The sequence below is a fragment of the Lissotriton vulgaris genome, chromosome 7, assembly GCF_964263255.1.
Source record: "Lissotriton vulgaris chromosome 7, aLisVul1.2, whole genome shotgun sequence".
Lineage (NCBI taxonomy): Eukaryota > Metazoa > Chordata > Amphibia > Caudata > Salamandridae > Lissotriton > Lissotriton vulgaris.
Window position 1 is genome coordinate 1,567,681,311 of NC_141695.1, and position 72,089 is coordinate 1,567,753,399.

Here is a 72,089-nt window from a genome sequence, read left to right on the forward strand (position 1 = left end):
GTTTCAAAATGAGTTTTAATCAGGGCCACTGGAATTATGAAATTGTGGGGCCGCAGCGATTTTTGCATAGTTGTAAATGTGCCACAATTGCCACATAACCCATCATCTGCTGCATAATCTGAAGATTTCAACAACAAAAATAATTTGTTTCTAGCTCAGACGGTGCAAAAGTCACTAAAAACACAGTGGCACATGTTAGTGCACAGTGGCAGGCCTTTTGCAAAGACTGACTGGTCACCTTTCTGTTGCCTATTGCTATATTTGTATATTAAACTGGTACTAATAAGGTGCACCCAATGCCAAGACAGTGTTAACAAGTGTAAAAAGTACAAACTAATGAAGTAATACTATTAAAAAATGTGCTGCACTATGCCGTATTATTTGGCTTTTCAAGCTGCATAATTTGTCCCTCTCCTGCCGCATAATTCCAGTGGCCCTGGTTTTAATTAGAACCGCGTCTAAGACCTGCACCAGAAAGCCCTGCATTTTTGCTGCCGCCCGCGACTCACACAGTGGCTACCTAAACGGGCAGCCACCTTAGTGCCACTTAGGCACACCATCACCCCCTCTAGTCTAAGGACCCAGGGGAGGTGTCCCACAGCCTGACGAGTGGGCCACGTCATATCAGGCGCACAGAGGGTTGGGCGAAGGTACTTATACCTCCTCCCACCTTTCTGGTGCCCTCTTTGCTGCCGGACACACCATCTCCCACCCTACCGCATACCCGGAGTGTGGGTGTCGAGCACGGTTAGGTAGGACCTTGTAATGTTCTTGTTTGTGTTGCAGGCGGAGTTACAGGGTGATCTGGAGACAGAATTGTACAGAAGGGTACCTCTTCAGGAGCACAATAGGGGTGCCAGTGCCAAATCCCAGGAGTCCTTATGGCAGGTCCCTGGAAGAAAATTTTCGGCGCCCTGCTAGTCCTGCGGGCGGTTGTAAGCCTGAACAACCGGGGCTGGCCTTGCAACGCACTGCCCAAAATGGCCTGAGTAAGATGGTGGAACAATGTCCACGGGATCCAAAGGAGGGGGATCCCATCATAATTGGTAGCACTGATTGGATAGGCCACAATGCAATTTGGCTTATCAGGCGGGCAGGGCAGCGTAGGTCAGTCACCGCTGCCTACCCTCGGATTTCCCGTAAGATAACTGTTGTGAATGAACGATCCAACTCAAAGATATCTTTAAGTGTATTTATTATGTTGGTAAGTTCAGAAGTAGAACTACAGTGAGCCCCACCAGGAGCAGCCTGCGTGCTGCTCAGTCCATACACCAACTGACATCCTCACCCATCCAACATTCCACAGCATCATCCACACAAACATTCCACACCACACTCACATTGGCTAAGCAGCAAGTATGACAAAAACCCACCATGTTGCATACTTTGTATGGAATAAACCTGCAGCAATCTTTTCCCAACCCAAAAATTGTGTTGTGTATTTATTACATCAAGCATGCTACTTGTCAAGGGGTGGGGAGTGTTGCCAGGGGCGACTCTAGGCTCATGGCGGCCCTGGGCAGGGAGTGTAGGTAGCGGGCCTCCTGAAGAGGGGGTCTCGGAGGCCAGCGAAAAGGGGGAGGGGGGGTCAGTTTGTTTGGAAGAGGAATAGAGCCGGAGGCCACCAAATCCCTGCCAGGGGCCGCCACGCAAATATGTATCCATCCTCAGAGGATTATTATATTAAGGATATATATTGGCGTGGTGGCCCCTGGTGTTGCCTTTATAGGCACTTAGCCACTATGTCACAGTCTAGAAACGTACTGTACACAACCTTGCACTTGTTTCTGTCAATGCTTGTTCTTGTTGCCTTTGAACGAACTGACTATGAAATGGGTCAGGGAGGGACTCTCCTTCATGTTTACAAACTTCTCTCTAAATTATTAACGTGAGATATTTTTTTCACCCACACATGTTCGAGCTCCGCCTTTGAAGATCCATTTTTGATGTCACTGTTACAAGCACAGCAGCGGGTAGGTTGAACAGCCTGTCCTGGCATCCAGGTTATAATTTGGAGCCACTGCCAGCTCTAGTTTTAATGCTGAACACGCTGTACCCTCCTGCTATTAGTCACTCACTTCCTCCCAGTACTCTCTCGTGTTCACTCTGGCGTCATTAGAATGGAGCGCATTGATTGGCTAGCTGGCACCAGCAGGGACGTTCCTCTCCTATGCGTTCCTTCCTGGCGCCTGGTTTAACGTGAAGGAAGAGCTGTGCGTTTAAAATGCTGTGTCATGCGGAGTTATTAATGACCCAGCGACCACGTGATCCAAAGTTCTGGGAAACTTACAGTGGAATCCAGGAAGGGTCAGCAAGTTCAGTACACAGATTTTATTGGGAATTGAGCTGAGATCAACAGTTTTCTGTTTTCTTTTTCCCTTTCAAGCATTAAAACGCACATGCTTGTGGGCCACGGTTATCCTTTTTTGTTGTTCTTTACAACAAACAGTTTTTGTAATGCGGTCGCTTCAGGATAATAATACAATTTGCTTCGTTAAGTACCGACTCGGGCCTTTTACTTGTTTTCAAAGGACATCACCGCTGTTTCCCTTGAAAGAAGCAGTACTCGCAAACGTTTGTGTTTTTGCAGTTTTATATAGCGCGAACTCGACTCGAAGGTATTGGAGCGCTTTGCATGAGCAGAATTCACAGTCAACCTTTCTCCGCTGCAAAAATCAAAAGGTGTCCGAAGAAAGGGGCATTGAGGGTACAGTTAAGAAGAGTAGTCGGCGGCTTGCCATGCAAAACCGGACAAGGAGACTGCATCTCGAATTTTGTTCTGTCACACTCATAATTGTAGATAGAGTGTTGCTTGGAGATATTTTTTTTATTTTTTTTTATTTATTTATTAAATTTATAAGACGCACCAGCTACCCAAGAAGGGGTTCCCAGGGCCATGATAGATCATAGACTGAATACAATAGGGTAGATCTTTGCACGAAAAATTAAAGGTTCCACCACCCTCACTCATAATTCCTAGGGAGAGTGGGGGCTGAAGGAGCTGCTGCCTTATATGTAATTGTTCTGGCCACCCCTTGTGTCCAGGGTCGGAATCGGATTAGGAATGAGGGCAGTTGGGCATTGGGTGATGGCATATCTGCCAACTCACAAGGTGCCACAGTGTGACATACAATATCGGCTCCCAACACGCGATCACTTGCTGAGGAGCCAATATCACACTATGGCAGGGAAAACGAGCTGAAAACTACAGTAAACAATGGTTTTCAAGCTTGTTTTTGAGAGGCTTTGAACTGCTGACGTTCTTCAAGGGGTGTGGAAACACCCCAGGATATCGTCACTAGCCTCAGTAAGCTTTTTTTTTTTTAGCAGGGGGCTTGGGGTGGGGTTCAGACCTCCTAGGTACTCCTGGGCACGATCTCGCCTCTTCAAAGCCCTGCTCCCTTTTCATACTGTGAGATCGTTCTTAAAGTTGGCAGGATCATCAGTAGGCTGTTTTTTAGGGGCTCTGTAAACCGGCCTACAGAGACCTACTGTCTTTCCTGGTCCCCGCCAGACCACTGTAAAGTGTTGCCAGTATCATGAGCACTCCCATACCATGCTGTCAAACTGAGGCTGGGGCAAGGTGTTGTTCTGGCCCAAAGCACATTCTTTTTTAGGTCTCGCGACCTATCAATGCGTGCAAGCGCATTGAGCGGAGCGGAAATTCAAGTGCTCAAAATGCTCGTCAAACCAAGGGTTTCGTTCCTGCGGTTTTCATTAAGTTCACGTGAATCACGTGACCAAACAAGCCTCCCTCCCTCCTAATTGCATTTTTTCACGGCCGCACAGCACATCAAAGGGCTTCTCCCAGCGTGTGCTGTGCGGTTTCTCCTCCCCTAATTATTCATGGCTGGCCGGCCGTACTTTTTTTCTATGCACTCTAATGCCGTTCCTTCCTTTAGCCTCTTTCTTCCGCATACCACGTCTACCCCATTCCCCGTCTCTCTTCTCTCGACTCTTTCTTCCGGATTCTCCCCCCGCCTGTGTATCCTCTGCCTGCATTCGCAGTCTCTCGCTAACCTTTTGCTTTCAAGCTCTCAATTACCTTTCCTTCCTATCGCAATCTGCCTTTTCCCACAAGCCTTTCTACACTGTGTTCGCACTCTGCCTCCTCAGTTTCCTCCGCCTCTGTCTCACTGCCAGTCTTTCTTTTGTGACCTTCTCTCCCCTTCTTTCCTTTCAGTCTATCCTAATTTCTCTTTCGTCATGTGCCTATCTTTCTTATTCCTTGACCCTCTCTCCATCCTGTCTCACTTCCTCTGCCTCTTTCTTAGTCACTCTCCGACGTCTCCATTTCCCCCCTTCGAATTCTGCAGTTTTGCACGTCTTTCTCCTAATCGCATCCTCGTAACCTCTATTTCATTTTTTCTTTCTCTCTATTTCATCTCTCTTTTTTATTTTCCTCTTTCTCTTCCTGCCTACTTACCACTAACTCTTTAACATCCATGCCGCTGTATATTCTATTTTACTGCTTTAACTGTTTATCTCTTTTTGTCTTTCTCAATGTTTCACCTTCCACTTTCTCCCGCCCCTCTAGGTGCGGTAGTTATCCTCTATTTCGGGTTTCTATACATTCTCTCTTCCTCATTAGGACGATGGGCACCAGTCCTGTCAAATTAAGGTGCATTCTTACTACCCTGTCGATAGGCAGCAGCCCTGTCACAATAATATGCACTAGTACTATCACGACAATAGGCTCCAGTCTTTTCATAATATGATGCACTGTTCCATCTGTCACGACGATATACTCCAGCCTCGTGAGGATAAAATGCACTACTCACAAGCTGACATTAAGCAGTCCTCATGGCACAGTGATGCCCACTGCTCCTAAAACAATCATAGCCACCCACCCTTTCATCGTAGGACACGGCACACGCTATTCCTATCACGACAATAGGCGACATATAAATGTCATGGGAATCTGCATTATTCGTGGAATGACTCTGAGCACCAGCCCTGCTCCAAAACTGCTCTTTAGTCTTTTCGTAATTGTTGGAACATGAATGTGCCCTGCTTGTTAAACAGACGCATACCCTTGCCCAAGTGCCAGACAGGACTGCACGTGAAACTGGCATCCTAACATTTGTTTTGGCTCTTTTGTCATACTAATCTAGGGTGATGCTAGGTCCAGAAACTGGTCATTGTGGGCACTGGCCCAGAGACGGTTTAAAGCATGGGCCCAGGGTCCCATCCTTTCAGGAGGGCACATGATAGAACCAGTTATGTTCTGCAGAGGGTCTTCTTGGCCTGATTACCTTGAATATTTCTGAAACAGATAGTTTTAAATCCCGATTTCCTTGAATGTTTTTTTTTTGTAGGTGATGCATGGGAGTCTATTACAGATATTTTGCAGAGAAATGTTTCATTTTTTTAACATGATGTCCCTGCGATTTGTTTCAAGTTATCATTTTATTCCCTTATTTCATGCTCGTCCTCAATGTAACAATTCAATGAAGCACCCAGAAATGTTTTCTAGTGAGCTTGTGCACAACCATTTCTCAACACGTTAGCCATGTAGGTCTCTGCAGCACCTTAAGCCTGTGCCCTTGCAATGCATTGTTTCCATGCTTGACACAAGATGTATGCCCTAGTGTTGTCCTGATAGATTGCTGCTGCCTGCCTTAATAACCCATGGGTGATGGCTGGCCATTTGCCTGTTACTGCTCTTTGCAGGCCTGGGCTGTTTATGTACCTGCAGAGGGCTAGTCTCTCTCTTTCTCTTTCTCTTTCTCTTTCTCTTTCTCTCTTTCTCTTTCTCTTTCTCTTTCTCTCTTTCTCTTTCCCTTGGTTTCCTTGTTTCTTTCACTTTCTCCCTTTCTTTCTCTCTTTCTCTTTCTCTCTCTCTCTTTCTTTCTCTCTCTTTCTTTCTCTCTCTCTTTCTTTCTCTCTCTCTTTCTTTCTCTCTCTCTTTCTTTCTCTCTCTCTCTTTCTTTCTCTCTCTTTCTTTCTCTCTCTTTCTTTCTCTCTCTCTTTCTTTCTCTCTCTCTCTTTCTTTTTCTCGCTCTCTTTCTTTCTCGCTCTCTTTCTTTCTCCCTCTTTCTTTCTCTCTCTCTTTCTCTCTCCCTCTCTTTCTCTCTCCCTTTCTCTCCCTCTCTTTCTCTCTCCCTCTTTCTCTCTCTCTCCCTCTCTTTCTCTCTTTCTCATTCTTTCGCTCTCATTCTTTCTCTCTCTCTCTCTCTCTCCTTTCCTCTCTTTACTTTCAGTGGTCGTGCAGACTATGCAACAGGGCTAGTAATCTGTGCACCAGGAGACATGCAGTCGAACCACTGGCATGCCACTGTCTAAAGCAAATGTGTTAACGCCTAGTGGTGGGGAGGGAGCACGAGGTCACCCCAACTATTATAAAATCCAAAAGTCTTGAGTATCTGGGCCTCAATCACCATGCAAGCTCTCCGTTGTTTGACGGTTCTAGTGATGCCGACTGTACCTTAGTTTTCACAGATTGGAGTATCCACTAGATTGAGTGTTTTTAGGTGCATGGAATGGAAGAAACACCCCAGCAGTTCATAAAGTGGGTACCTTTTAATCCTAAGCCCCTGTATCCCTTCATCAGCTTCCTCCTTTTCTTAAGGAAGGTAGGTCTATTGCTACGACTGGCTCCTAATGTTGTCCCTGCCTATAACAACGCAGTTCATATTCCACCCTAGAGAACTTCATTCTGTCTACAGCTTACCCTGATGGGTCAGAGGACAGTATTGGTAAACCATGTGTAAGCCTGTGAAAGAGGTTTACGTTTGTTCTGTAGCTAAAATGAAAACCAGCTCAGAACGTTTCAAGCATGGTGCCTTATACGGCTTCTAAATTGTGCACAGAGTTAAAAATTAGTGGCAGTGATGTGCTCAGTTCAATGAATGGCCAACATGTTTCTCTGCTTCCGTGAACTTTACAGCTTTATTAGGCCTGTGAAAAACTGACATTTTTCCTCATAAGTGCATTCTAGAGGTCAGGACGTGGCTACTCATAGACTGAAACAACAACATATTATTATTATTATTATTTTTATTATTATTATTATTATTATTATTATTATTATTATTATTACAGCTACCCGGAGGTTTCCCGGTGCCCTCGGACCATCGCAGAAAAAGAGAGAAAACATTATTGGTTAAATAACCACGTTTTAAGACCTTTGCAAAAGTTCTTATAGATGGTTTCATGCCGAAGTGGCTTGGTGAGAGAATACCATAGTGAGGGGTGCCAGATAAAACAAGCACTGGCGTTGCCAATAGGTCTCGCAGTAGGAAAGTTGGAGCTATTACAATTGCAATTAACAATGCCTTTTATTTTTGTTTTCATTTTAAAAGCATAAAGGGCTTTGTCATTTACAAAACCAATAGCTCCAACTTTCCTACTGCGAGACCTATTGGCAACGCCAGTGCTTGTTTTTATTTGGAAGAAGGGGACCCCTAATGTTCCATTGGACATTCTCACATTGGCCCCCTGCCTCGTGTGTGGCTAGCATGGCCCAGAAGCAGTGTCTTTCTCCCTCTGAGCCATTCTCACCTAAGTCCCACTGGAGTGTGCTTTTCTGGACCCCTTTCCCTGCCAGGTCATACCCTGAGGCTATAATAGGATGGAGAGGGGGTAAGAGAAGAGGCCTCGGTAGGGAACAGGTGTTAGCAACCAGGTGAGGGGTGTGGGAGTGCTTGAATAGGCCTCGTTGTGAAGTCACCTTTCCCAGAGAAAACAAAAACATAGTCAATAGCGTCATGGTCTCGGAGCTGCTGACATTGGAATAAAGGAAGTATGTTCATGTTCTGGCATCAGCTCTCCAGTGATTCTGGGCAAATCACTTAATATCCATTCCTAAAATACAAATGAATTTGATCTTATGCATTGCAGTTGGTGCTCATGTTATTTGCTCTAATGACTTTGGACCTAGTTCACGTTAAATAAAACTACAATAAATAATACTTGCCATTTAGGAATGTGGGTCACTTTGTTTGGGATTGCCCGGGCCTAATTGTGATCCCAATCTGATCCTGCTGGTGCCCCACGACCAGGCATTAGCTCCTGTCAACAAAAACAGACACCGGCCTCTCACACTTGAAACAGAAATGTTGCTCCTTTTTTACATTTCATATTTTGCATACTCTAGAATTCCCTAAGAGTATTTGATTTTTTTCAGGATTTTGTGCTTCTGTAGATGTTTTTATTCAACACATTACTCATATAAAGTACACACCATGAAAAGAGCTGCCTCTATATATATGTGTGAGTTCAGCGGTGGTTCCTCCTCGAAGCATCGCCGCACTGATTTTCGGCAGTGTAAAAATGGAAAAATAAAATGATAATAACATGATATTATTATAATTTTATTTATCAATGAGTGCCAGAATAGGATGGGGTAGGATTGGGCTATCAGAGAAGCAGGCCGCTCAGACTGATCATAACCTGCTGTCATGCTGGTGACACCAACGTTGTGATTGGCTTAGGGGAGCCTGTGTGCTTCCTGCTTCGGATGAGAGATGATGGAGGGGAGACAGCGGCTAAGCAGAGGTAAATGTTATATTTTGTTTCACCCTCTGCTCTGCCACCCCATACCGTACCAGCCGCCACTGGTTGTGGGTGGGTGTTTATAATGGGTCACAAGAGTGAATTTCCCACAGTGCCTGTCAGTGGATTATAAAGGAGTTCAGAATACATGCTCAGTGATGTCATAAACAATGTCATAGAACATGTCATGAGTGATGAGATATGTGAAGTCATAAGCAGTGCATGGCCGAGGCGCCAGTTATAGTTAGAGCTGCTCACTATAACTGGTGAATTTCTGTGGTTTTTTAGTTCAAAACGTGTTTGTTGAGACTGACAAATTCTCCTAACTATAAACCTACTTTACCCTTTTTTTTAGTGAAAGTCTAAGTTTTTTTTTAAACGAAAACAGATAATTTTTTATCACACTTAACTAAAACATTATTTTAACCTTTGTTTTTTTGTGAATATATATACACACAAACAGCTATTATATATATATACTAGCAGCCCGTCCCGACGTTGCCCGGGAGCAATTATGCTTCAGGGCCCCCTCCCGCCCCGCTTTTGTAACCTGCAGACGTAACTTTTCCCTCCTGTATTTGACTTTGCTTCTATGGCCCCGCCCGCCCCACTTTTGTAACTGCACATGGCTTCCCAGAGTAAGACTGATCTGAAAGTTCATCCTCCTCACTCTGTTCTCCCAAAGATGAGTGTGTTGTTGTCAGACATCATACATAAGGATACTTGAATTGAGGTAAAACAAATTGTGCAATGGCATGCTGCCTAGTGCTGTCTCAATGATCCTTCCCCCTCCCCCACCACTGCACTGTGGTCAGTTACTGGAAGGCATTTCCCTCCAGCCCCACATTTCCCATTTTTCTTAATGCAGTAGCTGCTGTTTGAGATGCTCCTGTCACAATAAGCAGTGCTGTCCGAAAAGTGCTCAGTTGCTCTCTGGAGGCTTCTTTGCTCTTTGATAATGGCCACTGTTTTCAACGAAATTCCACGTTGGACAGTGGCAGCCCCCCCTCTACAGATCCAGACAGCAAAGACTTCAAAGGCATTTTTCTTGTTTTTCAATTAGTCTAATTGTCATGCGCCATGGTTTTTGCAGGTGCCTTTTTCTGTGTTACGTTTTAAACTTTATTAAGGAGTAATCGTGCACTATACTTCCTTTATTTATGGCAATCCCTATCTGTTCAGGATTATGTTTAAAACCCCTCAAATGTTTCCCGAGTTAATATGCTTTGAGAGCTCATTATGAGTCGCTCACTACGGGAAGGTTATCCTTCTGTAAACAATTCTCTTTCTTGATTCTGCTCTTCAACTCTTCCGCTCTCCCCGTCCCCCGCCTGCCCCGACCCCCGCCTGCCCCTACATGAGTTCACTAACTTACCTCCGCCGGCGCTGCTTGGCGCTACACTGGCTTAACTGGAAGACTGCACTGAGATGCCACACTGCAGCGGCAACTGAACTACGGGCAGTAGTGAGAAGAGTTAATGTGATTGACTTCAGAGTAAGGAGAACAGGTCAATGAAACCGAGTTCACCAGCTTCTAAAATGGTTAGGTGCTTTACCGACTGGTTTGGAATGGGAGCCCCGAGCCACGTATTAGAGCTCAGTGAGAGGCAGGGAGAGGACGGAATCTCACAATGGGGGCATTGAGGGGTCCTGTGGGCCATGAGTCCCGCCCGGCCTGGCCCAGAGATATGACAAACTAAATGTTGACGTAGGGATTGCACATGGACAATATTTACGGCCTGACCCCACGCTATACATGGAGATGTAGTGATAGCCTCAGTTGTGAGCTAAGGTCACTCGGGAACAATGCACCCCCTCAGTGCGGCAGGCCGGACACAGAGATATGACGATAGTTGCAGTGATGACGTCGGAGGTCACAGGGGAACAGTATATGCCCTCTGACCGTCCAGGCTGAAAGATGCGACGATAACCTCAGATCTGACGTGGGTCACTTGTGAACAATGTCTCCACTCTGCCCAGTTGTCTTGATTTCGGGCCTTCCAGTGGGTCCTTGAACGATGGGCTGGGCGGTCTCTGGGCACGACCTTTGGCATCCTCAGACGTGCGGATTTGGCGTCGCTGGGCCCTTCTCTACCCAATAGAAAATGCTTGTTCCGGACTTGTGTGAATGGAACAAATTCATAGTGCCCGGCAGAGCTGCGCTGGCAGCCCCTGAATAAAGGACCAGAAGTGAGAGCTGGGGGCACAGGGAGCGGCCTACAGTCGTCGGGTGCCCCTGTGTGACCATGGCATGCAAATGAAGTATAGGGGTCACCACAAACACTGAGCACTCCCTAGGAGTAATCGTGCACTATACTTCCTTTATTTATGGCAATCCCTATTTGTTCAGGATTATGTTTAAAACCCCTCAAATGTTTCCCGAGTTAATATGCTTTGAGAGCTCATTATGAGTCGCTCACTACGGGAAGGTTATCCTTCTGTAAACAATTCCCTTTCTTGGTTCTGCTCTTCAACTCTTCCGCTCTCCCCGACCCCCGCCTGCCCCTACATAAGTTCACTTACCTCCGCTGGCGCTGCTCCTGCCTGTCAGCTCGCACTACCGCTCCTCCCCTGCGCCATGTCCGCCGCTCATCTTCCTTCGCCGGTCCTCTGCTCCTGACGTCACCACTCCTCCCCTGCGCCATGTCCGCAGCTCCTGGGACACCGCTCCTCCCCTGCTCCTAACGTGACGACGCACGTCGCGGCCGGAGCTACTTTGGGGGGACTACTTTTTTTTCAAATACATTTTTTAATTAAGGTTTATTTTTAAAGTTAATATCGCCTATAACCATCTACACACCCTGCCGATTTCAACGGTGTATCGGGTGTGTAGATTGGCGCAGTGGTTCCCGCGTTTACCCGCCTCAAAGCCTGAAAGTTTCTGCTTTATTATAGTAGTATATATATATATATATATATATATATATATACATATATTCACTGAAAAAACCATAGGTTTCACACACGTTATGAGTGATGTCACTGACCATGTCATGAGTGACGTAATATGTGACGTCATCAGCAGTGCATTGCGGGCACGCAAGTTATAGTTAGCTGAGCTAACTATAACGGGGGAATTTGAAAGGTTTTGTATGAGAGTAATGTTCAGCTAACTATAACATGTTAAAACCTATGGTTTTTTCAATGAATTTGCAAGGTTTTTTAAATGCTAATTCCTAACTATAACATGTGTGAAACCTATGGCTTTTTCAGTGAATTTCATAGGTTTTGTAAATGATCATTTATAAATGTATTAATTATTATGTTGTTCTTTTTATAATAATTTCTTATATTTTTTATATAAATATTTATATTTATTTTATTTTTTAGATTATATTTCATATTCTTATTATAAACTAATAACAAAGCTAAATTGCAAAGTAATTTTTGATTGAATTATTGTTTGACGTCGGTTGCAAGTATAACACAGCTCCAGCAATTCTCTTGGGGCCCTATGCTCACAATGCTGTATCAATCCTTACACCTGCTTCAAGCATGTGCAAAGGTTTGACACAGCATAACCTCAAAAGTCACTGAATAAAATGTTATACATTTCACTCAGTCACTTTTAGGAGGCCTTGCTGCACCCCCTTCTGCATAAGAAAGCCTCTTCTGGCGCAGCGCTTTACAATGTAATACACCCTCCAGATGCGTCACATTGTTAATAGCATACACCATGGCACATCTTTTGTACCACCGCTGTGTCACAGAAGTGACGCAACGGCTGTGTAAAAGAGGCACAAGGGGATTGTAAATTTGCCCCTAACACATACAAATTCACCCAGGCACTTTCACCAGCAGCGCAAATTGAACCTTAGACTTGTAACATATTTATGTACATATGATACATTAAAGTGCTTCGGACATACTACAGTATACTATAGATAAACACCTTATAGATTTATTCTGTAGCAGTTCCTTATAGTTCTGCACTTTCACATTCTCCATACACTAGTGACATATTCTTCATTCCTTTATGAACTACACATTCATTCTGACAAACTTTTACACACTAATATAGAAATATATTTCTTTCTTTGACCAGTGAAGGTAGTTCTAAAAAGAACTGTTTTTTTTTTCTTTTTTTGTGTTTTCTCAACAAATTCCAAGCGAAACAAAAGAATGAAAAAAAGAACAACAAATGTCGAGGACAGCAATGATCCTGCATCCTGCGTTTCATCAAGTCTATAGACTGCTCCCCATAACACAAAGGTTTATCGCAATAAATGCATAGAATTTTAACTTTATCAAAGCCAGAATCAATATGTGGGTGTGGACTGCTTGCTGAAAATGCTGCTGCCGCAGTTGATGTGCTTGGTGCAGAAGCAGGTGGGTTCTCGTGCAACCTTCGTCTTGCAGCTCGAGCAAAGTTCTTGAGGTGCAAGTTCTTCACCTGTCGCACCATATTTGCTGTGCCAAAGGAGTATTTTTTACATGGTCACCCCTTGAAAGAGTTGTTTCGCAAATTTTACAGGTTACCTTTGGAGCATTAACCTTTTTTTGACCTTCTGGAAAAGTGAACAACTTCCAAAAGAGAGCTTCTTTCCTCTTCTTTGGACGTTCTTCATGAATAAAATCTCCCTCTGAAGAACTGCTGGAAGATGACTCCATTGCTCTTATTATGGGGATCTTCCTTCTATTTGATAAGATTCTCAGAACAAATGCTGCTTGTTAGAAAGTCAAAGTCAAATAATTATTATGGGACAGAACTTTTAACAGTCGCAAAAGGAAAAGTTATGAACAAATCAAATCTCCCCTTTTAAAGTCACATGGCTTTGCGTACGCGTATGATGCGCTTGGGCAGCTCTTTCAATACGAGTACGCATGATGTTCTACCGCGATTTGTGTAATTCTTTTTAAAAGTGATATATGATTATTACAAGTATTTAAAAAATTCATAGTTATCCCAAATGTCTGCCATTAGTATGTACATTAAATACATACATGTTTTAAACCAAGTAGAAACATTGCCCCCTTTCGAATGCAGAACGCCGTACATGATGTCACACCGAAGCTTTAATGCGATGCGTAACGTCAAAGCATGTTCGTACCGTATGCGTGGGTACATGCTGAGTATGATAAGCAGTACAAACTATGGTGCGATCACCCTCTCAGTGACAAATCAGAGCTCAGGGCGAGCTAAGGAGAATGATTAGAAGTGCTGACGCATTGCAGATCCGATTCTGGGCCTGCCTCTGCGTACATTATTTTTTTTAACACGACAGAGCCACCCAATTATCCCATGAGGACTGGGTATGATTAATAACGGAAATACACAAGTGTCCCCTTTGAATTATTTAGCAATTGTTTCTAGTTTCCAATTAGTCACAAAAAAGTGAACAAACATTAACAGATGCATGGAATTATCATCTTGTACCATTATTTATTATGGTCATTTAGGAATGCAACATGGCAACAATAATACTACTAAAATTCTAGATCTGGTTACAAATAGTATATAACATCTTTTGCTTTTAGTATGGACAACCAAAATACCATACACAACGAAAGTTTCAAAGCATAGTGCAGAGATTTCAAATTCCCACAAAGGTTCATATGTAAGCTAAACGATGTTAGGCGTCAACGTTTCGATCAACTTTCGGTTTATACATTCCACAGGACCATCTTCAGGACGTAAACGTTGCACATCAATATCTAAAATTCAATATATCTACAATCAATAGAAAATATCCTTAATAATCCTGCACATAAGGTATCGTCTACTCACCCTAAAAGACCAAACTACACAAAAAACACCAAAAAAAAACCAAAGTGTAAGTCAATATATTACACAAAACAGTGTGCACACGTACAAGCACAACACCCAGGTGTTTGCACAATTGCTCCCAAGTGTATAATGCTAACCTCTGAAAACCGAATCCACTTAATATTTAAAAAACATCTTACCATTTACTTCCAGCCGGAAGTTGATATTCTACAAAGGACACCAATGTCCCAGAATCTAAAAAACATTAAAGATAACACCTATAGTACACATAATGCTACTTGTAACTGATTACTTACTGATAACATGTGACCATACTCACAATTATGCTGAAATGATGTTCTTAATTGCATTGCCTATACAACAGAATGAGTACATATTTTAACGTGATCTTCTGACAAAATTATTAAATTAAGCAACTCAACATCTTCTCAGTACTACATGTACTTACAAACTATGGTACCCCCCTGCATTTGCGTGCACAGTCATCCTTTCAGCAAATCAGGTTGCCTAATTAGAAATCCTTATCTCACCAGGAGCCAGTACCCCTAGACACCAGCTGTTCAGTATTTTTGTCTAATGTCCCAAAATGTTGCAATCTGCTCCAAAAAAAGGTGAGGAAATGCTAACTAACAAATGCATACACTGGATTTGTCAGATGAGGGGCTGTCGCAAGTTAATATGAGATGATATAAGAGTGGCAAAAATGCATATTCAGCATGGTTCCAAGCATGATAGTAAAGAACTAAGAGTTGATCGAAGGGACTTAGTTGAAATCTAGTGGCTCTTGATGATCGGAACATCTCACCTGGTTAGCATAAACATACATTTTAATATATTCGCCCAGAGCTCATATTCCAACTTGGATTAAATCCTTCTCAGGCCCCAGTTATTCTAGGCTTTTCCACCCGGGATATTGATTGGCCACTACTTTTGCCTCTCTCCGATCAATCTTTTCCTCTATCACTAGTGACTCTATCATTGACCCGCCACCAAAAATTGATAAGTCCACCTGCAGAGTGGATTTAACTGCCAATGACCAGTTGGGCTTATGTAATAATATGGACTCCGATGCTCATGTTGACACTTTCTCTATCTTAACATGTCATTCGGTCGGACCCCTAACGTCTTTTATTTCCTGGAACATAGCATATGTTAGATCCAAGGTTGTATCACCTGACTGGAATATTTTCATTGATTCCTTCGATATTTGTTTGTTTCAGGAAACGTGGTCTATGGACCCGATATTTAAACCCTGTTACTTAAACTTCTATATGCCTGCGATGCTTGACCTGTGGCTCACCCAGCAGGCAGGATGAATATGTGGATAAGGCAAGGCATAAGTTGCAAAATACATTGTTTGAACAGCAGTTGTCTCAATATTATTGCAATTCACCGGGTGGTGAGCCACTTGACAGCAATTGACATTTTCCATGTCTGGGCTGAGGGTTGGCTCGAAGTCCAAACCGGTTGCGCTTCTAGATGTGCCAGTTATCAGAAAATGGACAGATACTGTGTTACTCAAGGCCCCGTAAGTTGAGTGGGGGTCTCACTGCCGTAAAAGGGAAGATCAAATACTTTCAATAATGGACATCATGCTAGTCATATTGCTTATCTTTTACTGGGTCTGAAGCTGTGGTCATTCATTGATGATATGTCCATTATTGAAAAGCCGGAGAGGGACCACAAACCATTGTGTCTTACCCTGTGATCCCTAAATGCTATGACCCTCTGTGACCAACTTGGGATTTTCATTTATCAAATGATATTCAGCAGTCCAATTAGTCCCGGTCATTAAAAATGTGGACATATTGCTTGCCATAAAAGAGGACTTTTTGTCCTCTTCAGCTGAAATGTGCACATGGCCATGCAGTATGGGGACCACAAGCCATTTATAGATTTGTTTGATAGGCTTTTTTTAGAAAATAAAATCATATTTTATTATCCCTTCCACAGCAAATCATATAGAAGGCTGCAGGTCCAGAAAAGCTGATTTGATAAAGAATGCCGTCTAGCTCCTATTTCATTGATAGTGGCCATAAAAGTCAAAGATACATTTCGTATCCACCAGGCAAGGAAACTTTATAACTCTTGGCAGGTAATGACTGTATTGCCCCTTAAACTTGGGTGGACTATTCATCTCTATATTCCAGGATAGAAGAGGCACATGATTTGGGCAACTCTTATTCCCCTGTCTCAACATTTGAGAAAGCAGATGTGCTAGCCGCATTGGAAGCAGTATCAAGTGGTACAAAACCTTGCCCAGAGAGTTTACCTGCAGATGTATTTCTGCTGGACAGGGACAACTGGTCATGGTACATCTTAGCTCTGACAAATGCTATAGACCGCAGTGCCTGGATCGCGGATTACTGGCAGGGAGTGGAATTAATTCCCATATCTAAAAAAAGGAATCCCTTTCAGGCAATTTTAGGCCAATCAATCTAAAGGATTCAGTTTAAAAAATCTTTGACTGCCTTGTACTATCCAAGATGCAAGAATGGATTTTAGGCAATCATTTTATTTCATCTTTAGAGGCAGGCTTCCGTCTTTTGTTTCTCCTTCTTTATTGGCGGAGGGAAGTCATCATCAAGGGCACCTTGTATGCTGCCATTGTCGACCTTAACCTGCCTTTGACCTGGTCCTTTGGAAAAAGTTGTGGCCAGTCTTACATGATCTGGGTATGCCTCAAGACCTGCTGTCCTTGACAACGCAATTGAACAAAATAACTTTGCTAAGGTCCATGGTGAACTCATCGATCAATTTACCATTGGCAAAGGGGTGCACCAAGGCTGTGTCCTGGCCCCGGCATTATTTCTACTGTTTCCAAATGACATTGTCCAGTTCCTCTCTTGCCACCCTACTGATGCCGCATCATTGGCCGACTCAAAAATTCCCATTTTAAGCATTGCGGACAATACGCTATTAATTTCCAAAACCTAGAGTGGCTTACGATATGCTCTCCTCAATTTTGAGGAATTTTGCAAGATGCAGGGTCTCGAAGTTAATACCAAAAAGACAAAGTACATGTTGTTCAAGCAACATAGATCATTTAAGAGCAGTGTAATGATGGGTAGTGAGTTCCTTGAGCGAACTGAGGTCATAAGCGAATTGGAGTAACACTGTCAACTGCAAGAGGAAATAATGGCCCTTAAATATTGTCACATCGCTGGTGTATCTGTCAACGAGTTTAATAATTCCTTCACCAAGCCAATTACACTAGTTCTGCAGATTTACAATGCTAAGGTTCTGGGCTCAGTTCTGCATGGTACAGAACTATGGGGGTTTTGGAACATTACCATTACCATTCTCACTAAGGCAGAAAACAAGTTCCTGAGGACTGTGACATGTCTCCCAAAAGCTACACCTCTCAAACCTTTGATGTTAGATCTAGGTAGGAAGACACTAGCCAACAAAGCTAGACTTCGCCAAATACTTTATTGGCGAGGATTGTGGTCTACACCAGAGCTGGCATAGTATGCTGCAGCTTCAAGGGATATTATGGAAGCTGTCGATCCTGCAAGATCAATTGGCTCCTAAATGTGAAGAAGACATTCATAGATATAGGCCTGAAGGAACTATGGGATAATCCTTCAGGTGCCTCTTTACTGTCAGCAGAAACTTTGAGAAAAATATTGGCAAGCACTTCATTTAGCCAAGATATGTGCCGTGGATAGCCCGACTTTAATGGTAACGTTTCTGGACATTAAATCTAGTAGCACTCTAGAACCTTGTTGGGATATTATTTCCGTCCCTTTGGACAGGAAATTATATTTCCAATTCAGTGTAGGATCTCTCCTTCTATAATCTCACACCAAAAATGGAACTCCATATCTGATGATATGTGCTCAATTTGCACTATTTGTAGGGAAACTATACACCATGCCCTGTCTGCATGTCCAGTTTACGTAGGCCCTCATAGGAAATGGCTCACCCCCATATATAAGTCTTGAGGCATGAGATATAGCTCTATAGCTTTAAAAATCCCAGCCCCTGTTTGCAAGTTTGGCTGCAAAGTTTTTGGGTTGGATGTGGGCCTTAAGACATAAGAGATTGCTAAGCACACCCCAAGTGAGCACATTGATCTATAACCAGTTGTCGGCAGCATCTTCATGGGTTGCATTTCCTTGTCCATGTAGTATGTATTTATCAAAAAATGTATTTCCTGGCCTGCAATCTGTGTTAAGAAGATTTTATTACATGCTGTGTCTATTAATTACCACTGTATGCTGTGATGCTTAGGCTCTCATACATGTATGCTTTTATGGTTATTATACAGCTTATCATTTATATATTTATTGGATGTGTATTTGAATTGCTTTTATGACAATAAGTCGCAATAAAGCTTATTGCAATCAAATGAAATAAAACATACTCAGTGGGCATCTTTGAATGTTTTTACTTAAAACAAAAGAAATACCATTTCAAGATGGTTGCTGTGTAATACACGCATTGATAGTGGTTAGTTTTGAATGATTTTTCTTTTTAAAAAGTGTTACAAATTGGGTTAATGGTTGACTGGGGTATGAGCCCTACTCAAGCAGCTACCACAATCCTAGTAGAGGCAAGAAGCAGCCAAACCCTAAATTAACCTGTGCTCACCCTCTTGTAAAATGGCATGGAGCAGCAGCCAGGCTTAACTTTAGAGGCAAAATGGAAAGTATTTCACACTTCAAATAGTAAAACATTGAAAACACCACACACAAAGATTCCACATCAGATTAGAAAAATAGTGTCTTAATAAACAAGACAAGACCAAAACGCCAAACATCCAATAAGTAGAACTTGAGATATTGAATTTGAAGGGTTTTTAGTCAGAATAGTGCTAAGAAGCGCAAAGAGATATAGTGGGATATTTGGTCATGCCGACCGGGACAAAATCAACATTTCAGGCCAGCTGCAGTGGAGGGCGGACCACACACAGGGACCATTGAGGCCCACTGAACCCAAGTACCTTAATCCAAGGCTGTGGACGGTTGAGTGGGTTCAGGTCTAGGATACACCGTGCAGCAGGGCCAATGCACCAGCCGAGGATACTGTCATTGGGGCTTGTGAAGCGAAGACACGTGTCGAGTATGCATTGATCAGTCAAGGGGATGGGTCTGCTCCGATAAGGGGGGAAGTTGCGATGTGGAGTTTTGGCAAAACAAGTGATCGACAATGCACTTTTTTTAATGTATTGCATATGCTTGTCTTTCATGTTACATTATCAAAGACACATGTTAATATCCATATAATATACACAACAGCATAAGAATGGTCAGCTTGTTTATTTGGTAACCTGTTTTATTGCAGGCAAGGCAGGATTGAATATTTATGCATTCATGCATACATTTGTAATGGCTCTTGCACCACCTCAAACATCACTGTGTCACTGCTCATTGTCTAGGCTAATTACTCACTTGCTAATATTTTAGAGTTGTACCCTGCTCTCCGGGTTCAAGAAGGCACAGCTTGGAGGCTAGGCGCTAGTTGGTTGATTCTGTACAAAATGCATGATTCAGGAGACTGGAGAGCTCTGTCATTCCCATATTTTGTTGAGTAAAATTCGGATCTATTGGTTCCTGGGACCCGTAAACGCGGGAGGCATCTGGCTTCTATACAGGGCATATGACGTGGCGTTGGCCACACCAATATTTTTTTGGGGCAAAATCGCTAACGTCCACAAAAATACTTACATACAAAAAAAATGCTTTTTCCAGTAAGCACCACATCTAAGTTGCAAATCATTGAAATTCAAATTGAAAATATTAATATTAAACTAATGTCAGCAATGTTGCAAGCCTATGGGAATGGCCGCTTCTGCCGCTCTGTCTCATTTCTGACGCTTCTATGTGCCTTCTGCCTGCTTTAAAGCGCAAACAGAGAGCGAGAGAGACATTGTATAAAAGCGCAGAAAAAATATGCAACAAAGAAAATAAATCTGAAAACATCCGAATAAATTCCAAAATCGGCTGGTATCAAAACTGGACTCTCAGTAAGAAATTCTATTTTCCTCAGAAAAAAAATAAACGGATTTTAACTACCCATGTTTTATGCGTGTGAGAGAATTCAATTTTCCATTGCGGGTTCCAGACTATTTAAACTGGAGGTGACTGGGCAGGGCAGACTTTCGGAACAAGCAGGGGTTGTTTGTAAAATATCCAAAGCGTTCGAGAGCAGATCTAATTGTGGCATCTTTGACTGTGGGCCAACGTAGAGACACAGCGAATTACAAGTTCAGTGCATGCCTTATAATAAATTGTTGCTTGGCACAGTGTTGGTGCACAGTAGCCTGGAATGCTACCTTGCTGTGCTCCAGGCAATTGAGTTTATAATTGTGGAAAATGCTCCGACTTGTGTGCGTTCTATACTCTTTGAAGAACACATGAAAAGGCACAGTTCTATTCAGCAGATGCCAAGTAAATATGAATAAGAGCATTGGGAGAAAATTATCAAATCCTGTGAGTTCTGAATTGATGTATGCATGGTACCACAGGACAGAGACAAATTATGTTACAGGAATGACTCAAGGACCCAGATTTACTACTGTTTTGCGCTGGGTTTTTGTCACCTTTGTGACGCAAACTAGCCACAAAGCGTTGGGATGGATTTAACCAGGATTTGCATTGCAAAGTATCCCAAAGTAGCGTAAAGTTGGCCTATGTGCTACGTTGGGTCAAGGGTGAGTTCATGGGTGATACATGTGTGTTCCGATGCCACCACACATGGGATTCGGCGCAAATACCTATCTACTAACATTCCTGTACAATAATTTACACCAAAACATTACGCCTCCTCTAGACAGTCGTAACAAGGAGAACTGTTTTAATTTCTCCTTACTTTTCCCTCTTTGCATGTGTATTGCATTGTACAGCACACATAGAAAGTGTGAATAGGCTTAAAGTATAGTTTATGTACTAGAAGAGCCAAATTTCTCAAAAAAATGTATACTTTAGAGTATGCGCACACCCTTGCACTACCCCCCAGCAGATAGAAAAAAGTGTCATATCTTAGTAGATACAGTGCTTAATTTGTAAAATGTATGTGCAGGTGCTCATTTTTTTTTTTTTTAGGATGCCACACCCATTTCCCTCGACTCCACCCGCTTCTCCAGTGGCAAAACCCACTCACTCTAGTGTCTCCACCCACATCCTCAACTGGCCTTGCTGACTCTGAAGTACCAGAAAACTAGCACATGGTGGCAAAGGTTCATTTACTGGACCCTGGGCAGACGCAATATGGGTGCCTCCATGTAAGATGGTGGCTGAAGTGTAGCCAGATCAACTGGGGAACTGAAGCAGGCCTGCCAAACCAGCCCTGCAAAAAATGCTCAAACCAGCCCTGCTCCCCTTCTCATGCTATTGAACTCTCTCCACACATCCATTCTCATTATATCCTGTCTCTGATCCCTCTCTCTCAGGTCACTTTAGCTCTACCATCCACCTGCCTCCTTCTCTTTCCTTCTTGAAGCCTTACAAGCAATTGAGATGTGCGTGTGGATTTGTTGAGCGATGCTCGTGCTTGCAATCATAGACCGCATGCCGCCCGCAACCAAACCTTAAAGTCAGCTTCCCAGTCTGTGTGCAAACTTTCCAATCAAATTTTAACCCCAAAGCAGTCGTTCTGTTATAATACGTCGCAGTTACCAGCTGGTGGCTTCTCTGGACTTGATACAAATTTCACCTTAGTAGCATGTCTGCAAAAAGGCTCTGCAAAACTCTTTCAAATTACAGTTCAAAATCCCAAAATACGAAATTCAGTGTATTCTCTGGTCTTGCATCTGCAACATTAAACAAAGTTAAACAAACAGCTCTACCAAGTAAACAGTATCCATAGATTTCCAAGCAGGAACATGACAGCACATCTCCAGGCCATTAAGTAGACTCTGTCTAGTCCTGGACTAATGCATTCTGGGTGTTGTAGTCTTATTTTTGTTCCTGTTGAACTGTTTAGGCTAGCGCTCCTGAAAACAACGAGTTGTAGGGGAAAAGTTCTGGAGGTAGTGTCCATAATGACCTAGAGTGAGGTGGTCACACTAAGTGCTGCGTCTGGCATGACTATCAAAGTGTTGTATCATACGCTGCATGGGCAAGTGAACTCAAAGGTGCTGTGTGCCTCTCGAATGTATACACACAGGGGACTTATCGCCGATCTATCGGCACTTTAGCGCCGCAAAAGAGGCAATAGATTTATTGCCCTATTCTCAAGCTGGTGCAAACTGCGGATATCGCCAGTTTTCCAGCAATAGCTGCCGGAAAAGACATCGCCACGGATGAGAGCGACAACTATCGCTAATGATATGCAGAGTAGGCGTTTCCGTGCAAAAACACACAAAAACACCACTTTGCGATATTCTCAACGACCAGCCAGATCTGCGATGCAATCCAAAAATAGGCAATAAGGCACATTAGCAGCAGGGATTTAACACCTGCCTATTACTGGTGTTAAGCAGGACAACCACCTGCAGTATGAAAGGGAGCCCAGAGCCACATCTGAAGACCAACACATATCATGGAGCTACTGATCATGCAGCTTGGAGACCCGAGAGGGCCAAAACATCCACCACCAGGACCCCTCTCGGACCACCCCCCCCGGACTACCACAGAGGCAGTGCAGAACAAGATAGCGGACGTTCCTAAAATGCACCAGCCTCAGAGACTCAACGCCAGAGGATGCCATTGCCCACTACACGCTCAAAAGGACAACTATCCTCCACATCCTTACCCACATTGCCCACAGGCTGATGGTACCAACACATCGGAGAACCAACATTTCTCCGCAGACAACGCTGCTGGCTGTGACCAAACAGTTGGCCTGTGGTACCTTCCAACCAACAACTTCCAGAGTCGGAGGAGTTTCACAGCCAGCCCTACCAAACTTCCTCACACATGGCTTGGATGCACGTCCACAAAAGCAATGGCGGGTCCCTGTATCTTCACCACACTCTAGTTCAAAATTGTAGTGTCCCTGCGCAACCAACCCCAACGCCTGCTGTTCGCTTGACGCCTCGGTGCTCCAGATACAAGATTGTAGTCATTGAAATGTGGGTGCGCCAGGTCATGAACTCCAGTAGTTAACAGTAGTGTAAAAACAGTTCTTTATTACAAATACATACATCAACAATACGAAAAGCTCAGCCAACACGTTCCATTCCCAATGGTGAACTTCATCAGGGCAACGTGTGGATTCAATTAACTGCATATGCTGTGGGAACTCCCCAACACAATTTCATATTCTGGAAGTCAGTAGTCAGAAACCTGTTAGATAAATGGTGACAAAGGTCAAGCATCCGTATAGTCACAAACAAAATCTGTTACAGTGTATTGCACTTGGACAAACCGGAATGCTTACAGGTATGATTAATCCTGCATAAAAAGACCATAACAGAAGTTTGTGTGGTCATAACCTTCGTAGGAAAGAAAAGGAAGGTTACGACCATACAAACTTCTGTTACGGTCCTATTATGAAGGATTTATCATACCAGTAAGCATCACGGTTTGCATCAGCTTGATACCCCTGCACCTTCACGTCCCCCACTCTGAGCAGGAACAGCTGGAGACCAAGTAAGGGAACTACACCATGACTGGCTTCCCACATGTGTTGGGGGCAATTGACTGCACACATTTACTACTTGTGCCCCCTGCCCACACTGCACACAATCACCACAACAGAAACCACACACATTCCATCAATGTGCAGGCAAAACTGGCTCACCGGGACCTGTTCACCAATGTTGTTGCAAACTTCCCAGGCAGTGTGCATGATTCCTACATCTTCCACAAGTCCATCACCAACCAGCGCTTTCAGGAGGGCACATTATGGAAATGCACTGCTCATCCGTAAGTAACAACTGAACACACCACACACCTCAACTTCACAATCATGCAACTCACAACTGTGGGAATGCACATGTTACAAAATCACGTACAACATGCCAATCATCATGCCCAACTACCAGACACGACAACATAAGTAACTGTGGTAACTGTGGCCATCCATGTAGACAAGCCATCCACGGCATGACACCTCTGCCACACAATTGCAGAATGTGGGGAGAGGTGGGAACCAAGTATGTGTGAAGGAGGCAAGTGACCCATCAATGAGAATGTACACAATGCCAAGTGTGGCGGTGATGTGCTCGACAGACTTCAGTATGCAGAGCACAGGCATGTCCATGTGGACATATACTGCTGGTGTTTGTAGTGTTGTGGACAGTGGACGCAAAAAGGTCACCTCAGGCAGTGTGGAAGACCTTGGACATGTAGCTTTGTTGTCCCCCCCTGTAAGCATGAGCGGAGTGGCTTTGGCCGGCGTATGTTCTGAATAAATAGCCCGGGGCTCTGGGCGTGGTTCAGTTTCGGGATGGCCATCCAAAGTAACTACTGCATGTGTCTCTGTGTCCGCCATGTCCTGACCATAGGCCTACACACACGCGGCAGACCACCTTCAACAGCCAGATTTACCCTGGAGACGAGGTGGCTATGTCCCAGGCCACCCCGCGCACATCTCGTCATCACATGCAGGGTCTTGTCTGCCAGGGCAATGCCCCCCACTCAGCCACGAGGCCACAGCCCTGACCGGTGGTGCCTTCTCGAACCTGTGTGCCTGCCACACTCCAGCCCTGGTCCCCAGACCCATCCGCCGCCCAGTGATGACTGGCCCATCCTGCGCCCCCAGGCCTCAATACTCACCTGCCGGCACGGTGTGTCTCCAAGAGGGCCCACCACGTGCCGGTGGAACCTCCTCAGCCGATCGCTGGATTCCGCGCCACAGGCCCCAGAGCACCCTGCAGCACTGCACCGCGGAGTCCTGTGGTGCTGATTGCTGCCTTCAGCGTACACTGCGGTCCAGCAGGGCTCTCAATTCAACTTAAATCTTGATTGGCAGGACGGCGTATCAAGCCCTACGCATCATCACAGGCTCCACACCCACTTAGCTCTTCAGGGGCCGCTACCTCAGTGCACCGCAAGTCACCGTCCCGTGGTGGTGGGCCCATGCCGGACGTAGTGCATCGGGTGTCACCAACTCTGTGTACCGCAAGTCATTGTCCCGTGGCGGTAGGCACGTGCTGGCGCAGTGCATCGGGTGCCACCAACTCTGTGCACCGCAAGTCACCGTCCCGTGGAGATAGGCCCATGCCAGCTGCAGTGCATCGGGTGCCACCAACTCTGTGCACCACAGATCAGTTTGCAGATGGTAGCAGGAGTTGGGGGACCGGACACTGCTCAACATGACCTGACACAGCAGCAACAGGTGAGTAATGACCAGGGACTGGGGGGATGGGGGGAGATGGGCACTATGGCACACATGCACAATTAAGTATAGCACAGTGCACACCTAGAAACAGCAAGTAGGCCCCGGTCGACTATGTGCCCCGAGGGGGCCCTTCTCACACATCACCAATCTCACAACCAACCTATGCACATGTGCCAAACCAAGCAAAGTGGCGTGTCTGTGAGCCACACTGGCAATGCAGGTGACACTGCATGACAAATAGCATGGCTTCAGTCAATATATCATGACATGTTGTATGCCATGACACTGAGGTGGCTGAGTGAAACAGTAGTGCGAAATACACTTTACAAATAGTTTTTTCGATTCCCTGACTAAAGAGACGATGAGAATGTCTCAAAGACAGTGACGTGTGCCACGGCTTCTAACAACCTCTGTATGGGCCAGCAAAATTGACAGACGAAAGTAATATTACTTTTTATTGCATGTTTTAGCCTCCCCGCCCCTGCGCTCCAACGCATCCCATACCTGCCTTCACCCATTATGACTTAGGGTGACCAACCGTCCGTAAATTTCACAGACCGCCCGTTATTTGGGCCTCGTGTCCGTTGTCCATGAAGAAATTTTTCTCGGACGCCTTTTGTCCGTAATTTTAGACATTAGAGCCAGCTGTCCCCCTGCAAGCAGCATGAGAGTTCTGGAACTCTCACTGCAGGGGGCGCTCACGCTCCTGCTGTGAATAATGGCCAGCAGCAGCTCCTCCCTAACCTGCGCAGACTGTGATTGGGCCATTATCATTCTTTATGTCTGCCTAATTATCACATACAGAATGATACTGGGCATCTCTCTGCAGTGACAGGGGGACCTCAAACTGCACCATGACAGCCAAACCATACACGAGAACCCTCTCTCCTCATACTCCCACCCCCACCCTCCAGTTCCATACTCTCCAGACTATAATCTGCTCCACAAAATCAGCAACAACTGTGGTGATACTTGGAAGAAACAGAGCTGCAAGTGATGCGCACAAACAGATGCTTAGTAACCATTATTTATTTACACTCTGACCACACAACAGCAGATCAAATGCACACTAACAAGATGTCTGAACCAGCCTCCCTAATGGTGTAACTTGGGCATCTCAGCAGATCTGGCAGAGGCGGCGTGGCTAACATCAGCAGTGCCAAAAATCCCCACCCAGAAGCATACACTAAAGCAAGTGTACAGTCACACACCGAAACGTTGCATTGCAAAGGCGCGTGTTAGCAACACCAATGCAACAACTCAGATATTGCAGCAGTGCCCTAAAGCCTAAATACTGCAAAAATATCTGCTCAGTTGCTCAAAGCTGTATGCATACCAAGACAACTGTCCACGATTATCGCAACCTAATATAAACTTATTTTGACTTGTACTTATGTTGGCCATCTATTTACATACTTATATAGTATTGGGCGACGTCCTGTGATTTGTCTGTAAAACTTACCTTTTGTATCGAATTTTTGTGCTTAATTTTGACCTTCTATCCTGAATTTGTGTCCTGAATTTTGACCCTTTGTCCTGAATTTTTACCCTCACCATCCTGAATTCGTGCCCATGCCAGTTGGTCACCCTACTATGACTTTGGTGCTGTGTTTTGCTCTGAGCTGCATTTTAGTTTCCCTGTCGGTTCCCTTCACATGTCCCTTTCTCTTCCCCTTTCACTGCGCCTTTATGTTCATTCTCTGACAGATGCCCCTGCTCCATTTCCTCTATTCCTCCTCGATGCTGATATAGTCTTGTTCATTCTGGGAAAGATTACCGTTTTCTACTTTTTTCACTTCATAGTTTACTTTGAAAAGATTTAAAATTTGGGCTTTAGGCTTTCCTGCTTTCTTTTCCCCACCTTGTCTTGAGATTTGATGTCGAGTCTCTTACTTCTACTTGCCAGAAATGCAATTTTGCTTTTGCCAAATTTTCCAGTGGTGGATCAGAATTCATCTGGTGGTTATTCAGTAAGGCCTGTGTGACACTAAATTGCAGTCCATGCTATTAACCTACAGAAATATTGCATCCATTACATTGTCTAGTACTGCCTTGCAGGGACCAACCGTGTGATGTTGTGGGTAGGTCCATGGAGTGAGTCAGTCTTGTTGTGGTTGTGATATTATGGCCAACTAATGTATTGTATGCAGAATGCTGAGCCTGTATCTTCCATCATTTTTTTTTGTTTGCAAAACATGTCTTTTTTTTCTTAAGGTTCCTTGCTCCAATAGTACCTGGATAAGTGAAACTTCCAACCAAGCAAGGTGGGCCTTTGCTGTGTACCGCTGAGGTGTAACTCTCCATATACAGAGTTGTAGGATGTCGAAAGTGAGTGAAAGGTCAGGGCAAGGGCAATGAGTCCTAGACTGCCCTTTCCTTAGGTGCGCTACTTGTACTAGGCTCGTTTTCCATAACAAACACTAGGTCTATAAATCTACACTTTATAGATTGTTTATTCATAAATAGCAGCCGCGCCCATTGTGGCAAGCCATCCTGTTCCCTTTTCTTCACAGCTTTGACACTTTTGCAGGAGCAAGGAAGCAGCTGCATGCAGGGGTAGGGGGCCCATATTGCAAAAAACTCGTTTTTACAGAAAATTGCTAGTATGTTTAAAGTAATGTGAGAGAAAGGTGTGTGTGTGTGTGTGTGTGTGTGTGTGTGTGTGTGTTTGTATATCTATATTTATGAGGACCAGAACATGTTTGCACACCAACGCTATGAGGACCAGTGCGCTATGAGGACCGGAAAGCCGGTCCTCATAACGTTTACAGTGCTTACATACTGAGGGAAGCTCTCTCAGCTGTCTGAGTGAAATTTTGAAGAGGGCTTCATAATTCCTATTTTTCAGACAGTGTGTGTGATGAATACCCTCCTATACACACAAAAATATCCTCTCTCTACACACACAGACAGTGCGGTTGCTAAGGACAGAAAGCAACCAATCAGATTTCAGGGGTGTGTCTTCCTGGTCCTCATATTATCAATAGAAGTCTTAAAGTGTGTGTGATGCTGCAGGTTCCCATACCGTCAGTAGAAGTCTAGGAGAGTTTGAGTATATCCTTCTAACCTTCAGAAAGTGTATTTTAATTTATCATTTTTGCAACAAAAAAAAAAAATTTATAGCTGGAAACCCAGCTCTAAACATTATAAATCCTAACAGCCAGAGTTTAAAAAGGTTTTTTTTTTGTGTGACATAGGCTCGGAAGAAGAAGGGGTTTTGAAGACTCCAATGATGTGTGTTTTTAATGAAAAGTACTAACATAGGGCCAACCATAAAAAAAAGATATGTTTTATAAATAGTAATTTCAACTTCTCAAAATTGGGACTGGGAATGTCCCTCCTACAGTGAGATAGCTGAAGGTGTACACGCTTCAGAATTTCAATCGAAGTGCTATTTTCTCACTGGAAAGCACCTGCCAAAGGTTTTGGAGTGTCAAAAACGAAAATGTGATCATTAAAAGCACAGGCTCGATTCTGCACACAACAATGTGATGTGGAAATGTCTCAGTGGTTTCACTGTTTTTCTATTCAGTTCCAAGGATGAATTCTGGCCGGCCAGTGCTCACATTCTTTCATCTCCTTACCATAGCGGTGCTCACCTCTGCGCAGCTGTAGCAAGAGAGGAAAGTACTAGAGCTTAGCGTGATCTGAAAGTGCTTGGAATGGAGGATAGATCTGGGATGATCTGTCAGAGACTGGGATGATCTGTCAGAGGTAGAAGAGAGCTGTCAGAATTATAACAGTTTAAGGATGAGGAGCACAGAAGACAGTAGGAAGGATGTACATGACAATGATTAGTGTAAGAAGTGGCAACTGAGACTCTGGCTCACACACCACATAGACATTCAGTCCATGGACATACAGTAGACCTCCATGTTGTAATAGGCTGACATTTGAGGTGTAGCCATTATTCCAAACCATATGCAATATAAAAACTACAGCCCCCGCCACCCCCCAGTGGATCTGGTGATAACTTGTACGGGGATGGTCCAGTCTTGTATGCTACCTGTACGTTTGGGACATAAACTGCAAATATATATATCTTTTGTCCTGGTCAGCAGAGTCCAGGAAACTTACAATATGAGTCTCACAATGGTGCAATGACAACATCAATAAAATATGCCAACTGCAATCCTCAGTAAGGTTTTTTTTATCATGTCACAGCAGAAAATAAGCAACTCAGCTTATATATAACCCATAGCTATTTGGCAAACCAGATACCATAAGCAATCTTGCAGGCAGGAAAGCATCATCATATCATTCAATGCAAACTTGCCCTAGGGTATCAGATATCACTTTGCACTCATTACACGTCCATCACCCATTTGTAATAGTTATGTGTATCATCATCAACTGGACTAAGTACTGATGACAGTGAGCCAGGTAGCAGTAAACGGCGCAATAAACAGTGAGGGGAATGTTTCAATTTGAAATCTTTCTTTCCAAATTCATCTCTATCACCAAAGTGCTCGACCTGCGAACTTTTACTTTCAATTACAAATCAGGCTAATTCCAAGTCTCAGTAAACATTTTAATCAAGAATAAGAAAACTCAGACAGAAGCAGAGTCCGGATATGCAATGATTTTGAGGAGGCCTAGACGCAGGGAGAAAATTGTCCCTATGTATTTTCCCCACATATTAATGCTGTAACTAAGCGAAAACCAGCATTGGCATAGCCAATAGGTCTCGTCTTTGGGACCTTATAAGTGTTTAGCCATGCAACAGTTGATGTTGTTGCACCAAGGATATTGTGCTGGATAACTAAACACTTATAAGGTCCCATAGGCGAGATCTAATGGCTATGCCAAGGGAAGCTAAACCCCCACTGTACACTCATTACAAATGTGGCTATTCATTCTATGCCAAAACTGAAAATAAACTTCTGTAGCCCAAGGAGAGTCTGGAGAGAGATTTATAGAGAGAGAGAGATTTAGAGAGTGAGACATTTAGAGAGTGAGATATTTAGAGAGAGAGAGCAAGAGATTTAGAGAGATTTAGAGAGAGAGATTTAGAGAGCGATTTAGAGAGAGAGAGCAAGAGATTTAGAGAGAGAGATTTAGAGGAGAGATTTAGAGAGAGAGAGATTGAGAAAGATTGAGAGATTTAGAGAGAGAGAGAGAGAGAGAGATTGGGAGAGGACTTGTGGGTTTCAAAGAGCTAGTTGGAAAATAATGAAATATTCTGGATGAGTTTGAAAGCAAGAAAATGCCGACAGGGGGAGGAAAAATTGAGAAGAGGGGGAAGCTGAGGGGGGGGGGGGGAAGAGAGAGAGAGATTTAGAGAGAGATTTTGAGAGTGAGAGTTTTAGAGGGAGAGATATATATATAGAGAGAGAGATTTAGGGAAATAGATTTATAGAGAACGAGAGATTTAGAGAGAGAGATTTAGAGAGAGATTTAGAGAGAGAGAGAGATTTAGAGAGAGAGAGAGATTTAGAGAGAGAGTTTTACAGAGGTTCAGAAATGAAATGAATGAAATGAAAAGTAGATTTATAGAGCGCGGTTGCTGCCCAGAGGCGTCCAAGCGCTAGAGACCAGAATAGAAATTGCTTGAAGAGGTAACTTGTTGATATTACTGAGGGGAGTTAAACAAAAAAGTCTTCGGCTGTTTTTGGAATGAGGGGAGATTAGGGTTGGATCTAAGGTGAAGAGGAAGTGAGTTCCAGATCTTGGAGGCATTATGGGTGAATGTCCTGCCACCCGCCCTTGCCTTTTTTATTCTCGGAACTATCGCCATAAAGGCCTGGCTAAATCGAAGGTTTCTGCTGGGGTGGTACTATTTTACTAGGTCCCGGGTAATCCTAGGTCCTGTGTCCCAAAAGGCCTGATGGGCAATACACATGGCCTTAAAGATGATTCTCTGTCGCACTGGCAGCCAGTGCAGGCTGATCAGACCAGGTTTGGCTGATTGTCTGCGTGGCAGCTGTAACAGTGTGCTGGCTGCACAGTTCTGCACTATCTGTAGTCTGCGCAAGGTGTACTCCGGGGCGCCAAGGTAGAGAACATTATTGAAGTCGAGGCGGGACTGTATAAGACCTTGGATGGCCACCTGCTTTGCCTCCACGGGTAGAAGAGGGAGGACTTTCTTTACCATCCTAAGAATTCCGAAGCAGGTAGCCGAGAGTTTTGTAGCCTGGATGTTAAATGAGAGGGTCTTGTCCAGCCACACCCCAAGGCTCTTGATATTATACTTGGGTACTGGGGGGGTACCTAGACAAGAAGGCCACAAGGAATTGTAAAAGGTGGGGTTTGCAGGGCCCAGGAGCATCAGCTCTGTTTTGTCCCCACTGAGCTTGAGAGATGAGGCGGTCATCCAGCCCTTTACCTCCTGTAAGCACTTCATTAGCCCACCTGACGACGGCAGGTCGGCCTCCTGCGCCAAGGAGACCACCAGCTGGGTGTCGTCCGCATAAGAAATGATCTTAACCCCAAATGGACGAACGACCTCAGCCAGTGGTCTCATATAGATGTTGAAAAGCGCAGGGCTTAAAGAGGAGCCTTGTGGGACTCCGCACCTCAACGGCCTACTCATGGACACTGTTTCTCCATCAAAGAATTGGAATGATCTGTCGCTCAAGAAGGATTTGACCATAGCCAATCACTATCTACTATTCCGACACTCGAGAGGCGGCTCAGCAGGGTGTCATGGCTGACAGTATCGAATGCCGCGCTTAGGTCAAGGAGGATCACTGCCACTGACCCCCCCGATCTAGGATTTTTCTGGTTTCCTCATTGACTGTTAGAAGGGCGGTCTCTGTTCCGTGTTTGGGTCTAAAACCCGCCTGGGTGGCATCTAACAGCTGGTTATTTTCAAGGAAATTCACCAGCTGGAGATTGATGTACCTCTCAAGGATTTTGCTCACCCAGGGGAGCAGAGAAATCGGCCGGTAGTTGCTAAAGTCAGAGGGATCTAGATTGGGTTTTTTCAGCAGAGCTCGGACCATGGCCCGCTTCCAAGCGGGAGGGACAGTACCAGAGGTAATGGAGGCATTCAGGAGGTCCACAATGGTTGGTAAAGTGACCTGGGGTGCCAGCATCATGTCTTGTGGAGATGCTGGGTCGCATGGGGACCCAGATTTTACCTTGCGGTCGATGGAGTCCAAGGATTCAAGGTCTAGGGGGGGAAGTGGTCCAGTGTAGGACGGGGTTCTGATAAAGTGGTTCCCAGATTTGTTTGATCCTGGGCTATGGGGACAGTACCTGTAGAGGGGAAGGATGAGTAGATTTTATTGACTGTTTGGTGGAAAAATTCTGCCAAGTCATTACAGTGGTCTGTTGTTTTTTCCTCGTGCAGGTTAGAAGATGGAGGTTTATGAGTTTTTTCAGAATTTGAAAAATGTCCTTAGGTTTGGATTTTGCTAGTATGATTTTGTCCGAGAAATATACAGATTGGGCAGATTTGACCTCGCCTTTGTAGAGTTTGATTGCCTCTGGGTAACGGGTTTTTTCCTCCTTAGAGTAGTCTAGACGCCATCGTCTTTCTATTTTTCTGCATTCGCATTTCTTTTCCCTGAGAGCCTCTGAATACCAGGGGGCCGTTTTGTGGGAGTGTTTCATCGTTATTTTACTCAGGGGGAGAATGGTTTCAAGCGCTTTTGTGATCCAGTCAACGTGATCCAGGTTGGCCAGGCATGGGTCCTCATTGTAAGAGGGTTTGTCAATCGCGAGTCTGCTAGTCCAGTCATCGACTGGTAGCCGCGCCCAGGATCTGGCATGTCTTACCGTGGGTCTCACGGGGGGTGGCTTAAATGTGGTCCAGGTGAAAGGCACTAGTAGATGATCAGTCCATGGGAGGGAGATTGGTAGCCCAACCACAAGGTCTGCACAGTTACTGAACACAGGGTCCAGTAAGTGGCCCTTAGCGTGAGTCGGTGCCTTCACTCATTGTAGTGTAGCTAGGTCGTCTGTAAGTGCTGTAGCTGTATGGTCCAGGGCAGTATCAAAATGAAAATTGAGATCCCCTAGCAGAGTATAATTAGAGGCAGTGCTAACACGGTCAGCCACAATCAATGGGAGGAGATTGTGAAACTGTTTGGGGGGGCCCGGGGGTGGATATATTAATGTTCCTGAAAAGCAGTTTCTAGGGGAGAGTTCTAGGATAAATGCTAAGCTCTCACAGTCTGGAATTGCTTCAGAGATTACTCGACAGTGGTATTGTTCTTTATAGATGATGGCTAGGCCTCCTCCTCTCCCATCAGGGCGGTCCTGTTGGATAATTTGGAAGCCTGGAGGGAGGGCGGTCACTAATGCAGGGTCGGAGTCCGACGTGAGCCATGTTTCAGTGAGAAACACTGCGTCTGGCATGCGTTCCTCTAACAAAAGGGCAATTTCCACCCTATGTTTGGGCAGGGATCTGCAGTTTAATAAGAGCATACAGTAATCCTGTTTCGCATCTAGGACCTGCTTAGGTTTGAGCGATAGTTTACATTTTGGACAGATCTCTGGGAGCTCTGTAGTATGATGTAAATGCAGGCCACAGTTCGTTCCTAACGGCCTTATGCTGAGGAGAGCTTCCATGCTATAATGCCTGGTCTTTTGTGGCCGAGATGTAGGGGGCATGGCCCTCGGCCGCAAACGGCAAACTCTCAGAGCGAGAGAGAGAGAGATTTAGAGATTGATTTAGAGAGAGAGAGAGAGAGAGAGAGAGAGAGACAGAGATTTAGAGAGAGAGAAAAAATAGATTTAAAGAGAGAGAGATTTAGAGAGAGAGAGAAAGAGAGAGAGAGAGATTATCCAGTCTGGCGCCTGAAGAGTATGAAGGTGATGAATCTCACATTAGAAATGGACGAGGAAGGCTTGTTCTTATGATGGATGTACCACTCCCCATCGTACCCTTTCAATCTGTGAATAGTGGACTTGTAACGAATGTTATGTTTGACATGTGCTAGGTGAGCTATTTCTTTTCTTTTGCCCTTGCATGCATCTTTAATATATGATTTAAAAAAACTGAATATTTAAAAAGGAAAATCCCAAATGCTACACTTGCTATTCAGATTTCTGAGCTAATGTCTGGGGTGGTGTCTGTAGGACAAATAAGTGAAAAAACAGAAAAATACTCCCATTCAACCCACATTCAGAAGTTTTCTAAAAAAGGCAATAAGGAAGTAAACACAGCACAGGCGTTGACTGGTCCAAATGCACCACATGTTCTGCTCCTCAATGGAGAAGAGCGACAGAAGGGACACTTGAGGAGACTGTTTCTAGAATATGTTTATCCATTTATGAGCAGTGTCTATGCAGGTGTTTTGGCAAGGCATTCTAGTCACTCACCATACCATCCTCAAAATGTAAATGAAAAGTTCTGCACTTAAATCGTACAAGAAAAGCAGGCCATTAAGTCTTCCAGCGCTGCAGCTTTCACCATTGTTCGAGTATAGAACATGGATTTTTTGTGCTGAAAGACTGCTGTATTCGAGGGAAACTATTTTATTGAGACATTAATTAATTACCATGGGTTCCCTTTGCATATTTAGGCTGCTTCATTAACAATTCCAAAACATATGTGAAGGTCGCAGTGGCGGAGGTAAAAATGAAATGGAGCCATCTTTCCCAACATGGCGAGTGGACAGAAAATGATTGAGGAGGACGGAAGCATGAAGATTAGGAGATGCTAAATGAAAACCGCATGTAAAGAGCACAGACTTCGGTCCAACCACACAGAAACTGAACGGGTCACTCTTTTTATTCTTATAAACTAGCGGGAGCAGTGGCGCTTGGCCCATGTGCGCGCGCTATAAGAGTGCCCGCAAGCCATGCGCTTAATCAGCCATGACGATGGAGTGAGTGGCGCGCGCGCAAGAGCGAGCACCAGACCATATGTTTTGAATTATCGCATCTGTGTCTGGGCACCATAATTCAAAACATATGGCGCATGTGTGGGTAACGGCAAGCAATAGGCCACACACGCACGAGCCTGTGGTGAGCTTTTCAAAGCCCCTTACTAAAAGTCTCGCCAGTGCAGCGCATGTGCGCTGCTGCAGGCTCAACATAAAAATGAAAGTAAGAAGAAGAAAATTGGCCCGTGCAAAGTGATGACTCCTGCCAGATCTGAGCCAGTGACGTGAAGATAGAGATAGGGACTTTCCAATCATGTGCCACAGGAATTTTACGAGCACTCGACTGCCAGATAGGAGACCCTGCTGAAGTGACTGCAACTCTACTGGAATATTCTGCCTTCACGAGAAAAGGAGAGAGTGGTAAAATTGCTAAATACATCTTTTTCTGGAGACAGGTAAAATGCACATATCTAGACAGCCCTCTCCTTCACGCTGCAGTAGTGCAATGGCGAGCAGACAGGTGGGATTAAAGGCGTCTGTGAGGCTTGGAGGAGGACGATCATCCAGGGCATGAGAACCACAGCCCTACTGTGAGTTGGATCAAATGGTGGGGTAAATCTGTGAGAAGAAGCCAAAAGCCCAGTTTACGCACTGAACCATGGATCTCAATTGGACAAGTCTAGGCTGAGCCCGTGATGGCACATGGACCTCGTCTCATCGACTCGATCTATCGAGGTCCAATGGCTGCATACAGAGCTGATGTATTCTGATGTTCTCGTGAATATGGGATGCTCCAAGAATACTAGTCTACCTAATTGAACAATGGCGCAGAAACCAAAAACAGGCTGAAGATCATACACTATGGAGGCAGTAGTCATAGGAGGACCAGACTAATGCGTGTACAAGGATTCCACACAGACCAATCCCAAACAACAGCTGGAAATTAAACAAACATTCACATGAACATTTCCATAATAATGAACTTTTCAAAAGTGACAGTTTTCCGTCTGTCCACCAGCCTAATGACTGTGAAAACTACAAGGAAGATAAAGCAGACAAAGTGATAGTTTGTACCAACCAAAAAGTTGCTAGCGCATCACCACTCAATGGTGTGTGTCCAATAGAAACAGATGGTCCATGGTGTGTTTGCTACTCAAGGGCTTTCAAACATGAGGAGGACGTGTGGTACCACCAGGTGAGATGAGGGAGACTGCTGGAACAAGCAGCAACTGCATCCATCCAGTACAGAAAGCGCCACATCAGTAGCCACCCTGTTGGCCGTGCTTTCCGGACAATAGTGTTTCGTAGTTACTATTTTATGCCCACCTTCACAGTTTTCTAAGTCAACTACACGCATGCAAAAAGGGTTCTTGGTGGCTGGTAGTTCAAAGACTCTAACGGATTCTAAAGTCAGGGCACTAAAGCGTGCTCTTTAAGTCAAAACAGAGGCTGCAGATAACAATGATTTTTACAAAAGGGAAATAAGTTAAGCCCTCACTGCTGATAGCTGGAATCAGCAGATCGCCCTGGAATCCCTGCATGGCCATCTAAGCCTTTCATCCTTCAGATGTTAAGCAGCATTGACAATGGCCTCAGTAGAAAATACACCATTAATGCACCCTAAGGCCACAACAACCATCTTGGACATCACTTACATTTTCTTAGCAAAACAAAAAAATCCACACTTTACCCCATTGAGGGGGGCGCTAGAGAGCGCGCAAGCAGCATGGCCGCACTGATGTGAGGCTCCTGCTTCCTGGAACTGATATCCTTCACTTATCCTGAACAATTGGCCGCTAATTGGGGTAAATTGTCGAGAGATCGGTGGCGCTACCCCGCGGCTACAAGTGGAGTGAAGTGCGGAAGGATCGGCGGCGGACATTCGGAGCGGCGGGCGCCTGAAATCTGAGCCGCGCCGCCCGCCTGACCTGCATGGAGCTTTGACTCGGCTGCAGTGACTGGGAAAGGCCGGGGATTACCACGAGGCAACCAGGCCGGGCGTCCGGCAACAACACAGTGAATCAGCGTTATCGCTAACAACCGAGTCACGGCGCAGAGGCGGACTGCCGGTGCAACAGGACGCCAAGGAGGCATTTGTGGAGATTGTACTGCTGGGGGTGGCGGCGCAGTTTTCCATGAGGCCACTGCGCAAGAGACTTTGCCGAGAGCCATAATGGTGTTGCGATTTGATTGATGGATGCGGACATACTGACGGAGGCGGGGAGGACTGTGTAGGTGAATTTGTGGGGAGCCCACATAGCGCAGCGGTGGAGGATTGGCGCGTGTTCCCCCCCCCCCGCTGTGAAGATCTAGTGAACACCGGGGCAGGATAATAAATATACTGAGGAGGCCGGACATACAATGGCGGCTGCGGGGAAAGCGCCTTTGGCAGGAGAGTCGTTCTGAGGTGTGGGGACAGGCTTCGCGAAGATACTGAGCAGTGTTCTTCCCCTACACGCCTCGGTTACGGTATGGAACAGTCTGTGTGATGCCCGTGGTGAGAGGGGAGATGGGCAGTGGCAGTGCGTGGATAGCCGGCTGAGACGAGAGTGCAAGAGGAGTGAGACCCTTACTGGCCGGTGCGGAGCGCCTGAAGCGACCTGCGACAGGTGCGATCAACCCCCTTGGAGCGGCGGAGCATTGGGTGGTGGTTTGACAGGGACTGTGACTGCCGGGCCGCCACGAGTACTCCAACCCCATATTGTGGGTGCTGGATGTCACAGGCTGCTGCGGTTTTGCGGACTTAGCAACCTGCTGCCGTTGTGCCCTACAGGGCTTTAGAAGGGGCTCAAGTAGCTCCGTGAATCGCCATACATTGGTGGAGAAGGCAGCTGGCGATTATGAGGTGATGCTTCAGCGGGACACAGTCTTGGGCAAGTAGCTGACCCAGTGAGGTGAGAGCTGCTGAGAAGCGCTGGACAGAGCAAGCTGACGCGACAAGAGTGCGGGGCAGGATCAGCTGTTGACGACGAAAGGGCCATGTGGTGACTCGGGCTGGCCCTCACACTTCACCCTAGACTGGTGGTTGCCTTGATTACTCCTGATACATACGCAGAAGGCGTCGCACTCTTGCTGAAATATGGGGAAGACCGACACTCGTCAACCGAAACTAAATTTTGAAGCTGCAAAGAAGGGAAGCAAATCTACTGCTGACGACCAGGAGCAGGACTTGGCTGAGTGCGCTGGAGGGGGAGCCGATTCACAGGCCTCGGACATGGCCAATATACTACAAGAGATGCGGCAAGGATTTGCAACAGTGGTGGACAAGGTGGACCGGATGTCCTCTAGGATGAATGCCATTGCACATAAGCTAGATGGCCAGGAAGACTGCATTAAGGAGGCGGAAAGACACATATCAGAATCAGATGCCGTCACTGCAACCCGTACAGTGCAACTTATGAGAATGGATAAACTGCTACCCATCATAGCCGCAAAAAATGAGGACTTGGAAGCGCGCAGTCGGCGCAACAACATACGCGTCATAGGCTTACCAGAATCGACAAATACTGGTAGAATGGAGGACTATATAGAAAAACTACTGCTGGAGTCCATAGGCAAAGACGCCTTTTCCTCGCAGTTCATAGTGGAAAGGGCGCACAGAACCCTCGGTCCACGTCCGGTGCCGGGAAGCCCCCCACAACCTATAATTGCACGATTACTTCATTATAGAGACCGGGATGTAGCCCTCAGAGCTGCGAGAAACAAGCAGAAGTTGACATATGATGATAACACCTTTTCCATATATCCAGACTTCACACCTATCATGCAAGAAGATAAGAAGATTGCCGCAGTGTTTGTGGAAGTCAAGCGGAAGTTGCGATCGGAGCAAATTGATTACGCACTCCTCTATCCAGCCAAGGGAAGCAGCGATTCTTCACGTCTCCCCAGCAAGTCGAAGACTTCCTCCGAACATTGAAATGAGCAAACCGGGGTGGAGAGCGACTGGAGGCCTCGCAGTGGAATGGTGACATGAATGAAAATGAGGATCTGGAATGACTGACTCCAGCAAAGTAATCTGCTCACATCCAAGGAAACTATTACGGATTGGTAGGCTTGGTCGGACAATCTAGCTGATGCGAGATGAGATCCTTCCAGTATGGCTCAATTGTTTACATGTTATTGTGGTTCCAGGCCTGCTCCCCCCTCCTCATGATAGGGCCGGCAGCGCCTTCGGAGGAGAACTTAAGGGGAGTGAGGAGACTGCATAGCTGTCTAGAAGGTCCCCCAACGGGTTTTACCCCATGGAAGTACAAGTTCTGAACTATGAGGGGAGGGTAACGGAAGTGGGGTTCCAATTTGGAGGTAGGGTGGGAGGGTGGACGTGGGATTCTGGCAAGATTGGGTTGCTTCAGTGGGTGGGGGGAGGGAATTTGCAGTTCTTGTTGATTAGACGTAGGTCTGTGGGGGGTTTGTTCGAGGGGGTTATTTGGTACATGTGGTTGTCAATAAGCACATCCAAGGGATTTACTGTATGGTCGTACACAAAGATTAATATTACTTTGAAATGTCGTTGTTGTACTGGAGCCGCAGTTGTTGAGTGACTAAAGGTGGTGGATCTGGAACAGAGGCGATGCTATCCGATGGAGCACTGTAGAGATGTACAAGGCCTAGCTCATGACCCCCATTGACAGCACTAAACTAAACATAATTACATGGAACGTACGGGGGCTGCGTGACCCGCGTAAGAGACGTCAAATACTATCCTATCTTGACAGACACCAGGTACACGTAGCAATGCTGCAGGAGACACACTTCAACCCAAGACGTAACATCACATTTGCTTGTAAATGGGCGGCACACAGGATCTTTTCTTCTTTCTCTTCCTATGCGAGAGGTGTGGCGATTCTGGTTAAGAGGGGCACTCCGTTCACACTAACGGGAGCCACGTGGGATGCCCAGGGGAGATATTGCCTGACTTGGGGGAGGTTGGGGTCTGATTCTGTTACCCTGGCCTGCTGTTATGGTCCTAATGTGGACGACCCCCAGTTCATTACAGAACTATGATTGTGGACATTGGGTCCAACCATATTGTGTGGGGAGGTGACTAACATTGCGCGGAGTCCGGATATTGATAGGTCCCACCCAGCTCCCCATCATTACACAAAAGCCCGTGCCATGCTGCATTCCACACTCACGGACCACAATCTGATAGATGCGTGGAGACACTTGCACCCTAACGACCTAGAGGGAACCCACTTTACTGCGCATGCGGCTACTGGGGCGAGACTGGACTATATTTTCTTGAGTGTCGGGCTATGTCCAGCGATTTTACAAGTACAACACTTAGCCAGGACTTACTCGGATCATGCACCGGTACGGCTTACATTGTCCTCCACAGATTATGGTCCTCCCAGAAGCAGCTGGAGGTTGCAACCTACCATACTACTAGACACTGTGTTTCAGGAGGAGCTCAGAGAGGAGATCAAAGATTTTTTCATACGTAATAAGGATTCGGTAGATAGCGTAGAAATTATCTGGGAAGCTTTCAAAGTGACGTTACAAGGTTTTTGCATAGCAAAGGGTGCTGGGATGCTTAAAGATATTTTGAACACGTTAAGTAGACTTGAGACCAAACTTAAGTCATTGGAGAGCAGATTAGCTACTAGGCCGGATGGCATATCCAAAAACAATCTCAGTTTAGATCGAAACTCACAGCCTACATGGATGAGGCTCGCAGAGAGGCGAGATTTCGAGGGAAGTATTGGACGGCCCGCCGCTATGGCCAGGGGGAGAGGCCTGGGAAGGCGCTGGCAGAGACGATTCGGAGGTCATGAGGCTCTAATGTAATCCTAGAATTGGAAGGGTTGGACGGCATTGTATATAGGGACACTGCGACCATACTTAATGCCTTCACTGAGCACTACACGGCATTGTATACAGCCACTAGGACGGGAAAATTGAACCTAGACGCATATTTGGACGATATATCGCTGGGGTGGTTGAACGATACACAGCAGACATTTGTGTGTGCCCCGTTTGAGCTTGACGAGGTCAGGAAAGCCATCATGCATATGCAGTCGGGTAAGCCCACGGGGTCGGATGGTATCCCAGTCGAGTTTTATAAAACCTATATTGATATGATGGCTCTGTAGGAGAGTAGGGTCTGCAATCCTATAATCACCCAGATTTTTTGCTTTTGTTTCACTGGTTTACGACTTTCTCTGGCTGTGGGCCTGCTAATCAGACCCACAGCCTAGCTGTTCTCTCACTAAATTACAACGTGTACCTTAGGTGCATTTACCAATTGGTACTGGGCCACCTTATCAGACCCTGCAACTCAGGGCATAGGTGTACCCAGGGCCTACCAGGGGCTGAAGCATGTATTATGCCACCCCTGGCTGGCCATCTAAATCTGACACAACTGGCTGCATGACAGCTGGGGCAAGGTGGTGTAATCACCCTTTGCTTTAGATATAGTATACCTATATCTAACCCTAAAAATGGACACACAGATTCCTATCAGTCACTCCTATGGCAGGCCTTGACAATCCTGAAGGCAGAGTGCTTTGAATCGTGTGAGATGGTGCTCTGGCATGAGCTGAGCCCGTTTGCAGCTTGCGGAACCAAGTCCTAATAGCTGTTCCATGATAACGCGTACCATATACTCTTAAGTGCATTATAATCCTCGCGGTTAAATGCTATCTTTGGTATCGCTTTATCAAAACATTTCGAGTAAGGTGTCATACGAATTGGAATACTAACCCCTCGCCAATTCTGGTGATGGGGTTTGCATTCCACCGTTCTAGAGGGTTACAACATGTATGTAACTGTGAACCCCGGTTAAAGTTAACTTTAGCCTCAGCATCACAAAATGGATGCTGCCACCACAGACACGAGTCTGATCCCCTACAGCTGGGAGTCCTTCCAGCGAGGGGAGCTTGGACAAAGGGTTTCCTGTCAGGGGCGGTGCTCACACCATCCCAGACAGGGTTTTGTGTATCCTGGGTAGGCAGGGCTTTTCAGGAAGGTGACTACAAGTGGCACCCCGGTGCTCACTACGCATCTGCCGGCTAGAACCAGTTCCAGGGGCACACCAGCCCCTGGCCTGGGGAAAGTCCGGCATGGGAGAGGGGTGTAACCACCCCCCTTCCTGGTCCCACCCCTAGGGCAGGACCTAGTCGCATACCCACCCCTTTCTTTAGGATAAAGGCAGGAGCGGGGACCCTTCCAAATTAGATCATCTTTGAATAAAGAAACTCCACGAAAGGAACTCTCAACTCTTCTCAAGATTTCTCCCTTGTGACTAAGGAGTAGTCACCCTGCATCCGCAGGCACCATCTAAGAACTCTGCGGTTTGCTGCACGTCCTTCCTCCGGAATCCGACTGACCAGCTCGACGAGACCGGCTTCCCTGGCACCTCTGACCTCTACCTACCTCTACAGCTAAGCTGAGAACCGTAGGTGCGACGAGACCTCGAGGGACCGGCCATCATCAGAACTGCACGACATCTATCCAGCACGACCGCCGAGGGATACTTCGGTGAGTGCTTTGGCGTCTGAGAAGCCCCGACCCTGAGCAGCTCCAGCCCCGAAGTCCAGCCCCCCAGCATCCAAGAGATCTGCGTGGGGCCCTTCTGCTTTTTGGCTGCTCACTGCGTTGTCTGGCTACTAGCCCGCTGGCTTGTGGCCTTCCCGACGACGCCCGACGACAACAACGCTGCTGGTCTGGTTGCTCCAGACTGGCCCTTGCTCCCTTCCAAAAGAGGAGCACCCCGGACCCTCCTGGTCCACTCAAGATGCCATTTTAGGTCCACCGCGTGGGCTTGAATTTGCCAAGACTTGTTGCCCCAATCCCGGGTCCAGCGACGTCGACAGCATCAACCATCGTGGGACAGCTCGCACCTCCATCCTGGTCACCGACAACGCCTCCTGGTCCGTGAGTCTGCAGAGCCCAGCGTCGCCCACTCACCTGGTCGAGGTGACTACCATCCGGTGCCCTCCTGGTGCCATCTGATCACTGGCTAGTGGTTAAGAACTTGGTCCCCTCTGCTTTCAGGTGTCATCCATCTTCGATCCAGGCTTGGATCACTTCGAACAATCTTCACTGGTCGCCTGCCAGCAACTCTTTCTTCAGGCTCCTGGTTCGTCAACGAGGATTCCCGACGTCTGTACATACCCATGCAGCCGCAGCCCCTGGGTTAGGTAACTTCGGCATTTCGGTGCCCCAGCATAGCCTCACTATCCAAGGGTCCAGAGTCACTGTCGTTTTCGACCTACCTTATCGGGTTCGCCCGAGAACACTAACTTTGCTTTTACTAACTCCCATAGACTTTGTCCCGCATCCCGCGTGAGAGTGCACACTCTGCACCCGAGTCCCCTACGCCTCCTACTAGTAATCTGAAGGTTCAGTAACGTTGTCCTAGCGATTCCAAAGCCTATTAGTCCAGTACTTACCTGCTAGTAATTTCGCATTCCACTTTCATAGTATATGGTTTTTCGTGCCCCTCGGGCATTTTATGTAAATTGTGCAACTTAAAGTATTTTCGTAAGAGTTTTGTTGTGTGCTTAGTACCCTGTCCTCATAAAGAGTACAGGGCTGTTGTGATCTAAATAAATACACTGTTTATTTTCATAACACTTGTGTGGTGTCCTTTCACTTGGTGTTCAAGGGGTATATGTGATGGTATAACAGCTGGCTTAACACGCCCTCTAGAGTTTAGCCCGAAGACTGCTCTTGTCCATGCTACTAGGATAGCTGGTCTATCGGTTGACTTACAACCAATCACCATAAGGGTTGTTTGGACTGATACATAGTGATCACTAGAATAGTGAATGCTGAATATCAGGCCAACTTCTCACATTGGTGAGCAGCGGTTGGGATTTGTGCTTGCTGTTGTTTTACCACACGTATCCTAAGAATATCTTTGTGAAAGATCACATAGGTTAAGGTACATATAACTTAGCTTAGAATACTCTGAGTTCTACTGAACCAGCTGTTGTAGTTTAACAAAGCTTAGCACACCTTGACTACAACTCTTAGCAAGGGATCAGTAGGCAAACAAATAGTGTAGGTAGGTGCATCACTCACACCACACTAGAAGCATGTCTAACCACGGAGAGTCTTCAGAGACCCCTCTTGTGGTTGTGGACCCTCCACAGGTCCCTTCCAGATATGCTACTCTTAGTTTCCAGGAGATGAGACAAGTGTGTACCTCCAGGAAACTAAAACAGGGTTCAAACCCTACCATTCCTTTTCTGATTGGTCTCTTAGAGACTTATGATGCTAGGAGGGCTGCTAACACAGATCCTTCTCATCCAGATGGGAACATGCCTCCCCTAGAGGGAACCCAGGGTGACCCTGACCGACACCTCCAGGCAGCAGACAGTGCTGAGGAGGGAGCGGAAGATGAGTTATCTGGGGATGAGGCAGAAACAGGTCAGGTAGAAGTCAGCAGACTCACTAGGACCAACTTAAGTAGGCACTAGAATGGATTTGGGGGACCCCCAGGGCCACTCTCAGGCATACTTAACATTGGGAATGGATGAGTTAGATCTCTATCAAGAGGTTCTAATAGATCCATTCGAACCAATGGCTCTCAGGCCTCTTCTCATAGAGGGATGTCCTCCCCTAAGAGAAGGGAGCACGAAGTTAAGATGAGGGAAGCCAATCTGAGGATTGAAAGGGAAGAACTTGCCCTGGCCAAAGAGAGGCTTGCCTTTGCTAGAGAGCAAAAGTTAAGTGGACTAGATTCCGCTGGTGGCAGCATTCTCCCAAGAGAGAACAGGAGTTTAGACACTAGACACCTGAGTAATATAGTGCCCCCTTTAAACAAGGGGATGATATCCACAAATGGATAACTGCTTTGGAGAGGGCTTGCACTGTACAGTGTGTCCCCCAGAGTCAGTGGGCAGCTATCTTGTGGCTCTCCTTTGAAGGTAAAGGTAGAGACAAGCTCCTCACTACTAGAGCTGAGGATGCTAATGATTACCAAGTCCTGAAAAATGCACTGATAGATGGGTTTGGCCTAACCACTGAGCAGTACAGGTTGCTGTTCAGGGATACCCAGAAAACTCAGTCTCAGGATTGGTCTGACTTTGTAGATTGTGCCACTAAGGCTTTGGAGGGCTGGTTGCCGGGCAGTAAGGTTACTGATTATACAGGATTGTACAATCTGATCATGAGGGAACAGATTTTAAACAATTGTCAGAACCAGTTGTTGCATCAGCACCTTGTTGACTCGGATCTGACCTCTCCCCAAGAATTGGGAAAGAAGGCAGACAGATGGGTCAGAACAAGGGTTAAGCAGAACCAGGGCCAGAACCAGGGTGGTCAGAAGAAAGCAGACCAGAAGGGTAAAGATACCAAAGGCGAACAAAATGACCAGAAGTCTTCGACAGGTCCCCAACAATCCAAAGAGGGTGGGGGTCAGGCTTCCCAGAAGAAGAAGAATCAAGAAGGCCAGTCTAAAAGGTGGTGCCAATACTGTAAAAGTAAAACTCACTGGTTTAGTGAGTGCACCAAGAAAGGAGGGCAAACTCCTGCCACTGCAGCCCCTAAGGCAACTGCACCCCCTAGTACAGCCAGCAGTGGTAGTGCACCTCCCAAGGGATTAGTTGGGTTAACCTTGGGTTCTGAGGTGTATGACAACTTAGTTGTCACACTCACTCAGGCTGTCCTTGTCTGTACAGAGGGTGTGGATATATCCCCTGATGTCAGTCCCAATACTTTGGGCAAATACAGACAGACACCTTTGATAAATGGCAAAATGGCTCAGGCCTATAGGGACACTTGTGCCAGTGTCACCATGGTGACACCTAACTTTGTGGACCCTGGACAGATCATGCCAGGTACAGATTTCCTGGTGACCAATGCCAGCAACGTCACTACCAGTCATAGTATGGCAATTGTTGATTTCTCCTGGGGAGGGGTAAATGGCCAAAAGAAGGTTGTAGTTAGTTCAGACCTCCCAGTGGAATGTTTGTTGGGCAATGATTTGGAGTCATCACAGTGGTCAGAAGTGGAGCAGAGGACTCACATGGAGATGTTAGGCTTGCCAGCACATGTGCTTGCTGTGACTAGGTCACAGGCCAGAAGATGCCCCACTGAACAGGTGCTGGATCCTGGAACAATGGACCAGACACTTTCCAAGAAGAAGAGCAGGAGGGTTAAGGCATTGCCTTCCCCTTTGCCCCAGGTTGAGGATCAAGTCTCAGAGGAGGCTGACCTACAGGAACTGAGGGAAACTGAGCCTAAGGAATTTGAACTTGATCAAGTTGAATTTCTGGGCTCAGGGGGACCCTCCAGAGCAGACCTGGGGAAGGAACAGTTAGCCTGCCCTTCTCTTGAACCCCTCAGACAGCAGGCTGCTGCTGAGGCTGCAGGGAACGCCACAGGTGCCCACAAGGTATACTGGGAAGATGGACTCCTATATTCTGAGGCAAGAGACCCCAAGCCTGGTGCAACCAGGAGGCTGATCATCCCCTTGTCTCTGAGAGGTTTCCTTCTCACCTTGGCCCACGAGATTCCCCTTGCAGGTCACTTAGGCCAGAACAAGACTTGGGACAGAATTGTCTCACACTTTCACTGGCCTCACATGAATGAAGATACCAAGGAGTTTTGTCGCTCCTGTGTCACTTGCCAAGCCAGTGGTAAGTCAGGTGGCACCACAAAGGCCCCCCTTATACCAATGCCTGTGGTGGGGGTGCCCTTTGAAAGGGTGGGGATTGACATTGTTGGACCAATGGAACCCCAAACAGCATCAGGGCACACGTTTATACTGGTGGTGGTGGACCATGCCACCAGGTATCCTGAAGCTATTCCCCTTAGGACCACTACTGCACCTGTTGTGGCAAGAGCCCTAGTTGGAGTGTTCTCCAGAGGGGGCTTCCCTAAGGAGGTTGTCTCTGACAGAGGTGCAAACTTCATGCCAAGCTACTTAACTGCTATGTAGAAGGAATGTGGTGTCAACTACAAGTTCACCACACCCTATCACCCACAATGCAATGGGCTTGTTGAAAGGTTCAACAGGACCCTAAAAGAGATGATTCATGGACTACCTGAAAATTTCAGGCGTAGATGGGATGTCCTGATACCCTGCCTTTTATTCGCTTATAGAGAGGTCCCACAGAAGGGGGTTGGCTACAGCCCTTTTGAACTTTTGTATGAACATCCTGTAAGAGGACCTCTGTGTTTGGTAAAGGAAGGATGGGAGAGACCTCTCAAAAAGCCTGCAACCAGCATAGTGGACTATGTACTTGGTCTCCGCTCCCGGATGGCTGAGTACATGGAAAAGGCATCTGAAAACCTTAAGGCCAGCCAAGAACTCCAAAAAGCTTGGCATGACCAAAAGGCTGTCCTGACTGTCTATCAGCCTGGACAGAAGGTGTGGGTGTTGGAGCCAGTGGCCCTAGCAGCACTCAAAGACAAATGGTCTGGGCCCCACACAATTCTTGAGCAAAAGAGAGAGGTCACCTACCTGGTAGACCTTGGAACTCCCAGAAGCCCCCACAGGGTGCTTCATGGGAACAGGCTCAAAGCATATGTCGACAGGAAGGACATGAGCTTGCTCATGGCCATAGATGAGGGACAGGAGGAAGAGAGTGATCCTCTCCCAGACTTGTTCACTCAGAATCCTGATGATGGATCAGTAGATGGTGTTGTCTTTTGTGGCAGCCTCTCTGAACATCAACAGAAGGATTGCAAACAAGTTCTTCAATCCTTCAGGCATATGTTCTCTCTAACACCCAGTCAGACCAATTGGTGTACCCATGAGGTTGACACTGGTGAAAGCTTGCCAGTTAAGAGTAAAATCTACAGGCAGCCTGATCATGTTAGAGACTGCATCAAAACAGAAGTGCAGAAAATGTTGGTGTTGGGAGTCATTGAACCCTCAGATAGCCCTTGGGCTAGTCCCGTAGTTCTAGTGCCAAAGCCTCACACCCAGGGTGGTAAGAAAGAGATGAGGTTTTGCATAGACTACAGAGGTCTCAATGCAGTCACTAAGACTGATGCCCACCCAATACCAAGGGCAGATGAACTTATAGATAGATTGGCTTCTGCCAACTACTTAAGTACATTTGACCTGACAGCTGGGTATTGGCAAATCAGGTTAGCTGAGGATGCCAAGCCCAAGACAGCATTTTCAACCCCTGGTGGACATTATCAATTTGTGGTCTGAAAAACTGCACCTGCCACCTTCCAAAGGCTGGTGAATCATGTTCTCACTGGGCTGGATGACTTCTGTGCAGCATATCTTGATGATATAGCTGTCTTTAGCTCCACCTGGGAGGATCACCTGGTCCACCTGAGGAAAGTGTTAGAGGCACTGCAAGCAGCAGGTCTCACTATCAAGGCCACCAAGTGCCAGATAGGGCAGACACAGGTTGTATACCTGGGCCACCTTGTAGGTGGAGGCCAAGTTCAGCCACTGGAGAGCAAGATACAGTCAATCAGGGACTGGGCTTAAGCATGAGCGAATTTTGCGGATCTCGCGTTCGCGAATTTTGCGGATTTGCGAACTCGCAATCCGCAAAATCCGCGAATTCCCGCGAATTTGCGGATTTTTTTTTTTTTGTGTTCGCCCGTGTTTCTGCCAGTTCGCGAGGGTTTTTACAATTTCGCAATTTGCGAACTTACCTGTCGGGTCGCAAGTTTTGCGAACTTGTTGTTTCTACGTGTCCAGCCTGTTTGGGACACTCTTCTTCATCACTGCCACTCTCTGTCACCACTGCCACTCTCTGACTACTCATGCCACCCTCTGGCCCACCCATGCCACCCTCTGTTTCATCACCACACCCTCTGGTTGTCCAGTGTACATTATTTTCGGCAAAGCAAAGCACACCTTCCCTGCCTCAAGTGACCTGAATTAATTTGGGGCTGATTAATGTGTCACAGAATATTTTTTTAGCTGGCACCTGCTTCCTTAGTGCGCCCTGATTAGTGATCTTTTGCACTTGCTAAGTGCTTTCATTGTTGCAAAATTAGTTACAACACCTGCCCTGCCCCAACTGACAATAATGAATTAGGGGCTGATTAATGGATTTTAACTTCCAGCCTGGCTCCTGCTTGTCTCCCTTAGCTGTAATTCAGGACCTTTGTGGCATATGTGTAACTATTCTGAGGTTCAGAGCAGGGTCACATAATAGTTGCAACTGGCAACTGAACTCTGGAGGGGCCCCTCAGGAAGCACTACAGGAAATGGCTACTAATGATGAGCCTGAACTTTTGAACCTGGTAAGTAGTTTCAGTTTTGCTAAGATCGTATTTCTGCAATTTAGCACTTATTCGCGAGGCGCGAAGTTGTACTGGGAAGCCGCGAACTCACGCGAACAGTGCGAGCAGTGCGAGCAAAATCCGCTGCTCGCGGATTTGCGGATTTTGCGGGAGATTCGCGAATCTCGCGGATTGCGAATTTCCCGAAAATCCGCAAAATCCGCGAGCTAAACGGATTTTCCGCCCATGCTTAACTGGGCTCCTCCAACCACCCAGACTCAGGTTCAAGCTTTCTTGGGCCTGACTGGTTACTACAGAAAGTTTGTCAGGAATTATGGATCAATTGTGACTCCACTTAATGAACTGACAAGTAAGAAAATGCCAAAGAAAGTTCAGTGGACAGCGAGCTGCCAAAAAGCATTCGATGACCTAAAGCAGGCCATGTGCACAGTACCTATCCTCAAGAGTCCAGACTACTCCAAACCATTCATTGTCCAAACAGATGCTTCTGAGTTGGGTGTGGGAGCTGTTCTATCTCAACTGAATTTTGATGGTAATGACCAGCCCATTGCTTTTATAAGCAGAAGGCTGACCCCAAGAGAGAAAAATTGGTCAGCTATTGAGAGGGAGGCCTTTGCTGTGGTTTGGGCCCTGAAGAAACTGAGGCCATACTTGTTTGGCACTCATTTCAAGATTCAGACCGACCATAAGCCCCTCTTATGGCTAAATCAGATGAAGGGTGAAAACCCCAAACTGCTTAGGTGGTCCATTTCCCTACAGGGGATGGATTTTACAGTGGAGCATAGACCTTGCACTGATCATGGCAATGCAGATGGGCTCTCCAGGTATTTCCACTTAGAGCAAGAAGACTCACCTGGTCAAGGTTAGTTTATTGTCCCAAAGTTGGGGGGGGGGTCATGTAGGAGAGTAGGGTCTGCAATCCTATGATCACCCAGATTTTTTGCTTTTGTTTCACTGGTTTACGACTTTCTCTGGCTGTGGGCCTGCTAATCAGACCCACAGCCTAGCTGTTCTCTCACTAAATTACAACGTGTACCTTAGGTGCATTTACCAATTGGTACTGGGCCACCTTATCAGACCCTGTAACTCAGGGCATAGGTGTACCCAGGGCCTACCAAGGGCTGAAGCATGTATTATGCCACCCCTGGCTGGCCATCTAAATCTGACACAACTGGCTGCACGACAGCTGGGGCAAGGTGGTGTAATCACCCTTTGCTTTAGATATAGTATACCTATATCTAACCCTAAAAATGGACACACAGATTCCTATCAGTCACTCCTATGGCAGGCCTTGACAATCCTGAAAGCATAGTGCTTGGAATCGTGTGAGATGGTGCCCTGGCATGAGCTGAGCCCGTTTGCAGCTTGCGGAACCAAGTCCTAATAGCTGTTCCATGATAACGCGTACCATATACTCTTAAGTGCATTATAATCCTCGCGGTTAAATGCTATCTTTGGTATCGCTTTATCAAAACATGTCGAGTAAGATGTCATACGAATTGGAATACTAACCCCTCGCCAATTCTGGCGACGGGGTTAGCATTCCACCCTTCTAGAGGGACACGACATGTATGTAACTCTGAACCCCGGTTAAAGTTAACTCGAGCCTCAGCATCACAAAATGGATGCTGCCACCACAGACACGAGTCTGACCCCCTACAGCTGGGAGTCCTTCCAGCGAGGGGAGCTTGGACAAAGGGTTTCCTGTCAGGGGTGGTGCTCGCACCATCCCAGACAGGGTTTTGTGTATCCTGGGTAGGCAGGGCTTTTCAGGAAGGTGACTGCAAGTGGCACCCCGGTGCTCACTACGCATCTGCCGGCTAGAACCAGTTCCAGGGGCACACCAGCTCCTGGCCTGTAGAAAGTCCGGCATGGGAGAGGGGTGTAACCACCCCCCTTCCAGGTCCCACCCCTAGGGCAGGACCTAGTCGCGTACCCACCCCTTTCTTTAGGATAAAGGCAGGAGCGGGGACCCTTCCAAATTAGATCATCTTTGAATCAAGAAACTACTTTCCACGAAAGGAACTCTCGACTCTTCTCAAGATTTCTCCCTTGTGACTAAGGAGTAGTCACCCTGCATCCGCAGGCACCATCTAAGAACTCTGCGGTTTGCTGCACGTCCTTCCTCTGGAATCCGACTGACCAGCTCGACGAGACCCGGCTTCCCTGGCACCTCTGACCTCTAGCTACCTCTACAGCTAAGCTGAGAACCGTAGGTGCGACAAGACCTCGAGGGACCGGCCATCATCAGAACTGCACGACTTCTATCCAGCACGACCGCCGAGGGATCCTCTGGTGAGTGCTTTGGGGTCCGAGAAGCCCCGACCCTGAGCACCTCCAGCCCCGAAGTCCAGCCCCCCAGCATCCACGAGATCTGCGTGGGGCCCTTCTGCTTTTTGGCTGCTCACCGCATTGTCTGGCTACTAGCCCGCTGGCTTGTGGCCTTCCCGACGACGCCCGACGACAACAACACTGCTGGTCTGGTTGCTCCAGACTGGCCCTTGCTCCCTTCCAAAAGAGGAGCACCCCGGACCCTCCTGGTCCACTCAAGACGCCATTTTAGGTCCACCGCGTGGGCTTGAATTTGCCAGGACTTGTTGCCCCAATCCTGGGTCCAGCGACGTCGACAGCATCAACCATCGTGGGACAGCTCGCACCTCCATCCTGGTCGCCGACAACACCTCCTGGTCCGTGAGACTGCAGAGCCCAGCGTCGCCCACTCACCTGGTCGAGGTGACTACCATCCGGTGCCCTCCTGGTGCCATCTGATCACTGGCTAGTGGTTAAGAACTTGGTCCCCTCTGCTTTCAGGTGTCATCCATCTTCGATCCAGGCTTGGATCACTTCGAACAATCTTCACTGGTCGCCTGCCAGCAACTCTTTCTTCAGGCTCCTGGTTCGTCAACGAGGATTCCCGACGTCTGTACAGACCTATGCAGCCGCAGCCCCTGGGCTAGGTAACTTCGGCATTTTGGTGCCCCAGCATAGCCTCCCTATCCAAGGGTCCAGAGTCACTGTCGATTTCGACCTACCTTATCGGGTTCACCCGAGAACACTAACTTTGCTTGTACTAACTCCCATAGACTTTGTCCCGCATCCCGCGTGAGAGTGCACACTCTGCACCCGAGTCCCCTAGGCCTCCTACTAGTAATCTGAAGGTTCAGTAATGTTGTCCTAGCAATTCCAAAGCCTATTAGTCCAGTACTTACCTGCTAGTAATTTTGCATTACACTTTCATAGTATATGGTTTTTCGTGCCCCTCGGGCATTTGTGTAAATTGTGCAACTTAAAGTATTTTCGTAAGAGTTTTGTTGTGTGCTTAGTACCCTGTCCTCATAAAGAGTACAGGGCTGTTGTGATCTAAATAAATACACTGTTTATTTTCATAACACTTGTGTGGTGTCCTTTCACTTGGTGTTCAAGGGGTATATGTGATGGTATAACAGCTGGCTTAACACGCCCTCTAGAGTTTAGCCCGAAGACTGCTCTTGTCCATGCTACTAGGATAGCTGGTCTATCGGTTGACTTACAACCAATCACCATAAGGGTTGTTTGGACTGATACATAGTGATCACTAGAATAGTGAACACTGAATATCAGGCCAACTTCTCACAGGCTCCCATACTGCGTGAGGTCTATGAGGATGCACTGGAGGTAGGGCGTCTCCCCCCTTCCATGAGAGAGGCGATCATCGTCTCCCTATTAAAACCAGGGAAAACACCGCGCCACTGTGATTCGTATAGGCCCCTGTCACTGCTCAATTGTGATGTTAAAATATTAGCTAAGCTCATAGCTAATCGTCTCAGTCTACTCATGGAACATTTAATACTGCCTGACCAGTCGGGATTTGTGCCCGGACGTGCAACATCCCATAACTTGCGGACCATATTCACAATATTGAATAACGTTTCTTCGGAGTTACCTTTGGCAGCAGTTTTCCTGGATGCCACAAAGGCTTTTGACTCCATTGAGTAGGACTATTTGTTTGGTTTGATGTCCCGAATGGGGTTCCTCCCCTTTTCCTTTCCTGGATATGTTTGTTGTATTGCTCACCTACAGCTAGAATAGTGATTAATGGCAAAACTTCTGAGGGTTTTTCAATAACGAGAGGTTCGAGGCAGGGTTGCCCCCTGTCCCCCTGTTGTTCGCGATCGCGGTGGAACCACTGGCGGCTAAATTGCGTCAGCACCACCGTGACAGAGCATTGCAATGCAACATGAGGCAGATATTGGTTTCCCTCTATGCGGACGACATTACACTCTGCATACGAAACCCCCAACAGAACTTAAATATTATCCTTCGAGAATTGATAGTGTTTGGATTGCTTTGAGGGGTCCAGATAAACTGGGGTAAGTAGAGCATCTTTCCCCTTACTGATACAATGAGTCGCTTTCCCTTGGACTATCCGATGGCATGGTGCGAGGATGAACTGAAATATTTAGGCATCCGTGTGACGAGGGATAGAGATGAATTGATGTGTCTTAATTACGGGACCGCTATGGTTCGAATTGTGGATAATATATCAAAATGGATTACCCTCCATCTCTCCATGGCGGGCGTGTCTCTTTGATAAAGATGGTTATATTATTTCAACTATTGTATATGTTTCTTAATATACTCTTTCACCCGGGGTCATTTTTTTTTAAACAGTTGCGGTCAGAACTAACGCGATTAGTGTAGGGGGGGTAAAACCGCGAGATTACGGTGGGATGTATTGACGAGGCCTTATTCTCAGGGTTAATTTGGTGTACCTAATTTTGAATTAAACTATTACAGCCCACAGGCGCATTATGCCCATTTTTGGGTGCATCAACCACGTTATATGCCCCTGGTGGCGGCGGAGCATTGGCTCACTCTTCCCGTCCCCATTGAGGCGGCGGTGTACATTCCGCCCCTCAAGCGGGATAAGACGCCGACCACGGTGAGTTGCACGGTGGCGGCCTGGGCACATGTGAGTAAGATGTTGGATGCGCCTATGATTTACTCGCCATTGTTACCGCTGGTATATCATCCCGCCATGCCTCTTCTTCAGGAGACACTTTTCCACAAGTTTGAAGAACACACTAGGATACACAACTGGGGGGACATGTATCAAGAAGGGTCATCCCGCACAGTGGCGCACGTGTTCCAGAATATAACACAGACACCCCTAGAAACCTTCCTATACATTCGCGTGCGGCAGGGAATTCGCTCAATTACTCCTGATTTCCCTTCGGAGCCACCGACCTTTACACCGCTACAGCTGACACTTCAGAACGAGATGGCTAAACGGCTGGTGTCAATACTATACAAAGCAGTACACACACAGAAGATTGAGCAACCTGCAAAGGCAAGGGAAAGGTAGGACCTCGAACTGGGTATAACTCTGACGGATAAACAGTGGGAATTCTGCTCGCTGCAGACTGAGCGAATTTCAGCTAGCAGTAGGCTTAGGATTATCCACTATAAATTCCTACATAGACTGTATTATACCCCAGCCAGAATGTATAGATACAAATTGAGGGATACCGACTCGTGTGATAGGTGTCATGCTGAAGGCGCTGACTTCCTGCACCTGGCATGAGGCTGTCCCGAGATATATAAGTATTGGGCGCAGATTTTTCAGGCTCTGTCCACTATGATTAATGCCCGGATTGACATGTCCCCACTGAAGGCTTTATTGGGGTATGTGGAGCAGCTAAGGGCGGAACATCGTAAATGTGTGGCCTTGACGTTGCTTCTAGCTAAAAGGAGAGTGGCATGCCACTGGGGAAGAGGGAGAGCACCCAAGTTTAAGCAGTGGCTTCATGAGCTAATATATTGTCAGGAACAGCAGGCGATCTATGCTATCACACCAGCTGGATTAGACCTGAGGGAGGGTTTGGGTGCTAGCTGCCTCACTAGTGGTTGACCTGTTGGGTTGTGGTGGAGGTGCCCCCTTGCCCGCCTACCCTTTCCTCAATATGACCTGTTCTAGTCCCTGGGTTTCTATTGTTTCATTTCTTTTGTAATGGGTGTGTAATTTATCTGACTGGTTTGCTCTGATATAACAACGTTGAACAATGTAACGGGAAATAATTGATTTGCAAGACGAACACTAAATGTATGTTTATGACACATTGAAATAGCTGTATGTGTATGACAACATGTGTACCACGTTTATGGTTGTTTTCTAAAAATCAATAAAAAGATTTTCACAAAAAAAAACACTTTACCCAAATGAGCATCCCATGACAGCATCATCAAACACCTTCCCTTCCAGCGGAAATCTCAAACATGACAGTCGCTGGAAATCTTCCAGACAGCAACTTCGTCTTCAGGCCCAGCTCCAACCCTAGGAATCGGGGTCTCCCTGCTACTGTGGTAAATAGACTTCCACCACACTGTCAGCAGACACACTAGATATCATTGCTTATAGCAGGAACACAGCCCACTGTTGGAAATGGCAGACACGCTATCAACCAACGGTAATGGCAGACACGCTATCAACCAAAGGTAATGGCAGACACGCTCTCAACCAACGGTAATGGCAGACACGCTGTCAACCAACGGTAATGGCAAACACGCTGTCAACCAACGGTAATGGCAGACACAATGTCAACCAAGGGTAATGGCAGACACACTGACAACCAAAGGTAATGGCAGACACGCTGTCAACCAACGGTAATGGCAGACATGCTGTCAACCAAAGGTAATGGCAGACACGCTGTTAACCAACGCTATTGTGGTAAACAGACTTCCACCACACAGTCAGCAGACACACTGGAAATCATTGCTTATAGCATGCACACTGCCCACTGTTGGAAATGGCAGACACGCTATCAACCAACGGTAATGGCAGACATGCTATCAACCAAAGGTAATGGCAGACACGCTGTCAACCAACGGTAATGGCAGACACGCTGTCATCCAACGGTAATGGCAGACACGCCGTCAACCAACGGTAATGGCAGACACTCTGTCAACCAAAGGTACTGGCAGACACGCTGTCAACCAAAGGTAATGGCAGACACGCTGCCAACCAAAGGTAGTGGCAGACACGCTGTCAACCAACGGTAATGGCAGACACGCTGTCAACCAACGGTAATGGCAGACACGCTGTCAACCAACGGTAATGGCAGACATGCTGTCAACCAAAGGTAATGGCAGACACGCTGTCAACCAAAGGTAATGGCAGACACGCTGTCAACCAACGGTAATGGCAGACACGCTGTCAACCAACGGTAATGGCAGGCACGCTGTCAACCAAAGGTAATGGCAGACACGCTGTCAACCAACGGTAATGCAGACATGCTGTCAACCAACGGTAATGGCCGACACGCTATCAACCAAAGGTAATGGCAGACACGTTATCAACCAAAGGTAATGGCAGACACGCTGTCAACCAGCGGTAATGGGAGACACGCTGTCAACCAACAGTAATGGCAGACACTCTGTCAACCAAAGGTAATGGCAGACACGCTGTCAACCAAAGGTAATGGCAGACACGCTGTCAACCAACGGTAAGAGGCAGACACGCTGTCAACCAAACGGTAATGGCAGACACGCTGTCAACCAAAGGTAACGGCAGACACGCTGTCAACCAAAGGTAATGGCAGACACGCTGTCAACCAAAGGTAATGGCAGACACGCTGTCAACCAATGGTAATGGCAGACATGCTGTCAACCAACGGTAATGGCAGACACGCTGTCAACCAACGGTAATGGCAGCCATGCTGTCAACCAAAGGTAATGGCAGACACGCTGTTAACCAAAGGTAATGGCAGACACGCTGTCAACCAACGGTAATGGCAGACACGCTGTCAACCAACAGTAATGGCAGACATTCTGTCAACCAAAGGTAATGGCAGACACGCTGTCAACCAAAGGTAATGGCAGACACGCTGTCAACCAACGGTAATGGCAGACACGCTATCAAACAAAGGTAATGGCAGACACGTTATCAACCAAAGGTAATGGCAGACACGCTGTCAACCAACGGTAATGGCAGACACGCTGTCAACCAACGGTAATGGCAGACATGCTGTCAACCAACGGTAATGGCAGATATGCTATCAACCAAAGGTAATGGTAGACACGCTGTCAACCAACAGTAATGGCAGACACGCTGTCAACCAACGGTAATGGCAAACACTCTATCAACCAAAGGTAATGGCAGACACGCTGTCAACCAGTGGTAATGGCAGACACACTATCAACCAACGATAATGGCAGACACACTAACCACCGCTGGCAATGGCAGACGCGCTATCAAACAGTGACAATGGAAGACACGCTATCAACCATTGGTAATGGTAAACAGACTACCCATTATTGGTAATGACAGACACACTATCCATCATTGGTAATGGCAGTCCATGCTTCTTGGGGCCACTAGGCAATATAAGATTCATTGATATCATAAACCAGTTTTTCTTGCTTAAAAATTCTCCCTTGAAGTGTGCTCACCACTGGCTTAAACATAAATTGAGGAACCTCCTACCTCTTAGGACAAAAACTATTTGCACTGAAATTCCTATACATCAGGAAACGAAACCCCAGCTCATACTATAAACATCCCTGCATGACTCTATATCCTGGCTAATTGACAAAGTATGATGTTACAACATTCATACAGGGTGTTTTTATATAAAATAAACAAAACCATGAAATTGGACTCTGCCTGTTCAGGCTTCTGTCCTCCCTGCTGCCTGATCCATCAACCCTACTCTTCCGCGTGGGCTCCCTGCCTGCTCAGCACTCTGCCTGCTCCTTCTCTGCTGCCTGCTTCAGCCACCTTGCTCATCCGCTTGCGCTCTGCCTGCCCAGTCCTCTGAGATCTCTGTGCCTACTCGGCCTCTAATGTCTGGGTGCCCGGGTGAGGTAAAGTGCGCATCAGAGAAGGCAGACACTTTGAGGAGTTGTGTGCACGGGGTTAGCAACACTTAGCAGATTTTCAGCCTTCCTCGCTCTGAAATTGTCGCTGCAGTTACAAAACTACAAATGAACCGCAGGCGCCCTTCGCAGGGACCCACAGCAGCAGCGCAGCACACTCTGTGCAGGCACACAAAGTAGACGCGCTGACAGACAGACACAAACCTATCCATGCACAGTGTGCCCAGCCCGCATGTACGCTGCTGTCACATTGGATAGCGCTCTCTACTTCTGTTTAGGTGCAGAAGAGCTTTGTACAGAGCTGTGCGAATGTATGCACACTGGTACAAACTGCATCATCCGTATGTAAATGCAGACCGCATGCATGAACACTGCACAGGGCACTAGCACACATAGAGACGTGTATTTGTACATAGACACGCACATGTATGTACACACCTAGATATCCACACAACTTGTAAATCACGGTCCAAAGACCACGAACGTGTACGTATGGAAACGCATTAGACATCCACATTTTAAAGTTCAATCGTATCATAGCAGTATTCTACGGACGCTTACACGCACAGCACCCCCCACACATGCGGGCAATGCACATGTATGTCACGTATGCCCTTCCGCAGGGAAGATGACATAGCAGGAGCGGGGCCTTTGACATGAAAAGTTTTGTGTTTGCAATAGGGTACAGTGGACAGGACTTGATTAGAATCAGCATTCCGGCCCGGAGGGCCACATGGGTATGAATGTTATGTTTTGAACAGATGGTGTTTGTCAACGGTGCGCTAAGGTCGGTACCGACCTTAGCACCCCTTGTGTTTTCCATTAGTCCATTAGGGGTAGGGTGTTGTTAGGTCTTTAATCTCGTACCCCCCTCAGACCCTTTCCACTTTTTGTCTTTTCCTCCGTTTGTCAACGGTGCCCATTGGGAAATACGTGACTTGCTATCAGTGACTACAAGTATCAGCATGCCGGGAGAACGGCACACCTGTGTGCCATGAAATGAGTGCATGCGCATAAAGACTTTCAAGCTGTTTAAGCTGTTGAACACCCTTTTCCTCTGATGAAGGAGCCGTAGTGCTCTGAAACGCGTCAGGATTAAAGGACATTACTTTGAACTCTAAAATGGTATGCTGTTTTTATATCCCTTGTCCTGGTCAGCAGACTCCAGGAAACCTACAATATGAGTCTCACACTGGTGCAATGACAACATCAGTAAAATAGGCTGACTGCAATCCTCAGTAAGCTTTTTTTTTATCATGGCACAGCAGAAATTAGGCAACTCAGAATATAGGCCATGGTCATTTGGCAAACCAGACACCATAAGCAATCTTGCAGGCAGGAAAGCATCATCATATCATGCCAGTGCAAACTTGCACTAGGGTTTTAAAATCTTGCACATTTAAGGTAACATTACAGATTCAATCATTATAGGCAGGATCACCTACTCTTTCACTAGTGATAGTTGCCGAAAAATGTTGTGCACCTCCTCTGGGGTGTATAACTAGAAAAGGTAAGGAAGCAATAAGTGCCTATTGTGCTGTTCCTATTGAAGCAGGGTCAAGATTGATTTGCATTTGGCTTGGTCCAAACAGGTGGCATGGTGGGCAAAAGAACAATGGTTTGGAAAGCTATCCAGAACACTTGCCAGTGGTTAGATATATTGCAAGCATCCTCTCATCACCTTTTGTGAGTTTGTTGTAATGGTCCAAGTGGCTATATGTATGCTCAGTCATGGGTCCTCTCTCATGGTGCACTGGAGTCAAGCTAAACCTGACTGAAGAGCCACAAACATGGTGATACCGGTCTTGGGTTGCAAATGGCTGGGTCCAAACTGGGATGGCATTGTGGGCAAAAGTGATTAGACAGAACATTATTTTCATCACCTTTTGTGCTTTTCCGATCTCGGATGTTCATGTCCTCTTTGTTCTGGTTCCCCTGGTCATCTGGTTCTCTTTGCCTTGGTGTGAGACTTCCTGAGCCTGCTCCTCCTGGGCTTCATAGTGATATTCCTGGTCTCCTTTGTCCTGGTCCTCCTAATGCTGGTCCTGTGCAAATGCCTATGCATGTAGGAATTGGAATCAAATTTGTCATTCCTTAACATTGGCTAATAGCGATTCGGAAGTTGCCAATCGCTATTAGCTAACGTGACTCCTTTCTTTCCTACGGGCCTGCAGGCCCATAGGAATGAATGGTAATGCATTTGCAAAGTGCAATTACCAAATTGGTAATCGTAAATTACAAATGGAAATCCAAGGGTGCCGGGGGCTTAAGGCCCCCCTGAAGCAACCCCCCAAAAAAGTAAGTGTGCGCATGTGAAGCAAAGTGCGCTACATGGCATGCTTCGAAAAATGCATTTTTGTGCATTTTTCGAAGCATGCACAAATTGCCATCAACTTGAAGTTTATGGTAATTAGCGTTTCCTAATTGCACAGTTTGTATTTAGGAAAGGCATAAACGCCTTGGCATTACGGAATCGCAAATTGCGATTCCCTAAATGCATTCGCAATTTAGATAAATCTGATGACCTAAATTGCAAATGACAAAAGGTACCTGCATTGGAAAAGGCCTTTTTCCATTCGCAAACGGGCCAATTCTGCGAATCGGCCAGTTTGCGAATGGGAAAAGGCTTGTTGCATGTCCCCCTAAGGTAATAAATTAAATGCAACTTTTAAATCCAGTACCATATGCGTTAATTGAATTGCTTTCTGGTAAGCATGACGTGAAAACTTCACTCCCTTCTTTTCAGTTGACCCGATTTGGGGCGTGTGCTAAATTTACTAAAATCTGCTGTGACAGGGGGCGGAAATCGGGACTGTCCTGGCAAATCCAGGACATCCTACTTATCAAGTACTGGGAAAATAAATACTAGACGTAAGGAAGCACAAATGCAGTTTCCATCTTCCGAGCATATTACTGATGTAGCTGCCTTTTATTTATGCTGAGGTTGTTGAGAATAATGAGAAAATCAACAAAACAGATATTTTTCCCAATTCACTGTACATATCAAAAACAAATACATGAAGAAAACACTTCAAAAGAATTTTAGAGCTATCTATTCCTAAATTATTACCAGCGCACTCTCAGTGTTGCCAAGCTAACAAATTAACAGAAAATCATATTTAATTATCAGCTCCATGCCTTATTAGAATCCGGCAACATAAATAAAAGAGCAATATTTTTCTTCTGCGGCCTTATTATATTACTGATCAAAAATGGGGCAAACATGCAAAGCAGGTGTAGATGAATGCCACATTTAAAATAGTTTAACTTAGCCATTTGCACAGGCGGTACCTCACTGCTTTTTGGCTACACAAAACACTTCCAGTCTAAGCAGATACACACTTTTAAGCCATCTTTGTGTAGGTGTGCTCTAAAAAACAAAGATTCATTATGCTTTTGCCCTTTTTTAAGAGAAGCAATACAACATTAGCTGTAAAAAAAAGGTATAAACGTGTAGCCTTACGTATGTTATGTTAAAAAAACACTTTACAGTTTACGGATTGGGACTGAAAATTCAAAAGCAAAATAATATTCTGTTGTCACATTAGGTTTTTGGAAACATCTAGTGGTTGATTTCAAGATGGCCGCCCCTTTTGTCCAGCAATGGGAGCCATTTGGTAGTCCTTTCTCTATTTACTGATGTTGTAGAATTTTCCAGAAGCAGAAGACATTCAGTTGTTGTACTGACTTGTGAGAGATTCTACAGTTGTTACATCTCCATTGTACAGTGAGTGCATGTTTCATTTTTATTTATTTGTCCTCAAAGATAGAAATCTTAATTTTGAAGAACACCTAGCTGAGCTTTTGATGCAGAGTGCAGGATAGTGAATTTTGCTGTGGGTTCAGATTTGAGTGCAGGTTTCAGTAGTGAATCTAGCATGTGCTTTAAGTTTTGAGGAAGCAGTTGTATTGATTTGTATTGCAAGTGCTGGAATGTAGAGACTGCAGCACTGCTGTTGAGGCACAACCTGGATTTAAGCTCCATTGTACAGTGGGTGCATGTTTCATTTTTTATTTAATCGTCCTCAGATAGAAATCTTTATATATATTTGAAGAATACCTAGCTTTTGATACAGAGTGCAGGATTGTGAATTTTGCTATGGGTTCAGATTTGAGTGCAGGTTTCAGTAGTGATTCTAGCCTGTGCTTTAAGTTTTGAGGAAGCAGTTGTGTTGATTTGTATTGCAAGTGCTGCAATTTAGAGACTGCAGCACAGCTGTTGAGGCACACTCATAGCATGATTTCAAGGTGCAAGTTGATGGTTGCAGTTTATGGTTGCAGGGACCATGTTGCAGTACTCAAGTGTAATTCATTTTCAAAGTAGTCAAATATTTTGGAAGTTACAATTCAGCCATGGGTGCAGATGTCTCAAACTAAAGTGACATGCAGTTTTTCTTCTCAAAGTGACTACAAAGCAGTGCTATTTTGATTCCAACATATGATAGGTAAATTATATTGCAATCTCTGGTTGCATCTTTTGTGCAGGGTACTTTACAAAAGACCTCCATATTATGCCATGCAAACCCGACAAGCCTCAACCTTTTTAAAATAAGTTAATAATAATAAAATAATTTAAGGAATCATTCCAGATTCTCTGGGCTGCCAAGTTCTTGACCTGCTTTTACAAAACATATTTTTGCCGCTAGTGGGCTTATCTTTTTATTCATGTGAAAATACACTTGTAAACTAAAACTCAAAGCGCATAAGTAAATGTCTACCATAAAATAGATCCGTCATCATTTGTCTGAAGTGTGTTTTATTTAAATTGTGTATTTCTTTCCTGCTCCTCTTTCATGCTAGAAATCTGTGAGCACTCTTACCTCAGCATTGATCACCGTCGCTTGGATGGTGCTCTTCTGTGCGTTTGTCAGAGCTCTGTCGCTAGGACTTGGCAGTGTTCCTCAGCCAATCACAGCAGATGGAACATTCTGTGTTGATGCTACTGTTTAGCTGTCACAGACATAACCCATTCCTTAGCCCACAGTCAAATGATATATCGAACCTAAACCTCCCTTTACAGAAAGATAATTTGCATGTTATTATTTAAACTTTGAGATAAAACTATAATGAAAGGAATAATCAAGACCATTAAAATACAAAGTGCTTAAAATGAGTAATTTGTCAACCTCTGGTATGTGTTTCATCAGGGCACTGAAATTCTGTGGCAGGGAGGGGCCAAATTATCTGGCATGGTTGGCTAAATTATGTGGCAAGAAGATACAAATTATGTGGCATAGTATGGCACATTGTAAGGCAGTTTTATTTTGACTTTTGTAATATTTAATACATTTTAACAGTGTCTTACAGAAGTTTTCATCTCAGAACTACCAATTTAATACTGAGAATCAGCAGTTACCAACTGAATGGTGACCAGTCTTTGCAACTTGCATTTCAATGCGCAGATGCGCGCGTTTCCACACTAATATTTTTTGTTAAAATCTGCAAACATGCAGCAGATAAAGGATTATGTACAAATGCTACGAATCCATAACTATGCAGAAGATGCTGGAGCTTCTGACTCACATAATTCAAATGGCCTTGGTTTGAATAGGGCTGTACACTTTTCATCTCACAAATGAGATTACATGTGTATGCATTAGATTACAGATATTAGTATCCGATTCCTACCACATCCTTCAGTATTTCACATCTTATTCTGCAGCAATAGAGGATGAGGTTACCACTATAACAATAATCATAAGGTTATTTATGTAAACCTTTATAGAAAGGCATACCTTGAGGGCAAAATCTCTTTTAAGATCAGATTGCCCTAGTGTAGTAAAATAACCCTGTATAAGGGCCAGAGAGCCCTAATCTGCAGGCAGATTCTGATGTAAAGACCAAGGGCACAAAGTCAGATTCTAATATAAAGTCAGAGATCTCTAACATCAAGCTGATCCTAAAATGAAGGACAGAAAACCCCAATCTGTGGAGAATATTGGGGTTTCCTGGAAACACCTAACCTTAGGTCAGACACTCATGCCAGATGCATAGAGTCATCACCTAGGAGCAGAGTGTATATAACATAAATGGTAGTGAGAGCTATAACCTGAGAAAGAACCTGAAATAATAGGGAGAGGACCAGAACCAAGGACTGCAGGTGCCACAGGGAGATTAGAATAGATCACGATACGTGAGTCAGATAACTCTAACCTGGAAGCTGATCTTAATATATAGGCCACCAAACCTGAAGGCGGAACCTAGAATAATGGAAAGAAACCTCTAAAACACAGTGAGATCCTGATGTGACATGAATAGGGGCTTAATCTGGGAAGAGATCTCTTAACAGGGAACCTATACGGGCAGATCTTAAAATGAAAGACAGAGTTTACCTTTTTGTAGGGTAGAGAAAGTAGGTGCTGGTTTCTGATGTAAGGGGCAGGAAACCATAGAAAGAGATAGTGCTTGATATAAGAGGCAGAAGTATTTTACCTTTGAATATATCCTTTACAGTGTGCAGAGAGTTCTAAGCTTGGGAAAGACACTTTTTTAAGAATTAGAGGTCCTTCCCTGAGGATAATGTGCACCCTTATCAACCTTCTCCTAATGGAGAGAGGGGCTGTCCTAAGAGGCAGATATGATGACCAAGGAGAGAGTTAAGAAGTACAAAATAAAAAAATTATATTTCTGATGGATACTTCTAAGTGTAGATTCCTCCCTTTTGAAAGCACCAGACTGCATCCAGAAATGTTTTCAGCAGTGCTCCTGCAGGCTGCTATGTGGAACCGTGTGGCTCTGTGCTGGCTCTGCCCTTCCCCAGAAGTAAGGGAGTAGTGCCTCATAAGCGCTATATACAAGCTCACCCCCTGTTCAATACACTAACCCATGCCCTCGTCATTCACCCACTCATTTACTTTTCACTATAAGCTCACTGTTCACTTGTCTGCTCTCATTTCTTATTCCTTGCTCGTCCACTCATGTACTGACATACTCGCAAGTTTCTCTGCTTACTAACATAAACTCCATCTCTTAATCTTCAATAAATACTCACTCGCTCATTTCTCCTTACTCACTCCTTTAACATGCACACATTGCACCAGAGTTGTCAATTAGCTCCACATCACCATTCTTTTCTGGCAAGTCCTTCCTTTTTAGCTAACAGGAGTTTGGATTCTACTACCTTTGCTGTTGCTTTCCCAAATTATGATATATATAGGACAAGAACTATATATCAAAATGGTATTGTAGAGAACATCTCAAGTGTCGTTAGGTAACTGATAACATTGCGCTTATTGGTAATTCTGCCCTTCACATATCCATTAGCTCACTCCACAGTGACAATCTATACTTATCCTTACTTAATACTCAAAGCCTCATGAATCAGTCCTTAGTCACTCAAAAGTCACAGATAATGTATTTGATCTTCACACATACAGCACACACCTCTGTCTCACTTATTTCTTCCATTAGATATCCTCTTTTGCTAACTTCTTACTCATTCACAGCTATTCCCACTCATACTTGTAGGAAAGTAGGATCTGGGTTTATGCTTACCCCCACTTTTCGCTTGGTGTTATGCTGTTTCTGACAAGTCTAACTGGGACCTGCTAATCAAGACCCCAGTCTCTGTGCTTTTTCCCCTGAATTGGATATGGTGAGGACTTGGATACATCCCAGATTGGCTACTGGTGTACACTTGTAAGTCCCAAATATATGGCACTGAGGTACCCAAGGAATAGGCACACTAGGGGCCTCCCATGGGCTGAAGCATGTATTATGCCACTCATGAGAGAACACTCAAAGTGTGACTGTAGACCTGCCATTGCAGCCTGTGTTTCTCTATATCTGAGGTCACTGCACGTGAAACCTATAAGTCACCCCCTTAGGCAGGCCTTTCAATCCCGAAGGCAGGGTGCTTGGTTCTAAGTGTGAGGGTACCCCTGCATGAGCAGGACACCCCTACAACCTTTTGAGTCCATTCACCCGGGTTGTAAGTGCATCAGCCATTATGATATATACAATGGCCATGCGTCATTACACGATGACCATCTCTAAATTAGCCAGAACAAACCATGCTGTGTTTGGTATCAAACATGTTGGAATCATACCCCCACACTGTTTGTGTAAGAGATATGACTCCATGTACTGTGAATCTCCTCCGGGTGGCCCTCAGTGCTCCCTGTACCAGTCTTTCAGAACCGGACAGCATGCTAGGGCTGCTGCCGACCAGAGACATGTTTCTGCCCTCATGCTGTTGAGCCAAGCTCAAGCAGGGGAAGGCAGAACAATAGATATCTTGTCACAGGGAGGTGTGACCTCCTCCCAGACAGGGCTTAGTATATTGGGGCAGGGTAGGGGCGCTTGCCAGTGCCACTAAGACTACGTGAAGGGCACACTTGGTGCCCTCTTTGCATAGTCCACTTCAAACCAGTTCAGGAGCCGTTGGTTGCCACTCTGGTGCGAAACCGGACAAAGGATATGGGAGTATCCTCTCCATTGTGCAGCCACTCCTCTGGGAGGGACCCCGGAATCGTCCCAACCCTTTCCTTAGGGTACTTAAGGGCTTACCTATGGGTGGGTCCCTAGATTCATTGTGGGACAAGATTCAGATCAGACACCACTTCATCTTTAACCGTCTGGGCACTCTGTACTTTGATGGACGTTTGCTCTGGACATCGAGACTGCAGCTGGGAAGACTTCTGCTGCTCCTGGTCACGTTGTCCTGCTCATCCACTGTAATGTCTGTGCCTGTGCTCCATACAGGAACCTTCCAAGGCCTGTGGACATCCAAGACACCTGAAGGATTATCCATTGAAGTGAAAGAGTCACTTCCCTGCATCTGCAAGCACCACAACTAATCTAACCGGTCTGCTGCTCCTGGGCTCCCATGGACTCCAGAAGGCTCAGCAACACAGGTGGTGGTTCTACAACTCCCTTGAGGCCTGCCCTGTCTTCTCCACGAGTTTGAGGCCAGTATCCCTCGTCGGAACTGCAGGAACCAAACCCCTGTGCACCGGGTTGACTTGTCGTTGCAAAGGCTTGCTAGCTCTCTTCCTCAGAGATCTTCAGGCTCCAAGTAGTCATCAACCACAAGCATCGGCTGTGACTAAGATCTTTGTCCTCACCACATCTCTTGCACCGTGGGCCTGCATCTTTGGTGAGCTGCTTGAGGTTTCTTACGACTCCAGTGCCTCCCAACCTGCGGGTCCTCTTGAGGGTCTTCTTTGATTCCAGTGGGCTCCCCTGTTTGCCTGGGCCTACTCTGACTTTTCATCTTGTGGCAAGTCACTTGGACCTTGCTGGTCCCTACACTGTACCTTTTTTCCCTTGGCTGGAAGGAATGAAGAGATTAGCATGGATATTGGCCAATAGCAGATATTTTGCTGTTTCTTTGAGGCATGAGTCATCGATGTAGGATCCGACCAAAAAGATCCAAGGCTCAGTTTTTCATACCAGGATTGAACATGCCTAAACCATGGGAAAGTTAGACATGTATTGGATTGACAGCTGTTCCTTTAATGTGTTATGGTATAGCTTAAGCCCCTCTGCAGTCCAGATCCTTACCCAGTACATAAGGAGCCTGGGTTGGCAATATCTCCCACCTGTTTGGGAGCCACGTCAAGAAACATAGGTATTAAGAGATTATTCTTGGGGAGATGAAGGAGCATTCACAGGAATTTATTTTCATAAGAGTAAGAGAGTCTGTATTCATGTGGCCTCAATGTTTGGTGCCATATAAGGCAGCTGAATAGACTTTTAGTCTGTATAACTCCATTGCCGGGAGTAGGGCCCTTGACTTTGTCCCATGATATGTTTTTTTTAAATATAATTGATGCCTGATGTTGGAGCACCGCCCTTCTCTTCTGGATGTGAGAAGACCATGAAACCCTACTATCTGGCATAATGCTCAAATATTTGAATCTAAAAACCTGCCTTACCTAAGACTATGGTGTTTTTAAATGATCTGTTCGGTCTGACTACCATAAATTGTTTTTTTTAAATGTTAATCTCAAGAGCCATAGCCACACAGGAAGAATTAAAATTGTCTGAAAATTGCTGTTATCCCATAGGTGTGTGTAAGATTAGGAGAGTGTCGTCGGTGAAAAGTAAAGCAGGCATGCTATCCTCTTCAAACTTGGGGGTGTCTATATTTCCTTTTTGGAGGGCCTCAATATCATCATTGACGAATAAGGAAAAGAGGGTGGAGGACAGCACACACCATTGTCTAACCCATCTGCGTATTGGGATCTGGTCTGTTAGGTATCCCAAAGGACCCCATCGCACTTGGGCATAATTATCTTGATGAAGTTTTACTAGTTGACCAAGCAGGGCATCCAGATACCTCGAGAGTTTTTAGTGACACCCATAGGAGCTCCTGGGGGACTTAGTCAAAGGCTGCTTTGAGGTCAACAAAGGCTATGTACAAATGGCCTTCTTTGAGCCTTTCATACTTCTAAATTATAAGGAGCAGAATCAGTACTTGGTCTGTCGTGCTGACTTTAGGTCTGAATCCAGCTTGTTAGGGGGTTAGGATATCTGCACCCTCAATCCACTCATTTAATTTGTTTAGCAACTGTCTCGCTTAAACCTTTTGGAGAATGTCAAAAAGGCTTATTGGCCTATAATTAGCAGGACTACACCGATCCCCCTTTTTGTAAATGAGACTAATCTTCGCCCCTTCCATGTATCTTGGATTGGAGCCCCTGCAGCTATTGCATTGCTCAGGCAGTTAACATAAGAGGCGCAGACTAACATGGGATTTTGTCTGCTCCTGGGGCCTTGCCCAATTTAATTGCACTGATAGCTATCATGGTTTCTTCTAGTGTGAAGTGAAGGTCTAAAGGAGGCAAGTTGATGCGAAAAGGTCGATTGCGGCATGATTGTATAACTTAGTGAAGTGATCTACCTAAGCCTCAGGATTCAGATGACAGTCTACTTGTAATTTGGAACTCCTGCTCCCATGGGCAACTTTTTTCCAAAATGACAATTAACGCTAGACCTTGCAGCCATTACCAGATCGCTTCAGCTGGCATCCACTCCACTTGGCCCTTGCACTTCTTACTGTCTTCTTGTATAAGTCCCTGGCTATGCGGACCTCAGGTAGATTTTTAAGAGCATTCCCCAGTATTTGTTTTGCCAATCTACAATCCTTTGAGTACCATAGATTACTATCTACATTACGCGCCCTGGTAGGGGGCTTCTTTTTTTGGTGGTTGGGTCAAGATCAGTATTAAAGATGCTACCAGCTTTGTGTGTATATAAGTGATAAAAATCCTTGGATTTTCCAGGCTATTTAGGTGAGACAGAACACTCACAAATATGTCATATATCTCTGTCATGGTCTCTGCATTCCCCACAATTGAGAGCAACCTGGTGGACCTATGGTTGTTTCCCATTATTGGCATTATTTGTGGTGCTGTAGGGGTGGGTAGTTGGAGCTACAACCCAGGATGTTTAGGTGTAAGGGGTAGTGGCTACTCTCCTCTCTTATCCACTTCAGAGTCCGCCAATCTTTCCCACATGACAACCCTGGTCATGATGCAATCAATTTTTGATCTTATAGAACCTTTCTTAAATGCAAATGCCCCAGCTTGTCAGATACAGATCTTCATTACATGCCCTCAGCCCATTTAGTGTAATGAAGTGGACAACCTGCATGGCAACCACTGAGCTTAAGATATAGGATCTTGAGCTGAGGGAAGGGAAGGGATACCCCACCACTAAATCACAGCCATATATGGTTTCAAAGTCTATATTAAAATCTCTACCTATAATGACCATATCCTTGGAGTTGATCTGTCTAACAGAATGTTGCAAGATGTTTACAGTAGACAATTCCACACTTCTGCTTCTGGGTCTACAGTAGACAATAAACAAATACCTACAAGTCTTCACTGGGGAATACATTTTTAGCCCCAAAATATCTGACGAGTCAATGTTTTGATTCGTCGGTTTAAATCAATTTGACCCAAGTTCAATGGCCCCTGATGCCCTGCCTCGAACTGATGTCAGTGCTTTGACATGATATGTGGTGTAGCCAGATTTAAACTGGGGTTCAATTGCCCACATCTCTTGGAGCTTACATACATTGAATTGGTCTATATATTCTCTACAGTCTGGTGCGGCTCTTTGGACTTAATACTAGCAACGTTCCACAAGAGAATTCTGATTGTCCCTGCTGAGTTGGAGCTTTGGCTAGGGTGAGGAGAATTAGAGAACAGAGATGCCAGTCTATGGGATACACTTATTGGAGAGGACAGAGGTGCAAAATCGTTGTGTGTGCCCTTTGTTGGTGTCAAATTGGCAGTAGTTGTTATGGCATTAACAGGGTCAGAATCAGAATCAGGAACAAGATGCATCTATAGCGCAAATCATGGAGGAAGGGGAATCCACTGGAAGGAAATGAGCCCCCTTTGATGGTACTAGATTTAATGTACTTGCGAATCCAGGTTATTCTGGTAGTTCCCCCCTCTAGGGGATGTGTTGATGCCCCGAGTAACATTTTCACACATCGTCAATATTGGGCATTCAAAAGTGAAAGGGGTTCAAAAGTGTTTTTTGTGACTATTTTGAAAATGAGTTGGCCATGGTTGCTGATGGGTGTATCCCAATTAGAGGTGAGCGCAGCAACTGGTCTTTCGAAATACATTTCTGGAAGCATTTTAATTTGGTCTAGAGGAGAAGTCATTGAGCTAAATCGCAGTAGAAGCAATTCTACCAATAACGGAGGCTTGAAGTTAACTAATACTCTGTCCCCAGAACAGTCATTCGGATGTTTGTCTAAACAAGGGACTCTTCCTACACATTTGCACACCAGGGGGTATCCCAGAAACATTCTGGAGGACAATCAGGTAGGGCGTGCACTTTGGGGACAATGGGGGTGGGGGTCAAACATTCGTCCCCGATCAAAGATCTGGGTTTAATCCATATTTTATGTTTTGCTCACCACTCCATACCAGTTGGTACCCAGCCATTTGCAAATCAGTCTTGACCCTGTCTCCCATGGAATAATCCAACCCAAATTGCCAGGCCACGCCCTCCCTGGACCAGAAACTAGCATCCTGGGACCAGTTCCCTGGTATCACCCCACATCAGCCAGGCTAGATTGAATCCAGTGGCATAGTGAGCCTGGGACCCACTCCTGGGCATACCTTTTGCACTTAGAGTGACTATAGCAACACAGAAAGATGATGGACAGAATGTGAACATTGTCAAACATTCACCATGGCTGGGTACAGACTGGGATGATGTGGTGAGCAAAAAACAATGGATTCAACCCAGACATGTGACTGGGGTGAATGTTTGCATTGTTAAACATTCCGCCCATTATCTTTTCGTTTTGCTCTTCCTAAATGGCCATTTGTGATGGACATGCCTTTTCTTTCCACCCACTGCATTTTTGTTACTCCAGGCTCGTCCCTCTGGATTACCCACTAAGCCTGCTGCGCCCTCTCAAGTTTTACATTCAAGCAGACAGGGCGTTTACAATAAAGGGAAAGGGTTGGGCCTTACTTGCTCAGCTTGATGTAACAGCACAATAGTGGGGGGAGATGTAATTCCTACCAATTCCAATTCCAAAAATTCTTTATTTCGGCCACATAGGCCATAAAAGATGCAATAAAATACAATACATATATTTAAAACAGTATTTACATATAAAAGGTTCTACTGGGCCCGCATGGGGTAGGGAATGAAAGGTAGTACAAGTTCAGGGGGACATTTTCTTCCTTATTATCCATGCTGCCATTAAAAATTTTGAAACAGCAAAGACAATATGGCCCAGAGTGTTAGTTTTCATGACCCTGTAGGCCTGTAAGTACTTCCTGAAGCCCAGGTTCCGACACAACGGTGCTATCCAACGCTTCCTGGGACTCTGGTAAGCGTGGCAAACA